Raw genomic sequence first — 57,565 nt, forward strand, 5'->3', positions numbered from 1 at the left:
GTGCCCTGGCCAAGTGATGTCAGCGGCCAGGTATGCGACCGGGGTTTCTCCGAAGTGACTCAGGCTGGGAGCTGTCCTCTCCTCGGCAGACACTCTGGGCACCTCTCCAGCAGGCTGCTACTGGCCGCTGCAACACTCCCTTCCTGGCCCCCTCCACACCCTCTGCGACCCAGAGCTGTGGGAACTGCAGGGCTGGGCTGGCCTGAGGGGTCTCAGAGGCCAGGGCCCAGCAACAGCCCTGGCCAAGCGTGCCCCATCCTCCCCCAGGCCCGGACTGTGGTCCTCCCAGTGGCTGCCGATGACATTCATTCATTCATTCATTCATTCATTCATTCATTCAGACCTAACCAGGGGCTGGAGGTGGAGCACAAGGGTAGAGCCCTGGCCTGGTGAATAAATGAGACCCAGGGCTCAATGCAGCACTGGGCAAGGGGACAAACATTTAATCAGCACCCACCCTGCCCCCTAGAAGAGTCTGCACTTTATGCCTTCATTTTATTGCTATTGGTATTTCCTCCAATTTGCAAGATTCAGACTGGTTTCAGTTCCTCCACCAAACTTTCCAAACAGCTCCAGATTCTTGGTTCCCAAACAGTCCTCAGAAGAAGTCCTTTCTGGAGTCTACCTTTCAAACAACCTGCTTCAGCAGGTGCACTTTCTAATCTCTTTGACCTTCCACATTCCCAGTCCCATTGGGTGATCTGAACCTTTATCCCACCTCCCAAAATTCCACCCTAATCCTTATCTGCCTTCCCCAGCAAGTGCACCCCACAGTGATGATCAGAACTGGGCCTTGTGGGTGCTGAGTGCTCACTGCTCACTTACTCTGGGGTCAAGACTTCCAGACACAGCTTCATTTGGTCACTGCTGCCCCTAGAGTTGGTCCATGAACATGCCCATGGTATAGAAGAGAACTGACAGTCAGAATTTGGTACTGGCTAACGGAGAACCACAAAGCTAGCCGCAGGTTCTGGACATATGCGTTCAAGGGCACTCAATACTGATGGCAAAGACTGATGGGATCTTGTAGGTGTTTGTTTTGTGCCAAGCACTTTCTAAATACTTTCTGTGTGAATTTACTCCCAACAGTCCACTGGGAGAACCACTCACAGTGCACAGGGGGGTTCACTGGTCATGGACACATGATACCTTAATTCATAATTAGAAATTGTGATAGATGCTGGGGAGGGAACCAGGGGGATTGTGTGCACACAAAAGCAGGCCCCCAACAGTTGCACACAGCGCAGAGACATACACAGAGTGCCAGAAATGCACAGCATGAGGTAAAACCATAGATATCCTTACACACTCATTGTTTCACAAAAATGCCCACGTGCAAAGACTCACTACAACTGTACACACACACACACACACACACAGACACACCTACACAGCCAGTAGGGCTGCTAATGTCCACACATCCTGAGACACAAAAGCACATGCAGGAAACTGCTGGCTCAGTGGGGCAGTTACTGTCACTCAGTGGATGCCTCAGGGGGCAGCTCTGGTGCCGGACCCCAGATGTAGGTGAGGTCCCCATCCCACATTCACCTACGGTCACATCCATTCACACTGTCACACACCCAACTTCTCTGTGCTGAGATTCGGCCCAGCCCTGGTCACATGAAGCTGCTGGATGGGGCTTGCTGGGGGTGTGTGTTGGGGATGAGTTATTAGGACCTTGTGCTGTGGGCAGCTTCCCGGACACGCGACGGCATGACTGAGGGCTGACTGCCTGCTGAGAGAGGCTGGGAGAGCAGGCAAGGACCAGCGAGGGGACCGGGAAAGACGGGAGAGAGCGCTCCGCGACAAGTGGGTCCCGTGCATCCGACTCCATGGATTGGGACCCTAATGGCAATAGTGCTCCCGGAGACCTTGGAGGCTGAGGCCAAAGCGGCAGGCCGGAGAGGTGGTTGGTCCCTCTTTGGGTTGTTATTATTTAGGGGGAACGAGACGGCCACCGCGCGGGAGGCGCTGGACAGACAGACGTGCCGAGGAGGAGGGGGCGCAGACGGACAGACACCCACACGGAGGCGGTCCCTGGGCGGAAGGGCGAAGCGGGCGCAGCAGACGGCGGCTGTCTACAGGGAAACCCTCAATTTGGGGGCCGGGTTCTCCCCCGCTCCCACCACCGCAGCCTCCCCCTCCCGGGCTCCGGTCGGCCCGTCGTCCGCCCCGGCCCGTCCTGGCTGCGAGCGGTGCGGCCGCGCCGGCGGCCGGGGACAAACAACCCTCACGTCGCTAGGCGACGGCGTTCCACAGTCGGTCGCGTCACCGCGTCTGCGCGGGCGAGGGGGGGGAGCGCGGGGAGACGGCGGCCGCCGGGTGGTTTGTTGACGTTGCCTGGCAACCGCCGCCGCGCTGCCCGGCAACGCCGGCCGACTGTTCGCGTTCTTAAAGGGGCAGGTGCACTTGACTAGTGGCTCTGGGAGACCCAGGTTTTCAGGGAGAGAAGAGGGTTCCTTCCAGGCATCGGGAGGCTGAGTGGATTCGGAGGCTGGTTTAGACACTTCGAGACAGAGAAAGAACAGGAGGCGAGAGCTGTTGTTATTTCAACTAAAGGGTGTGAGGTGTTAGTGTGATACTGATTGCCAGAGTGCACAGATACACGTGTGGGCAGATGTGCATGGGAGTAGGTGGCAGAGATATACGGATAGAGAAAACTGGATTTGAATATCCGCTTTGTGACCTTGACCTGTGACTTCCTATGAGTCTCCTTTCTTCCTGAAGAGGGACTGAAAACATGACACACCTCCAGAATTGTGATTTTATGAAAGTCTGAGGCACTACATAGTAAGTGCTCTGTACATAATAGGCTTAATTAATTTTGGAATAAATGAAGTGGTTGTTAAGTACTAATGGAGCACTGTGCAATCAATAATGGGGGGTGTTGCTTATTAGTGATTTTTTTATTATTATTTTCTCCACTTGGTAAAGATGTGCATTATAGGATCCTGGCAGATGCAGTTGGAATCCTTGTTCTGTTAAATCCTGGCTGAGTGACCCCAAGCAAGTACCTTGCCCTCTCTTAATCTCTATTTACTTCTCAATGAAACCAGGGAATCCCTCACATTTCTTAGAGTCACTCAAGGGTAACGTCCTGGGCGGGGGTCCCCTGTCATTGGGCGTGTCAGGTCAGTGCCCCATGTCTATGGCATGACTCATGGCGCTATGTTATGTAAAACTCCTAGATTCTGCACAGAGGGCAGGTTATATAAATGAATTTAATGTGCATCCTACATAGCAGGCCTGGGGAGGGGACCTGGCTTGAGTAAGCCTGAGATTGCCCAACCACTGACTGCTTCTAGGAAGGAGGGCCTGTGAGGCATGGGACACGTGTATACTGTCTCATTCAAAAGAATGTATACCTATGCTGGGGGGGGTTCTCTCCAGACCCCTATGTAGTTTTTTGTCTTTCTCAGTCTCTGACTTAATGGGTCCCATCTCTCTGCAGCTTTCTGACTCCTGTCTCTGATGTGTCTCTCACCCTCTCTGTCTCTGTCACTGTTTGCTTCTAACCCCCTGAATCCCCTTCTATCCCCCTTCTCTCTTATTTTATTATTTAACTTTCCACTGATTTGTTCCCAGAGAGAGTCTAAGGAGGAGCTGAGCAGCACAAGTCCCCTTGTGAGTGACTGCTCTGTGATCTTGCGGTGGGCCCTCTATTCTCTGGGCCTCTGCTTTTCCCTATCTGCAAAATTACATGGAGCAATAGTGCAGGTGGGCAGGGGTCCTGATCACCCAAAGGACATTGTAAAAGTGGATTTCTCTGATCCCACATTGACAAGCTGTGGGTGAGAATTTCAAAGAAAGAGACCAAGGATTGATATATGAGAGAGATACTTCCTGGGTGATTCTGAGCAGCAAGCTGGAATGGATGACCTGGAGCCTCCACACACTTGTTCCAATGCCAAGTTCTGATGCCCCATAATAGGTGAGCCTCTAGGGAGCTACGTGGCCATGGATAAAGTCATTCCCCTGCAGGCAGAGGATCCTGAGTGTGGAAGAGCAAAGGAGATAGAGCTGGGGTTGAGGTGGGATCAGAGACAAAGAGGCAGAGATAGAGTCAAAAGGGAGAGAGATAGAGAAGGAGAGAGATAAGGGGGGTAAATTTATAGAGAAAAATTTTGTGTCTTCTGCACACCTCCTGAAAATTCACCCTCAAGAGCAGAGGGCCACATCTCCGTGGGCAGGTGTGACACTGCTTAACAGGTCTCTGCAGGCAACACAGGGGTGTGCCAGGACTAATGCTGTGATTTGGTGTGGGAAGCAGATGCCAGGGTGGGAGGTTCTGGGTGCACCCTCTAGGCATGTGACTGCCTGCCCCTAAGCCAGTGTCCTGGCCCAGCATGGGTAACTACTTGACAACTGAGCACCAGTCAGGCAGCATTCTCCCTGTTGGGTCCAGACAACACCCTGCTGGGTGTGGCCCATGAGGGTACTGCCCCAGGAGTCCTTGGATCCACACAGGCAAGTAGAGGGTTGGGATAGCTGAGGGCACTGAGGATGTTATGTCTGGATGTGTGAACTTGGACTTGTCCGTCTTTGCAGTCTGACTGAGCCTGGAGTTCTTGGGCAAACTGAATGACCTCCTTGGGTCTCAGTTTCTGCATCTGTAAAATGGGGAAGGTAATGACTTCTATGGGGATGGTGACTAACATAATGGTAACTGTTGCCATCTGCTGAGGGCTTGCCAGAAATGAGCTTGTTGGCCAACTCTGCAGCTCCAAGTTCAAACACCTCCTGAATCAGATTCCTACTATGCCCTAGTTCAGGTCACCTCTCACCGGGACCATTGCGGCTGCCTCCTGCCTCCGCCCTGTCCTCAGAAGTCTATTCCCCACATACAGCCAGAGGGATCCTGTTGGAATCCATGTCAGCTCATGCCCCTCTTCTGTTCCCAGGGTTCCCAACTCAGTAAAAGTCAAAGGCCTCCTCACAACAACGCACAGAGGTCTCTGACCTCATCTGCTGTCACAACCCATCCCTTGTTCTCTATGCCACACTGGCCTCCTTCCTCCTGTTCCTCCAGCCCACCAGACATGTTCCCACCTTAAGGTCTTTGCACTTGCTGTTCCTTCTGATCAGGATGCTCAGCCCAGATAATCAGTATGGCCTCTTCCTCACCAGCTTCCGGTCTTTGCTCAAATATCTCACTTAGGCCTTGCCTGACCACCTCATTTACAGTGGCAGCCCTCAACCCTCCCTCTCTGCATCCCCAGCATTTCTTACTATCCAGAGTACTATATGATTTGCTTTTTTTATAGTTATTTATTGTATATTTGTGTGTAGGTAGTCCCCCTCCCCACTCCCAAAGAGTAAGTGCCCTGAGGGACAGAGATCCTTGTCTTGCCCACTGTACTTGCCAGTGCCTGGCATACAGCAGATGCAGTATCTATTTGAATGAATGAAGAATAGTATGTGCCAGGAGTGGTGCTACCAGCTCTAGGTCTGACAATTCACTAAATCGTCACAACAGTCCTATTTGCTAAGTGCTGCGTATTAATGTCCCCAATTTTATAGAAATGAAACTGAGAGTCGGAGAGGGGAAGTCCCTGGGACAGAGTGCGAAGGCCCTGGAGATCAGAGATAGATTATCCCGTCACCAGGGGCGTCCCTGCGGGTCTGAGGGTGCCTCTCTTTAATCGCACCACCTCTGTTTATTTCTGGGGCCCATCCTTGCTCCATTGTTGATTGTGGTCTCTCCTTATTTCTGTGCCTCTGAACAGCTCCCGGTGGCCAAAGTCTCCACGTGCGTCCCCAAGTTTTGGGCTCCGGGGTCCTGTCTGTTTTCGAGTTGCTGCCTGGGTGCTGGGGGTCTTGTGTGCTCCAGGCCTCTGGAGGCGAAGGCCGCGGTAGAGAGTGGGGGAGTCTGTGTTCTGCTAGGCTCCGCTGGCTGTCCCTTCCCGGCGGCGGTACAGTCTGCCCTGCCCCCGCGCGGCCGGGCTCACAGCGCGCAGCCCCGGGGCGGGGCGGGGCCTGTTGCCTGGAGACCGATGTTTTGCCTCTGCAAACTGGGTCTCTGGGCCACCGCCGGGAGAGCTGCATGGGAACCGGCGCCCGTCGTGGGAGCCGGCCGGGAGGGGCGCGGGCAGCCCGGGGCCAAAGAGGGGCCCTGGGGAGCCACGTTGGGGAAGGGGAGGAAAGGGACTGGGGAAGGAGGTAGGGGTATGGGACAAATTTCGGGGACACGAAAGAGGGCTGGGAGGCTAGGATTCGGGGACGAGAAAGATGATTAGGGGTCAGTTTAGGAAAGGGGAAGGAGTTTGGTGAAGACCGAACGATCCCAGGGGGAATATGCGCGGAGCCACGAGAAGGGTTGGAAGGACAGGGACAGAGGAGTGGGGATAGTTTGAGGGAGCGGAAGAGAGACCCAGGGTGGGTGAGCGAAGGAAGGGTGTGGGAAACTGGAAGTTTAGGGAATCACAAGTGGGGGTGTAGTAAGGGCAAGGAGTTTGGGAGGCCTTGAACACCCTGGGGGGTGCGGGTGTAGAGGACAGATAGGTGCGGGGTCGGGAAAGTATTGTAGGGAGTGCGGGGAGGTCGGTAGAGTTTAGGGGGACAAAGATCCCTGAGAAGGCCGAAACCCGCCGGAAACAGGGGTGAATCAGAGCCGGGAGGCTCGCCACTGCCAGACTCCTGGCGGGAGGAGCGGGAGGGGCCCTCCCCGCCCATTGTCCCCGGCTTGGCCAGGACGTCCGGCGACGTCCCTGGGGACGCGCGACGGGTTATGTAACCTTGCCAGGCACGCCAGCTCCCGGGGAAGGGACTGGAGTCGGACTCTCGGGTTCCTCCCCTCGCCCCATCCCGAGGGCGGGGCCTGGGTCGGGATCCCGGAGCGTCTCGTGACGTCACGAGGGGCGGGTCCACCCGAGGCGCGAACTGGTTTTCTTGCTCCTTCGCCTCCCTATTGAGAAGGGAGGTTTGGATTTGAGACCGAGGTGGGAGGCTGGTAGGCTTAGCGACGCCCCTGTTGGAGAAGCCCAGTTACCACGGCTTTTAGCCACGAGGGTAAACTGAGTCCCAGAGAGTGCTGACTCCTTTCATTTGATTTGTTCATTTAACAAAGATGCACTGAGCACCTGTCCCGGTTACTGTCCAGGTGAGGGGTCAGTTTCAGGAAAGGGGAAGGAGTTTGGTGAAAACTGGAGTCCTGGATCCCTAAAGTCCCTGGGATGACTCCTTTCCAAACTGTGATTGGTCCCAGCCGCACCTCCTTGAAGCCTTCCTCCTTAGTGCACAGGACAGAACCCGTCCTTCAGCTCCACAGTCCCTATTCTCTGCGTGACTTCAGTCCCCACCCCCCGCGCTTCCTCTCATTCTCATCCCCCCCACAGGGCATGACTAGAGATGCTGGTCGTAACAGCCTGTTGGAGAATCACTCAGACGTCATACACAGCTGGCTGTGCTGTCACCGAGGTGTGTCCCTGCGATGTCATCAAGCATCCTCATTCTCCCATAAACACCTCTGGGGGCCTTTTGAGGGGGCATTGCCCTGCTGCTGATGGTACCTTAACCTCCCAGAGGGAGTGATCTACTTCTATCCAGACCCTCCTTCAGAAGGGGCTGAAGGGCCTTCTCAGCCACCATCGCTCCTCCTCCAGCCAGCCTTCCTGGAATCCTCCCTCCTCTCCCCAGGCCCTTGGCATCTGCCCTGGCCTTTCTGATCTCATCCATGTCTCCAATTTTGAGAAACCTTCAGAGTCAGTCCCTGGGAAGGACACAGACCTGTGCCTCCCCAAACCCATTTCCCTCTTTCTAAAATAGGCATGACATTGGTGTCTGGCACACATAGGGATGATGACTCCAGTGGGTTCACTGCTATGAGGGACTTAGCACAGGTGGGTGACCTTGTGAGAGCAAAATCAATCCTACTGGCCACACATAAGAAAGAGTAACCATTGGGAAGCTAGGATCAGAGGGAGGAGGGAAATTTATTTATTTTCCTTTTGGGGGATGGAACTTAGAGGCACTCTATCACTGAGCTATATCCCTGGTCCTTTTTATTATTTTATTTTGAGACAGGATCTTGCTGAGTTGCTGAAGCTGGCCTCAAATTTGCAATCCTCCTGCATTGGCCTCCAGAGTTGCTGAGATTACAGGTATGTGCCATGTCACCTGGCGAAATGTACTTTTTCAAGGTACATCCTTTTGCATTTATTAAAACAGTAAAGAGCAGGTACCATGCTAGGCTTGGTGGAGCATGCCTGTAATCCCAGTGATGCAGGAGGCTGAGGCAGGAGGACCACAGTTTGAGGCCATCCTCAGCAACTTAGCAAGACCCTAAGCAACTGAGACCCTGTCTCAAAATAAAAAATAAAAAGGGCTGGGGAGGTGGCCCAGTGATTAAGCATCCCTGGGTTCATTTCCCAGTACCAAAAAATAACATAAAATAAAAATTAAAAAGTAGGGGCTGGGGTTTTAGCTCAGTGGTTGAGGGCTTGCCTCACATATGTGAGGCACTGGGTTCAATCCTCAGCACCACATAAATAAATAAATAAAGCAAAGATATTTTAATAAATTAAAAAGTAGATACCATAAAGAAATAATAAGGGCTGGGGATGTGGCTCAAGTGGTAGTACGCTCGCCTGGCATGCATGCGGCCCGGTTCAATCCTCAGCACCACATACCAACAAAGATGTTGTGTCTGCTGAAAACTAAAAAATAAATATTAAAATTCTCTCTCTCTTTAAAAAAAAATAAAAATTAAAAAAATAATAATAAAAAAAGTTTAGGGCTGGGGATGTGGCTCAAGTGGTAGTACGCTCGCCTGGCATGCATGCGGCCCGGGTTCGATCCTCAGCACCACATACCAACAAAGATGTTGTGTCCGCCGAGAACTAAAAAATAAATAATAAAAATTCTCTCTCTCTCTCTCTCTCTTAAAAAAAAAAAAAAAGAAAAAAGAAAGTTCAAAGCCAGCCTCAGCAATGGCCAGGCGCTAAGAAACTCAGTGAGACTGGTTCGATGCCCCTTACCCCTCTTTCCCAAAAGTAAACAAACAAAAATAGAAATTTAAAAATGACCATCTCTGGACTGATTTTGAAACTAGCCTGGAGCCCTTCCACTCTCGCTAGCTCCCTCCAGACCTCATCTGAGAGGATCCCACTAACCACCCTCCATCTGGGTGGGACCTGGGCCTCATTCCAGCGTGTCTCCTCTCCCAGCCACTTAGCCACTTCTGGCCCTTCTTGCCTCCTGACAGTCTCTCAAATCTGCCGTCTCCTTCTGGGGCTGTAGCTCAGTGACAGAGGGTTTCCCAGCACATGGAAGCCCTGGGTTGATCCCCAGCACAATAAGAACAAAAACCAGCCAAACAAAAATAACAACCCTGCTCCCTTCTCCTTCCCGCCTCCCACACTCCCCACTCCCACTAAGGTTCAGGCCCCTCTGCTCAGTCCACTGGCAACCAGGAGTCTTACCGAAGCAGACCTGCCCTGCTCACACCTGGCCCTGGCTCCCCAGGGCTGCTAGGGCCTCCTCACTCAGACCCACCAGGCCCCCTATGGTCTGGTCCAGCCTTGTAATTCCTGACCCTAACCACATGATTCCTCTAGCCTTACAGGATACTCCAGTCCTAGCCTTCTGCCTGGCCTGTGTGTGTGTGTGTGTGTGTGTGTGTGTGTCTCCCCATCCAGACAGCACAGCAATTGGACACCTGGCTGAAGCTTGGTGTCCCCCAGGGACAGGGACCTTATCACCCCTTGAGGCTGCCTCCCATCCATTGCCAAGCTGTTGGGCCTAAATTGTCATTGAACTAACATCTGTCTGGTATAGCCCCCTTCCTGGGCCACACAGGGCAGGGCAGTTCTCTTTCAGAGACCTGAAGTGGCAGTGACAGGAGGAAACTGCAGCACAGAACTTTTGGCCTGACTCCTGCATAGGCACTCATAGGCACTGAAAGTCACAGGATTTGGTAGAGGAAGGGTCTCTGAGGGTTTAATGCCTGGGAGACCTGGCAGGGTTCTGTCTGTCCCCAATGCCTAGAGCTGTTGTGTCCAATCACTGACTTGGAAGGGAGGTTAGAATCTTAGTGGAATTAGGATTGGTCACCAAAGCACTGGGTCTCAGGCTGAGCCCTGACTCTGGTGACACAAAGATCCTAAACTCAGCCACAAAAAACCTGCATCTATCCTCCAGCCTAAGCCCCAACTCTGGTCACACAGGATGAACCCTGATGGGAAGGCACACTTTACCCAGATCCTGCGACAAGTCCCCATACCCAAACCTAAGCCTAGCTGCTCTCTGTAGAAACAAACCAAGAAGTCAGACCCTCACTAGAGCATCGCCCCCCAACCCCAGCCCCACGCGCTCAGACTTCCTGTGACCTTCCATCCCCAGGGAAGTTGGGTTTGAGGACTGGGATGGGGAGCACGAGATTGGTGACACGGGTGGGAAGGAGAACAGGGCCAGGAGTAGGTGGGGGATGGGGATACCATCTGGGGACATAGTTGAGGGACAGGGATTGAGAATGAGAATTAGGATCGGCGGGGTAAGGGGAGTTATGGTCTGGGATGAGGATGGAGGTGAGGCTGGGGCACAGGACCAGGGACCCGGCCAGGCTGGCGGCGGCGGGGAGCTGGGGTCGCAGCTGGAGGCGAGCGTGGCCGCGGGATGGAGTGGGGGCGCGCTGGGGACAGCACCGCTCCCCCTCCGCGGCCTCCCTTCCGCTCCCCGGAAGCGCTGAGTCGTCCTGCCTTATCTGGGGGCCGCTATTTCGGGCTCCGCTCCCAGCGCAGCGACTATTTTTAGCGGCGCTGGGGTAAAAATGGACGCTGCGCCGCGCGGGCTCCCGAGGCCGTGCGCGCCCCTCGCGAGCCCCGCGGCCGGGGGCGCGCCTGAGTTCCCGCTCCAGGCGGGTCCGCCGCCCGGGCGCCCGCGCCGCGCACGCCGCTCGCTCCCTGGAGCCGGAGCCGGGCCGCCGCCGCGCCGCGCGGAACATTCCAGGGACTTCGGGACGCTTCGGCCCGGCGCGGGCTGCGCGCTGTGGCGGCGGCGCTGCGCCCCCTGGCGGCGCCCGCGGGGACGGCGGGCAGGAGCGGGGCCCCGCGCGCCCCACGGGAACTTTCGAGGAGAATTAATTCGAATGCGTTGCCAGGGACGATCATTCCGCGTGAGCTGGGATACCCCCCGGAATGGGGAGCTCTCAGAAAACTGGGAAGTTTGTTTTTTTGTGCCGTTGAGGTGGAACCCAGGGCTGCCCTACCACTGAGCTGCAGCCCCGGCCCTTTTTTTGTTTGGTTCAGGGTCCAGACTGACCGAGAACTTGGGATCCTCCTGCCTCAGCCTCCCGAGCCGCAGGGATTACAGACGTGTGGTAATATTTGTCCAGCCTTTCGAGATCTATTTGTCAAGGGCCTGCTGGTGTGTGGCTCCGTGCTGTGGGGACAAGAGCAAGTAGTGAACAAGACCAAGATCCCTGCGCTCATGGGGCAGATGTTCCACTGGCCGGGGCAGGGGCAGAAAGTAAATCACTGTGACTTCAGATTGTCTTAAGCACCGTAGAGCAAGTAAAATAAGATAACATTAAAATAAAGGGGAAGGACGGACTGTGGCTTGGTGCAGAGCGCTTGCCTGGCCTGGTGACGCCCCAGTCCATCTCTTGCTCCTGGAGGTAGGAGCCTGGAGAGGGACCAGCTGGGGGCTGAGCTTGCAGAATGTAGCTGAGCTCCCACCCGCCGCTCTTCCCTTCACTTTGGCCCCCTCCTGTGCCTGTGAGCGCTTTACCTCTCTCCCAGCATATAGACGCCACTCATTTTTATTAGATGTTGATGGACATTTAAGGAATAATGGCTGCCGTCTGTTCAGCACTACTCAGCGCCTAGCCATGGGAATTGCCGCCTTGGCATATCCGTTGGATGCTGACCCTTACCACGTTCCCAGAACCCCTGGCCCACGAGGAAACTGTTTCCCCATCTCTCTCATCTCCTACCTGCACTGGTGCCTGTGACATTTCCAACCCTATGCCGATACCATCCAGCCTGACCTTTGGGAAACTCCCCCATTCTAAACTTCAGCTCACCTGGTTGTCCCGGGACTCCCTATTTTTCCTGTCGAGGGAAGGCTATTTGACCCAGGCCCAACCAATCAGTGCATTCTGGGTTGTCCGCCTTCTGACCACAGTGATTGGATCAGGGTTGGGCAAGTGACCCAACAGTGCCCAGTTAATGATGGCTGTGGGACCATTAGGCAGGAGACCTCTTGGATTGCCAAGAAGGTGGGTTGTGAGCCTAGAGCTTCTGAGACCATTTTTGCTATCTGAAGGAGAGCCTGCCCAAGTGGGAAAAATGTACTGAGAAATAGGGACAGTGACTTCATATCATCACGTCGGACCCTGGATCCAGCTGTGACTGAAGCTGGTTACTATTTTATTTATTTATTGTACTGGGGATTTAATCCAGGGGTGTTTTACCACTGAACTACTTGCTCAGCCCTTTCCATTTTTTTTTTTTTTAATTTTGAGATAGGGTCTGTCTAAGTTGCTTAGGGCCTCCCTAAATTGCTGGGGCTGGCCTCAAATTTGCCATCCTTCTATCTCAGCCTCCTGATTGGCTGGGATTACAGGCATAGGCCACCACACCCAGCACTACTTTGGAGAGTCAATACATTTTCCTAAACTAGTTTGCATCTGAGGATGAGAGATCCCTGATTAATTCACTGTCCCTCTCCATGATCCACAAGAACCGGTTCTGGGGCTTGGAGCTCAGTGGTAGAGCGCTTGCCTAGCATGTGTGAGGCACTGGGTTCCATCCTCAGCACCACATAAAAATAAATAAATAAAACAAAGCCCTGCCGTCCATGCACAAGGTTGTGCCCTGAGGCAGTGACCCTGTGAGGCCTGGGCTGGTTGGGACTTTTCTGGTCCCCTGAGGGGATGCGTCTGGGCTCTTTCAGGATCAGGCATCTCCATGTCCCCAGGTGTCCCCTTGCCTGAGAACCTGAGCTCTGAGGACACATCCACAGTCATGGCTGGCTAATGGCAGCAGCTTAGCTCGGTCCAGTTCAGGGGCTACAGTCTCCTCGCGGGGGCCAGCACGGGGAGAGCGCATCCGGGTCAAGGTCTGCCCTTGTCTCATCCCTAGGAGCTAAGGCTGGAGTCTCTACAGAAGTGGTGGCAGGGGACCTCCCACCAGGGAATGACCCCACCACCCTGAAATGGGACTCATTAGGATTTCAAAGACAGGCTAAAGCACAGGGTGAATCATCCAAAGCATTTCTTAGGGGACTTGCAGAGTGGCCTGCAGCAGGTCCTGGTGATGGACATCGAGAGCCCAGAGGCTCTGGGTGGGTGAGTGTGTCCATGGCTAGGGCTCAGGGCTGGCTGACATGAGGGCCTGAGGCTCTGGCTCAGGTCGGGGCCAGTTTCTTTCAGTGTTTTTGAGGCCACAACATCAACACCCTTATCAGCACCTGGGAATGTTCCAGGCTTCTGCTGGGGACACGGGTGCTGGGAAAAACCAGCTGATGAAAGGTCACAGAGGTTAAGGCTTTCTGTGATTTTTCAGTCAGGACACAGGAAGAAAGCAAGGGGAGGTGTGGGGACTGCATAAGCCTTCTGGTGACCACCTCTATGTGGTGGCATGAGAGCTCTCTGTGGTTCCTTTTATGAGGGCACTAATCCCATTTGTGGGGGCCCCACCCTCAATCATTCAGCCACCTTCCAAAGGCTTCTGCCTCCAAGAGCATCCCATGGGGTTGGGGTTTCCACAATGGACCTGGGGGACATAATCATTTGGCACTGCAGTGAAGGTGTCCCAAAACACCTTCCACCTCTCCTGGTCAGGACCCCAGCTCCACCTGAGCATGTGGCGTCTGGCTGCACCTGGACCCTGGGTCTAACCACATCCTGAATGCCTCCCCCTGGGAGTCACACAGGGTTTCACCCTGATCTCAGCGGCTCCCAGAACACCTGTGCCTTTGCACCACCCCACGATTCCCAGTTCAGGCACCATCCTGCCGTACCTAGACTGGAGGCCTGGATCTCTTCCTGCCTCTGGTCTTCCACAGCTCATCACTCATCTCCATTCTGACATTTAAGGATTTCATGTGTCCCCCCATCCCACCTCACCCTTCCCAGCCTCCTTCCTGGTCTCCCTCCCCAATCCTGCCCACTCCTGTCCAGAGGGAACTTGCTAAATTGCAGACCCACCCCGTCAGGTCCCTCTCCTACTCAGAGCCTGCTGTGGCTCCCTAGTGCTCCATTCCTCTGACCCACAGGACCCCAAGTGGCCTGAATGCGGCCACCTTCTTTGATCCTATCTCTCTCCCTCCACCCTCACTCCACACCAACACCATCAACTCTGCCCTCAAACCATTTCCAAACTGCATGCCATTCCCAAGTGCGCCTCTGCCTCTGAACCCTGGACTTTTCCTGTTCTTCCCCATCTACTGAGCACTTCCTCAGCATCGCCCCCTTCAAGAACCCTGCAGAGCCTGGGTTGGGAGCAACTGTAATCCCAGTGGCCCAGGAAGCTGAGGCAGAGGATCTGAGCTCAAAGCCAGCCTCAGCAATTTAAGGAGGCGCTAAGCAATTTAGCAAGACCTTGTCTCTGGGGGCTGGAGTGTGGCTCAGTGGAAGAGTCCTTGCCTAGCATGTGGGAGGCAACGGGCTTGATTCTCAGCACCGCATATAGATAAATGAATAAAATAAAGGTCCATCAACATCTAAAAATTAAAAAAATAAAAGACCCTGTCTCTAAATAAAGCATAAGAAGGACTGGTTCAGTGGTTAAGGGCCCCTGGGTTCAATCCCTGGCACACACAGAAACAAACAAACAAACAACAACAACCATCCCCCCACTCCAGCCCCACACACCGGGCCCTGTTGAGTGGGGCTTGTTCCCTGGTGGACCATGCACAAGCCCTCGGCACAGATGACCCCATTCAGTTCCCCTAACGTCCTGACAACAGGAACAAACACTTCCGGTTCCTAGATGAAGAATGAGGGTCCGAGTTGGCAGGGCTCATCAGTGCACCTGTAGGCGGGGGGAGCACTGGAACTCAGTACTTCCTGCAGCCTGGATCCTCTGGCTGGGGAGATTGTCCATCTCAGCATTGTGAGTTTGTTTGCTTTTGTTATTTGTGGTGCTGGGGATGGATTCCAGGGCCTCATGCATGAAGGGCAAGTGCTCTACCACTGAGCTGCACCCACGCTCTTAGTTTTATTGACTTGAGTAATGTTGTCCGTAGAGGCACGTGTTTGCACTGGTCTGAATAAAAAATTAAACCCCATATCCAGGGTGGCCACAGAGTCCTGGCTGTGATACTGTGGCCTTCCTCGGTGAAGTAGCTTCTTCTCCTGGTGTGGAGGAGTCAGGGACTGCAGAGCATCCTGCACAGGCCGCACTTGACCTGAGCATCAGTCACTCTGCCTGCACACACTTGTGTCTAGATGGTTCCAGAAGCTCCCAGTGCATCTGCGGATTCACAAATGGCCCCCTAGTACCCCATGTCCTCCCAAATGAAGAACACAAATCCTGTGAGCCATGCTCTCCGTGAGAAATCGTGTGCGGGCCACAAGTACAATTGCATTTATTGATTTTTGGAAGTGGGGGGTCTCACTGTGTTGCCCAGGTTGACCCTGCGCTCCTGGGCTCAAGCGATTCTCCCGCCTCAGCCTCTTGAGTTGCTGGGATTACAGGTGTGCCCACCGAGCCTGGCTTTCATTCTACTTTTTATTTATTTATTTAAATTGTGAGACAGGGTGGAGCATATTGGTGCACACCTGTAATTCCAGCACTCAGACACTAGGCAAGAGGATTGCAAGTTCAAAGCCAGCCTCAGCAACTCAGCAAGGCCCTAAGCAACTCAGGGAGACCCTGTCTCTAAATATCTTCTTTTCTCTCTTTCTTTTTTTTTAGACGCAGTCTCCCTAAGTGTCCAGGGTTGACCTTGAATTTGTAATCCACCTGCCTCAACCTCCTGAGTAGTTGGGACTACAAGTCTATGTCACCTTGCCCAGTGAATAAGTGTGGTTTTATTTTAAAAACAAATGTTCAAGAAAAAAAGACAGGTGGAAATAATCTTGTATTATATTTAACTGGTAAAACCAAAATACTAATATTTCAACATGTACTATGAGGAAGTATTTTTTATTTTAAAAAATTTTTGTACTCATGGATGGACAGAATGCCTTTATTTCTTTTTTACGTGGTGCTAAGGATCGAACCCAGTGCTTCACACATGCCAGGCAAGTGCTCGGCCCCTGAGCTACACCCCAGCCGAGCAAGTTTTTTTTTTTTTTTTTTTTTTTTTTTTTATTGGAGCTTAGCTTTATAGTTCTTCATAGTAATTGGGTTCAGCCCAGCAAACTCATGCATGCTTGGAAATCGATCTCAGTTCATGATCCTTCCCTTTTCCTTACCATCCTCCCTCCCTCTCCCCTTCCCTTTTCTCTGCCAGACTTCCTTCTGCTCATCTATTGATTTATATTTGGTTGATTCCTCATGTTTTCCCATCCTCCCCCCTTCCTATATCTTACTCTAACTTCCACAGATGAGAGAAAACATTCGGCCTTTGTTTTTTTGTGATTGGCTTATTTCACGTAGCATGGTGGTCTCCATTTCCATCCACTGACCAGAACTGCCGTGATTTCATTCTTTCTTATGGCTGAGTAGACCCCCACCATATACACACACCACAGTCTCTTCATCCATCCGTCCACTGTCGGGCGTCTGGGTTGACGCGTAGTTTAGCTGTTGTGAGTTGTGCTGCTGTGAACATCAGGGTGACCGTGTCACTGCAGTGTGCTGAGTTCAGATCTTTGGGGAAAGTGCCAAGGAGTGGGGTAACTGGGTCCTATGGTGACTCCACCCCTAGTTTCTTGAGGAACCCCATACTGCTTTCCAGAGTCCTTGTAGAGCCTACAGTTTTGCTCTGCACTCCCCTGGTTGCTAGAGATGTTGAACACTTTTTCATGTGTTTGTTGGCCATTTGTGTTTCTTCTTTTGAGAAGTTTCTGTTTAGTTTTTTTTTTTTTTCAATTTATTGATCGGGTTATTATTATGTTTTTGGTGTGAAGTTTTTTGGGTCCTCCGTAGATTCTGGATATGAATCCCCTATTGGAGGAGCAGGTGGCCAAGATTTTCTCCCATTCTGTAGACTTTCTCTTCACGCTCTTGTTTCTTAGCTCTGAAGAAAATTTTTAGTTTAATGGCCCTTTCAGCTATTATTATTATTATTTTAGTACTGGAGATTGAACACAGGGGCACTCGACCGCTGAGCCCCATCCCCAGCCCTATTTTGTATTTTATTTAGGGACAGGGTCTCACTGAGTTGCTTAGTGCCTCACTTTTGCTGAGACTGGCTTTGAAGTCGGGATCCTCTTACTGCAGCCTCTTGAGTTGCTGGGATTACAGGCCCGAGCCACCACACATTATTAAGGGGATTTTTTTTTTAACATGCATTTCGAGTGCTAAATCTTTAAAATCCAATGTGGATCTAAACTTTCAGCGACTCTCATTTTGAACCAGTCACATTTCAAGGTCTCAAGAACCACATGTGAGCTGGGCGTGGTGACACACACCTGTAATCCCAGTGACTCAGGAGGCTGAGGCAGGAGCCAGTCTTAGCAATTTAGTGAGGCCCTAAGGAAATCAGTGAGACCCTGTCTCAAAATAAAATATAAAAAAGGGCTGGGGATGTGGCTCAGGGGTTAAGTGCCCCTGAGTTCAATCCCTGATACAAAAAAGAAAGAAAAGAAAGAAAGAAAAAAAAGATTTGGTTGCTTACAATGTATGTCCTTGAACAAAAACCTAACCTCTCTGTTCCTTAGTTTCCTCTCTATAAAATGTATTTAACCAGATAAGTCATCTCAGAAGGTTGTGTTGTAGACTAATTGAGACTCAATTAACTTTTCTATTTAACATTTTAACATAAGACTGGAAGTCTTTGCGAATTCTATAAGACAAGAAAAATAAACGGATGTGAAGATTGGAAGGTGGGTGGTAAAACTGCCTTTTAGACCATTTTTAGGAAAAACCTGAGAATCTACAAAGTATCTTAGGATGAGAATTTGCCCAGGTTGCCTTTAGAGGATTAGTCGACTTTACTCAAAATCATTAATCAGCTAAAAAGTATAAGGAGTCAGGAAACTAGAAAAGTGCCGTTTGCTTGTACAACGGTGACTCCGATTTTGATCTTGACCCTGAGCCTCCTCTTGCCTACTTGACATTACCCCTGGGTTGCCTCCAAGATTCCTCCAACCCTATGGTGCTCAGCGAAAGTTCTCAAGCTTCTTCCCAAGACTGCTGTGCTGGGGCAAGTGGCTGCCAGTCCACCAGGACCCCCAAGCCCAAGCCCCTTCCTGAGCCTGTCACCTCGTCCTTTCCCTGGGCTTTCTGCTCCATCCTTGCTCTCCCTACAATCCACTCTGCCACAACCTCAAGGCTCTGCATGGTCTGTCTGTCCCTGAATTGTGAAGCCTCATTTGTCACTACTGTCACCCTTGCTTCCTCTGCTCCTTCTTCAAACTCACTGAAGGATTTCCTACCCCAGGGACTTTCTTCAAACTCACTGGAGGATTTCCTACCCCAGGGACCTTCTTCAAACTCACTGGAGGATTTCCTACCCCAGGGACCTTCTTCAAACTCACTGGAGGATTTCCTACCCCAGGGCTTTTGCACTTGTGGCTTCTCCTGCCTTGGAAGCTCTCCAGCAGATTTCCAGTTACCTGTAGAGTCTCTTCCTAACTCCTCCTTTGACAAAGGAGCCCCCTCTGGCCCCCCACCCCTGTTCAAACAGCACCCCCATGCTCTTGTCCTTGTGATACCAGGTTCGTGTGATGATTTTTTTTAGAGATTCCTAAACTTTTTGATCACAGCTGCCTTATGTTTTTTTTCTCTTTTTGGTGTGTGTGTGGGTAAACCTGGGGGTGCTCAACCCCTGAGCCACATCCCTGCCCTATTATTTTTTTGAGACAGGGTCTCCCTAAGTTGCTGAGGCTGGCTTTGAACTTTCCATCCTCCTGCCTCAGCCTCCTGAGCTGCTGGGATTACAGGTGTGGGCCACTGTGCCTGGCCTCCCTATGTTCTTACCAAAGGACCCCAAAGAGTTTTTGTTGATGTAGGTGATAGCTATCAGTATTTATTGCATTTAGAAAATAAAACTAAGCAATTTAAGGAATATGTATTGATTTGCTTAAAAATAAACTCTCCTGTAGTGTAACATATTTTAATGAAAAAATTACCATCTTTTCAAAAATTAGTGAGAAGGTTGTTGTCTGCATACATACACATATGTATTATATATGCAAATATGTGTTTATATCTATATGTTTACATGCTTTTAGTTTTCATACTGGGGATTGAATCCAGGGGTGCTCTACCACTGAGCTGCATTCCTGGCCCTTTTTAACTTGTTTTTCTTTTCTTTCTTCTTCTTCTTCTTTTTTTTTTTTAGAGAGAATTTTTAATATTTATTCTTTAGTTCTCGGCGGACACAACATCATTGTTGGTATGTGGTGCTGAGGATTGAACCCGGGCCGCACGCATACCAGGCGAGCGCGCTACCACTTGAGCCACATCCCCAGCCCCTCTTTCTTTTTTCTTTTTAGTACTGGGAATTGAACCCAGGGAGTCTTAACCATTGAGCCCCATCCCCAGCCCTTTTTTATATTTTATTTAGAGACAGGGTCTCACTGAGTTGCTTAGCGCCTGGCTGTTGCTGAGGCTGGCTTTGAACTTTCCATCCTCCTGCCTCAGCCTCCTGAGCCACTGGGATTACAGGCCTGCGCCACCACACTGGGCTCTTTTTAATTATTTTTTTATTTTGAGACAGGATCCTGTTTGCCCAGGCTGACCTTCAACTTGTGATCCTCCTGCCTCGGCCTTCAGAGTCACTGGGATTACAGGTGTGCACACTGCACCTGGCTTATGATAACAATGGTGACCTCATAGGGGAAGGGTTCTTGTGCTGCACTTTGAGAATCACCCCACCCCACCAACTGAAGGCCTCTGGGGCTGGGTGACCTCAGCATAAGAGTCAGCCCTTTCTGCAGGCAGGGTACCTGGGACCCTCACTCAGTTTCTGAATCTTGGCTTCTTCTAACACTGGGAGGATGCGGAATCGAGGGGCACTCTAATGCACAATACACACCTGCTATTTGTCCCTGCTGTTTGTCCTTCTGGAGGAGGCCACCTTCTTCTTCCTTTTTTTTAAGAGAGAGAGAAGAGAGAGAATTTTTAAAATATTTATTTCTTTTTTAGTTCTCGGCGGACACAACATCTTTGATTGTATGTGGTGCTGAGGATCGAACCCAGGCCATAAGCATGCCAGTATTTTATTTAGAGGCAGGGTCTCACTGAGTTGCTAAGCTCCCCAAGTTGCTAAGGCTGGCTTTGAACTTCCGATCCTCCTGTCTCGGCCTCCTAAATGGCTGGGATGACAGGCGTGCACTCTTACTAACACTTTTTATGCATGTAGTTAATTCCTCCTGAGGCCTGTCCTGTGCTGTGCTACGGACATGGTGATGACATGGTGGTCCTGGCTCAGCCCTCCTGGGGCTCCCAGGTGGATTTTTTATTTGTGAGGGACTGCTCCTGGTCCTCAAGGGTGTATGAGTTCTCAAAGGCTGAGAAGGTAGGGAAAGGCAGTTTAGGGAGTGGGAAGAGCATGCAGAGTCATGAGGAATAGAGGAGACATGCTCTGGAATGCTCAGGGTCCTCTACCTCCAAAGCGCCTCTATTCCGTTAGTGAGAAACAGGGGTGCATCTCTGGTTTAACTTCTTTCTTTCCCACTTTTTTTTTTAAGACTTCCTCAATTCTGGGCTCTTTGGTGAAAGTCCCACCTCTGAGCCAACTTCACTGTCTCATGCTGCAGTCCTTCGGTTTCACCGCATATCCACCCACGTCCTATTCACTTAGGATGTCCCAGCAAAAAAAAGGCGTCCAGGAGGGCGCAGGGTCGGGTCCAGGCGCCTCCACTGTCCCCATCCGGGGGCCTCCGCTTGGGCCCGGGTGAGTCAGCCCCTGGCGGCTCCCGCGTCATACCGGCCGCTCGGCTCCGCGCTATTTCGGGCGCGGGGCGCTATAAATAGAGGCTCGCGGAGCCGCGCCGCCCCCCTCCGCTCGGGCCCCCTGCGTCCCCGGCCCCGCCGCGATGGCCGGGCCGCGCGTCACCGCGGCTAAGTTTAGAGGCGGCGGGACACCGGCCTGGTCACCGTGCCCCGGCCGCGCCTCCGCCCCCAGGGCCGCGGGCTCCCCAGCCCTTCCGGGGCGCCGAGGGGACCCGGGCTGGGACCTGGCGGCCCGCGCGGCCCGGGGCGGCTGGACCCCGGACTTGGGGTCTGGAGCGAGGACGCGGCTCCGCGCTGGGGGCGCGGGAATCGGAGCTGGTCCCGCCGGGCCCCGGCGACGCACCCGGCTTCCCGGGCCGGGGTCCCGCGTCGAGCGCCAGGTTGCACCGCCAGAGCCGCCCGCCGGCCCCTAGCCCGCCGCTGACAGTGACGCTAACCCGGGCGGCGGACTTTGCGGCTCCCGAGTGGCGGGAAACGCTCGGGGCGGGACAGGGCGGGACCCGGCGGGGACCGCCGCCCTCACCGTTGGTCCCGGCGCTTCTGCCCGCTCCCGGGAGCCCGCAGGCAAAGCCTCTCGTGGGGCGCCGGCGCCCCCTGGCGCCAGCGGCAGGAGTTGCGCTGCAGGGTTGGCAATGCCATTCCCAGCCCCCGGGGACCGAGTCCTGCCTGTTACCTGGGGGCCCCCAAGGACACTGATTCCTAGTACTTCTTTAGACCACTCGGGGCTTGGTTCTCTCGTCTTTCCAATGAACTAATGATGCCAGGGCCGGGTGGCCACAGGAAGTGGGCTGCACAGCTGCCCCAGTGCCTGTCGCAGCGCAGGGCACACCCTCGGTGCTCAGTACTTAGAATCAAGAGGTGAGCGAACCGGGCCATCTCAAGACCGGACTCTGGACTTACTGAATCCTCAGTAACTGCAGATGGCAAGCTGAGGCTGAGGTGGAGAAGTGGCTTTCCGTGGGGCTCGGCCTCTGTGGGGTTCATTCACACAACACTGGGTTCAGAAGCGCCTTGTGAGGAACTGTGATGCAATGGCAGCTCCAGCTGCCACCTCCCAGGACCAGGTCAAAGGCTACTTATTTATTTGAAAAATCCTAACCATAATCCCTCTACTGCAGATCAAGTCCAATTCTAAGCACTTTCACGTGCTAATTCTTCACGTGTTAATTCCTCTTAACACTTGTATTGTTGTTACACCCATTTCAGAGATGAACAGACTGACCAAGAAATGAGTTGCTGGCTCAAGGTCATGCTGCTAATTAGTGATCCCGGAGAAAATGACACCTACGGATGAGACTGTGAAGGAAGGAGAACCAGTAGGGTCAAAACTCTTCTCAGAGGCCACCCAGAAGTCAGAGAGAAAGAAGAGCAATTACTTCTAACTTTGCAAGGAAAAGAACTAAGAACCCAGAATTCCAGATTCCAATTGTGAGAATAAAAGAACAAAAGAGATTTTCAAATGAGCACAACTCAGAAAATTGCTATTTACAGATACACTCTCCAAGAATTAGTAGGGAGTAGGTCGGGGGTGTGGCTCAGTGGTAGAACATATACCTAGCATGTGTGAAGCCCTGAATTTGATTTCCAGCACTGCAAACACACACACACACACACACACACACACACACACACGAATTAGTAATAAAAATACTCTAACAAGAAATAAAATGAGCTGGGGAAGAAGAGCACACCTGTAATCCTACTTATTGAGGAAGCTGAGGCAGTGTGAGGCCAGCCTCAGTAACTTAGTGAGACCCTGTCTCAAAAGGTTAAAAACGAGGGCTGGGGCTGTGTCTCAGTGGTAGAGCACTTGCCTAGCACATGTGAGGCACTGGGTTCGATCCTCAGAACCACATATAAACAAACTAAACATATGATGTCCATCTACAACTAAATATATGTGTATATATATATATATATATATATATATATATATATATATATATATATATATATTTAAAATTTTTTTTAAAGTGCTCCTGGGTTCAATCCTCAATACCAAGGAGGGAAGGATTGTCATGTCCCCAAAAGATATGCTTAAGTCTTAATCCTGGTATCTTGGGAAGCAACCTTATTCAGAAACAGGGTCTTTCCAGAGGTACCCAAGTTAAAATGTGATATTGGGGTGGGAGGGTGGGCCCTAATTCAATATAAATGATGTCCTTATAAAATGAGAAAATTTGGACAGAGGGCCGGACCCACAGTTGAAAGGCTGACCTGGGGGTGGGGTGGGGTGGTCATCTGCAAGGAGGCATGGAGCAGAGACCAGTGAGCTCAACAGAAATGTCCAAAATAGGTGTGCATGTTGGACATTTGATACGTGACAGAGGCATGATGTCAGAGTAGTGGGGAAAGGGCTGGCCTTTGGTACAATTGGCTACATCTATCCTAAATCCTTACCTCAGTGCATTTTCCAAAATAAATCTGCTATGGAGTAACGATGGAAACATAAAATCAAAACTGGGGAATGTTTAGAAGAAATGACAGAATATACACAGATGACCTTGGGGTATGACAGGTCTCTAAAACCAGGAAGAGCAAAAGCCAGGACGGAACAGACAGACAAACAGGCGTGAATAAGCCCTAAGAACTTCTAAATAAATAAAGCTAAAACACAGAGTACAAAACGAGGAGGAAACGTTCGCAATACATGGGACTGACTAAGAATTGGAATCAGAATCCAGAACGTACTCCTATAAATTAATAGTAATAAAAAAGGCACACAAGCCATTTAAAAAAATGGGCAAAGGATATGAGCAAGCAACTCACAGAACACAAAATATCTAAGACCAATAAACTCACAAAAACATGTTCTATTTCCTTAGCAATCACAGAGTTACAAGTTAGAACAGTGTGATACTATCCTTTCAGGAAATGACTAATACTAACTCATCCACCGAGTCTCCGCCTAGCTGTCCCCTCCTCCAGGAAGCCCTTCCTGACTCCCGGGCCGGGTTAGGCGCTGCTCCTAGCCCCATCCCATGGCTCTGTGGGGTCGCCCGCCCCTCCCACTCTGGTGGTCACTCTTTGGGACTCTCACTGGATGTAAGGCCCTCGGGCGGGGCAGCGCAGGGCCGTCCTTGGTCACCGCTGTCACTGGTACCGCCCCGCACAGCGCCGGGAACAGAGCAGGCGTTTGGGGAATGGTGGAATAAATGAATGATGGGGAAACCGAGGGCAAGCAATGGCCGATTTGGGATTCAACTCCAAGTTTCTCTGTACTGAGAGGGGGCACCTAGTTTGATTTCCCGACATCCTTCTCCACTGAGCCCTGCCCGGAGCCCGGGAATACAGGAGGCGATCAACAGGGCACCTCAGGTCCTGGAACCCGCAGACCCACCACACTTTCCTCGCCAATCCTCCAAGGTCCTCCAGGACCATAGAGAGCTGCGCAGGGCTGCCCCTCTCTATGCTCTCCCGTGGGGAGCAGTGAGACGGACCGTGGGCCAGAGAGGCCGGAAGTGCGGCAAACTGGGGCCGCGCTGGTCGCGCTGGCGGTGGGTCGCCTCGTTCCCCCGCCGTCTTTCCCTTTGGGCTCTGGGGCGAGCAGGTGAGTGGGTCCTCTTGGTGCTGAGACCCCAGGTAGGGGCGAGAGGGGCTGGAGGTGGAGGCCGCAGGTGGTGATTGGCAGCTGCAGATGCCAACCTTTGCAGTGTCTGCGACCCACCTAAAGGTGGCGTAGAGCGTCCAGGTGCGAGCCTTGGGTGCCGGCCCAACGGCCCGCGGAGACAGCGGGGCGGGGCGCAAGGGGCCCGGGGGGCGGGGGGCGGGGCGAAGGAGCCCGGGGACCAAAGGGGGCGGGGCTAAGGAGTCCGGGGACCGAAGGGGGCGGGGCGAACAGAAGGCGGGTGGGTGGTGGCTCCCTTGGGGCGGGGCATTCTGCAACCTAGGGCTGTGGGTATTTGGGACTTGACGTTTTGGGACACTGGAATTTTGGGGGGTGAGGGTGGGCAGCTGTGAATGGGGGTGCCTGCTGGGAGGGTGCTAATACAGATGCCAATATCTCAGTTGCTCCTGCTGCCACATCTTCCCTTTCAGGCTCCTGATGGAACCAGGGAAGGACGAGGAGGGGGTGCCGCAGCCTGCAGGGCCACCCACAAGAAAGAAATTTGTAATCCCGCTGGATGAAGATGAGGTCCCTCCTGCAGGGGTAGGACGAGGAGATGGGGGACGCCTGGGAATGGGAGTGGTGCTGGAAGGGATCTGTGGGGCCACACTGTGGATTAGGTGTGGGGGCCTAGGAGGCCTTGGGGAGACAGCCCTTTGCCCTGGACAAGTCTCAGTTTCCCGATCTGTAAGATGACAGAGCAGTTCTAAGAGGGGGCCAAGGCGGAGGCCAATAACTGGCAGCTAGAGGGTGGCCCCTTCATGTTTTATGTGGTCCAAACCCTATTTTTGCTAGAAGAAATTTGTGGCTGATGGGCCAACCCATAAGACAGGGAGGGACCCACAGGGGTTCAGTGTTCCCTCCCTGGCCCCATGTGACCCCCTTTCCTCCCCACAGGCCAAGCCCTTGTTCAGATCCACACGGAACCTTCCTGCTGTGGAGACCTCTGCCCAGGAAGCCCCTCAAACCTATGCTGAGTATGCCATCTCACGGCCCCCAGGAGGGGCTGGAGCTCCGGGCCCCACGGGGTCAGAACCCCTGGCCGGAGAGACCCCCAACCAGGCCCTGAAACCAGGAACAAAGTCCAACAGCATCATTGTGAGCCCCCGGCAGGTGAGGAGGGAGACAGATTCCTGTGGGGAAAGGCTGTGATAGGATGGCCCCGGTGGTGGCAGAGTTGTAGCTACTTTGTTTCAGCAGCCTGTTCATTCATTCATTCACCAGCTCTGTGTGTTGAGGGTGGCCCAACTCTGCTTCCTGGGGTTGTGACTGTCTATGTGCAGTTCTGTTTCTGTCCCCAGGTTTGCTCATTGCTCATGGTGGTGCACAGCCTGTAATCCCAGCAGTTTGGGAGGCTGAGGCAGGAGGAGCAGGAGTTCAAAGCCAGCCTCAGCAACAGTGAGGTGCTAAGCAACTCAGACCAAAATACAAAAAAGGGCTGAGGATGTGGCTCAGTGGTTGAGTGCCCCTGGGTTTAATCCCTGGTAACCTCCCCCCCCCCAAAAAAAAAAAAGTATTAAAGGAGCACAGGCCTGAATTTGAATCCCTCTTCTGCCATGCAATAGCTGTGTGACCTTGGGCGAGTGACTCCACCCATCTGGTGCCTTTAAATGGGAATAGGGCACAGAGATGGAATCCATGCACAGAGATGCACAGAAAGTTAGGAATGCTACTTTCTGCTCTGGGGATGGAGTGGTGGAAAGGGAACAGGGAAAGTCTTTGCCACTGTTAGAGCCAGTGTCCGTGGCAGGGAGAGTGGCCTGGGTACAGGTGATAACAGGACCCAAGCACAAGGGAAGGCTCAACACTTTTGCCACCAGAAAAATGACATCTGACTCACAATGAGATACTACTCCCCGCCTACCAAGAAGGCTGTCACCGAAATGATGGACAAGCTGGGTGCCATGGTGCAGGCCTGTGATCCCAGAAACTCAGGAGGTTAAGGCAGGAGGATTGCAAGTTGGAGGCCAGCTTGCAATCTTAGGGAGACCCTGTCTCAAAGACCCTAGGGAGACCCTGTCTCAAAAAAAAAAAAAAAAAAAAAAAGCTACGGATGTGGCACAGGAGTTATTGCCCCTGGGTCCAATCACCAGTAACAAATGTAAGTAAATAAGTGAAAAATAAAAAGGGCTGGGATGGGGCTGGGATGGAGCTCAGTGGTAAAGCACCTGTGGTCCAGTCTCCATACCACACCCACAAAAAAGTCAACTGCAGAGCTGTCACATGACCCAGTGATTCTGCTTCTCGGTATGTACTCGTGAGAAATGAAAACATACGTCCACACAAAAACCCAGACACAAGTATCCATGGTGGTGTCGTTCACAACAGCCAACAAGGAAGCCATCCAGGTACCCTCCACCGATGCCAGGCTCTTTAGAGACAGGGTCTCCCTGAGTTGCTTTGAACTCGAGATCCTCCTGCCTTAGCCTCCCCCACCACTGGGATTACAGGCATGTGCCACCACGTCATGAGCAACATGACATTTCTGATACCAGATATCGGGAGGTTTCCCGGACAACAGGAAGTTCTCACTGGGACACCAACTGGGTGTCCTATGGGTTAACTCAGATCCCACAGGTGTGTGTGGGGGGGCAGGCCCTGGCCCCACCCTACCTGCCTGAGGAATAAATCAGAAGTTCCCTCGACCCCCTCCTTAGGTTCAATTAATTTACCCACGCAGATCACAGATCTCAGAGAAATAATTTTTGTTTACTGGTTTATTTAATTTATTTTTAAACATTTTATTAGTACCATATTTCTTTTTTTTTATTTTTATTTTTTGTAATGGTAGATGGACAGAATGCCTTGATTTGTTCATTTGTATGTGGTGCTGAGGATTGAACCCAGTGCCTCACACATGCCAGGCGAGCGCTCTGCCACTGAGCCACAGCCCAGCCCCAGTTTACCGGTTTCTTAATGAGGAATTTGGGAGAGGACCTAGGACTTCGGTGGACACCTGGATGAAGAGGTGCAGGGGGCTGAGAAGGCAGGATGGGCTCGCAGCCTCCCTGTGCTCCGAACGCCACCCTCTGGGAGCCCACAGCCATCAGGAAGCTCCCTGGACCGGTCCTTTGGAGGCCTATGGGGGCCTCACTGCCCAGGCATGATGGGTGACGTCACTGGCCACTGCTGACCACCTCTGCCCTCAGCCCCTCTCCATCCCCTGAGTCCGGGTGGGGCTGAAAACCCCAGCCCTCTAGTCCCTGATTGGCTGCCTGGCCACCATCCCCCCTTGCTGCGGCCAGGAGGGGCCACCCAAGCACCTCACTGAAAACAAGATGCTCCCAATTCCCAGGAATTAGGAAGGATTTAGAGCTCCGTGTCAGATGTTATCGCTCCGGAAATTCCAAAGGTCTTAGGAGCTCGGTACAGTCAGGAATCCAGGTCAGAGACCAAATGTCAGGACAAAAGGCTCTCAGTGCCCTGTCTTCAGGAGCTGCAGGGCTTCAGGAGCTGCGGGTCTGGACTCAGGGACGGAGACCACACAGAGATCTCTTTTTTCCTTCCATTTTTTCTTTCTTACTAGGAATTGAGCCCAGGGGCACTGTACCACTGAGCTCCACCTCCAGCCTTTTTTATTTTGAGACAGGGATTTGGCAAGTTGCTTGCCAGGGCTGGTCTCCAACTTGTGATCCTCCTGCCTCAGCCTCCTGAGTAGCTGGGATACAGACGTGCGCCACCCCACCTGGTCCAAGCACATATTTTTATCAGGTCACAGCATAAGACCATGTGGCCCTCATAGGCTCTTGATCTCTCCTGGTCCTTGCAGCATTCTCAACACTGAGACCCGTGCCAGGTGCCCACTCCATGAGTATGTTTTAAATGGATTAATTAGGATTAGGATTTATCTTAATCAAAGAATTTCAGTCTTGGGCTATCGCCCGTGTTCAGGGTAAAGTGTGAGGGGCGTTGGGAGAGAAGGGCCTGGCACTGAGCAGTTGCCAGTCTGTGTGGAGGGTGTCAGGCCATGGGGAGGAGCTTGGGCTTCCTCCTAAGGGTACTGGGGAGCCACGGTGGGGTTTGGAGTGGGAAAAGGGGAGAGGCAGATCTGTGCTGCGCTGGGAGCGCAGCTCAGTGGTGGAGCGCAGCTCAGTGGTGGAGCGCTTGCCAGGCCTGTGAGAAGCTCTGGGTTTGATCCCCAGCACCACAGGAAAAAAAAGGGTCTGTCTGGCTGCCATTTGAAGGGTAGTCATGAGGGGGCAACACTCACCGGAGCCCAGAAGGGGCAAGGTGGGGACCTGGGCAGAGGCTGTGCAGGAGAGGAGGAGGGACATTCATGAGGGATGTTTAGAAGGTACAGGTCCCACCTGAGTCGGGGACAGAGGAGCATCCAGGACAAGCCTCCATCTCTGCACAGTATGGCTGTCTCAGATGAGGGCAGGAGGAGGGGCAGGTGTGGACGAGGCTGAGGTGGATGTCCAAGGGCCCGTGTCCTGCAGGCCATGGGACACATGGATTGAGGCTGGAGACAGACTGTGGGCCCTTTAGTAAAGGCCACTAGCTGAGGTGCTAGCTTATAAGCCTCCTGCTCAGGAGGCTGAGGCAGGAGGATCTCAGCTTTGAGGCCAGCCTCAGAAACTTAGCAAGGACCTGTCTCAAAGTAAAAAAAGAATTTAAAAGGGGCTGGGGTGTAGCTTAGTGGTAGAGGGCTTGCCTAGTATGAGGGGGGGCCCTGGTTCATGCCCAGTACTGCAAAAGAAAATAAATGAATGGGTGCAGGCAGGCCGACCTGCCCAGGCTGGGGAGGGGGAGAGTTGTGGGGTGGGGTGGAGGGGTGGTAAAGACCCAGGTGTAAGGTGTGAGGTGGAGACAGGTGGAGGGTGGAGGAGGGGGAAGAGGTGGCGGAGGGACCCTGCCTGGCTGCTGGCCCTGGTCCAGGGTCATCCTGTGGACGGCTCCTGCTCTTCCTCCCTCCCAGAGGGGCAACCCCGTGCTGAAGTTCGTGCGCAACGTGCCCTGGGAATTTGGTGAAGTCGTCCCCGACTACGTGCTGGGCCAGAGCACCTGTGCCCTCTTCCTCAGGTGAGCTCGGGGGCTTGGGGCACCGACTGCCCTTCAGGGAGGGCTGCCTGGGAGGCCTGGAGTGTCGTGTCCTAGTATTCTGGGCCATTCCGCAGGAGACCTCTTGCTCAGTCCTGCTGGCTCTGGGCCTAGGTGTGGCCCTGTGTCGGAGGAAGGAGTCCTGGCCTGGGGGGGCCCAGAGCAGAGAGAGCGGGGCCTGGACCCTGGTCTGAGGGAGGAGGCTGGGCCTGGGGCCCTGGTCTGAGGGAGGAGGCTGGGCCTGGGGCCCTGGGCCTGAGGGAGGAGGCTGAGGCCTGAATTCCTGGGTCTGAGGGAGGAGGCTGGGCCTGGGGCCCTGGGCCTGAGGGAGGAGGCTGAGGCCTGAATTCCTGGGTCTGAGGGAGGAAGGTCGGGGTCACTCATGTCCCAGACACACCTGGCGAGTTGACAAGAGCTGGATTTCTCTAAGCTCTATCTCAGTTAAACAAGTTCCCCCTCCAGCCTGGGCCCCCCTGGGGATAGACAGACAGAGGAGATGAAACTCCTGGATCCTGTCCTCCCTGCCGGCTGGGAGGGTGACAGGCGCTGGGGGCGATGGCTCTAGTCTAGGTGGAGAAGCCCACTCCTATCTGTGCTCTGTGGCCATCTGGGCAGCATCCCCTGGCCCTGTGCATGAACTCTGGGGTACCTGCTCCTGTCCTCCTGAAGCCCAGGTCTCCTCCCTGCTCAGCGAAGAAGCCAGGGGTCCAGCTGCCAGGAAGGCACAGCCAGGCCGCCGTCCTTGATGTTCGCCTTCTTTGCAAGCCACTTAACGTCGTGGGCCTTGCCCCTGGCCAGGCCGTTGGCCCATGCTGCACTCATGGTGGCTGCTGTCCAGGCCATGGGGCAGGGAGGGCAGAAGGGGCTTCTGGGTTCTCAGGGAGATGGGCTCCAACCCACCATCTCCCCGCCCTGCCAGCCTCCGCTACCACAACCTCCACCCAGACTACATCCATGAGCGACTGCAGAGCCTGGGGAAGACCTTCGCCTTGCGCATCCTGCTGGTCCAGGTGGACGTGGTAAGTAGGGTCACACGCCTCACCCTCCCCTACTGTGAAACGGGTGGTGTTGAGCCTCGCCATTATGAAGTGGACTGTTGAATCTTTTCCAAGAAGAAAGGCACGTTAAAACCTCAGTAAGGCCGGGAGTGATGGTGTGCGCCTATAATCCCAGCAGCGCTGGAGGCTGAGGCAGGAGGATTGCAAGTTCAAAGCCAGCCTCAGCATCATAGTGAAGCCCTAACCAACTAGTGAGATCTTAAAATGAAAAATAAAAAGGGTTGTGGATGTGGCTCAGTGGTTAAGCGCCCCTGGGTTCAATCCCCAAGGAGCGCTCAGTGAGGAACCATTTTTCATATCTGAGATTGACGCAGGTTACTAACACCCTGCAGAGAGGTGGGACCATAGATGATCTGTCTCCTTCACACCCCATCAGCCAGTCCCAGACCTCTGCCTCCTAAATATCTCAAGTCTACCTGGTCCTCTGTCCCTGCAGCCCTTACCCCAATCTAGCCCCTCGGTTCCTGCCTGGGTCCCTGTCCCTGCCTCTTTCCTGGTTTTATGGCCTCAGTCTTGACCCTTCCTGTCCCTACAGTGGCCAGAGAGGTCTTCCTAAAGAATACACCCCAGGTCAACGCTCCCACCCTCCCTGCACTCTCCCCCACGGCTGGGGGGCGGGCAGGGCCTTTCCGTAGCCCTGAGGCCTTGCACCACCGTGGTCCCCAGCCCTCCAGGCTCACCTGCAAGCTGTCCTTCGCCACCTCCTCCTCAGTCCACCCCGAACAGAGGGCATCTGAGTTCTCCCACCCTCTCCCCTCCTTCCCGTGCCTGGAATTCCCATCCTGCCGTCTGTGCTTCCTTCCCCCCCCCCCTCCTCCAGGAAGCCACCCGTGACCACTCCAGGTCCTCATTCTCTGGGGACAGGTCTGTTCCCCTCATTAGACTAGGAGTCCAGGAGGGCGGAGCCCTGTGTGTGAGTCGCTGCTGGGTCCTAGTGCTGCCCAGCATGGGCCAGCACCCTGTGGGGGCTCAGAGGGTGAGTGAAAGGCTCTCCCCACCTTGAGCTCTGTGTGTCCAGACGGGAAGTTTCGCTTTCTGCCAGCTCCCTAATTCTGACTTTCTTCTCCGCCAGAAAGATCCCCAGAAGGCCCTCAAGGAACTGGCCAAGATGTGCATCTTGGCCGACTGCACTCTGATCCTGGCCTGGAGGTGAGACTGGGCCCCGCTCCCCTCCCCCACCTCCCTGCCACTCAGTCTTCCCTCCTGGTCCCTGGACACCCTGTGTGAGCCTGGTCCAGGCACTGCCTCCCTCTGGGCCTCGGTATCCTCAGCTGTGCACTGAGGTCCTCACTTCTCTCTTGGGGAGGTGCGGTTGCAGCCTGATGTGGGTCCCATGCTCGGGATAGCGTTAGGCGTTTCTGAGTTAGACGTGAAATCTGGCCTGGGCACCTAAAGACCATTTACATTAGCTTTCCAATGGGAAAATGGATCCCTTCCTCACACCATAAGCAGAATTAAACCCTAATGAGTTTGATAGCTCTTTTTCTATGTGTGGCGTTGAGGATGGAATCAGGGTCTCATGCATGCATACGAGTCACTCCTTCCAACCCTGTAGCTTTAAACTCAAAAAGAAAAACTACAATAAAAATTTTATTGTAATTTTATGATTCTTTTTTTTTTTTTTTTTTTTTTTGGTACCGGGGATTGATCCCAGCAGCACTTAACCACTGAGCCCCAGTCCTGTTTTATTTAGACAGAGTCTCACTGAGTTTCTTAGGGCTTCACTAAGTTGCTGAGGCTGCCCTTGAACTTTCATCCTCCTGCCTCAGCCTCCCTAGCCACTGGGATTACAGGCATGTGCCACTATGTGATGAATTTGTGATAGCCCAGGAGCCACTGTGAAGTCCCTAGTCTACCTCAGGGTTTGTTCTTTTCTGGTGCATTCTGTGGGATTAGACAGTTTTTTCATCCTGTTAAACCTACAGAATTTCCCATAAGAGAATGTCCCCAAATTGGAGCCCTTTGGATTCCAGTGAAAGCACTGAGTGAATTGTCCAGAGCATTTCTTGGGGGACTTGCAGAGTGGCCTGCAGCAGGCCCTGGAGATGGACGTTGACAGCCAGAGGCTCTGGGTGGGGGAGTGTGTCTGCAGCCAGGGCTCAGGGCTGCTCTGATGAAGGCCTGAGGCTCTGGCTCAGGTCGGGGCCAGTTTCTTTCAGTGTTTTTGAGGCAACAACATCAACACCCTTATCTGCACCTGGGAATGTTCCAGGCCTTCTGCTGTCAGGTCACAGAGGTCAAGGCTTTCTGTGATCTTCAGTCAGGACACAGCAGGATGGAGGGTGATTTGAGCCTCCGTGTCCTTCCTGGGTGCATCATTAGATGGCCTCACTGCCCTAGAACGCCTGTGTCCACCTGTCCATCCCTCCCTTCCCCCACCCACCCCTGGCATTCGAGGATCTTGTTACAGTCTGTTGGCCTAGTGCCTGTGGCTGGGCTCCTGTGGCCTCTGTAGCCTTCCTTCCCTCAGTGACACCTGTGGCTCCTTCGTGTCTTGCTGGGGTTTTCAGCTCCCTTCTTTCTGTGTCTGTTTTTGCTGTGCTGGAGAGAACCAGCGGCTCCTGTGGCCAGGCGCTGCTCCACCTGCCTTCCCATCCTTCCCCTCTGGATTACTTGACAATGTAAATGCTGTGTAAATAGTTGTTTACATAAAATCCTATCGGTTAGGGATTATGGCAAGGACAAAACAGTCCGCACATGCTCGGTACAGAGGCCATATCAGGGCCCAGCTGCGCAGAGCACACCCCAGGGAACTGTGGTGGCTCCTGAGGCCACTGCACTACTACTCACGGCTAAGTTGCAAAGGGCGGAAAAAAAAAAAAAAAAAGGCCAGCCTTTCCTGGTGCTCAGAGCCCTGAGTTACTGTGCCCTGCCCACGGGACCCTTTTTATCAATTTCCAAAGCAGTGTTTCAGGCTGGGCTGCAGCCCCGTGCAGAGCCCTCGCCCAGCCTGAGGGAATCTGGATTCTGTCTCCAGCGCCACAAAAGCAAACAAAGCTCTTCAAAAGCTCATTTTCCTCTGTGTCAGGAAGCTGAATGTTTAGTAGGCTGTCTTTATGCTGCACTTGAGAAAATAAACTCAGTTTCCTGATTCCCTCCCTCTCATGCCCAGCAAAAGGCACAGAGCAGAATGCCAGCCTTTCTTCCAAAAGACTAATATTTCTTTTTCTTTTGCACTGGAGACTGAACCCAGGGGCACTTCATTATTTCACTTCACCACTGAGCCACATCCCCAGCCTTTTTATGTTTTTATTTTGAGACAGGGACATGCTAAGTTGCTGAGGCTGGGATCGAACTTGCTATCCTCCTGCCTCAGCCTCCTGAGCCACTGGGAGTAAGGCGTGCACCACTGCACCCAGTAAGAGCAAACATTTCTTTTCTTTTTTTTTTTTTTTCAAATATATTTTTTAGTTGTAGTTGGACACAATACCTTTATTTTATTTATTTTTATGTGGTGCTGAGGATTGAACCCAGTGTCTCTCACATGCTAGGCAAACGCTCTACTGCTGAGCCCCAACTCCAGCCAACATTTCTTAAACAGGCTTCTAAGAGCCAGGCCCTGATGGTGGACATGGCGGTGACTTCTTTTATCATTACAGTCTGACTATCACTCAACTTTACAGATGAGGAAACAGAGGTCCACAGCAATAAAATCACTGGCCTAAGGTCACCCAGGTTGGAAGTGAGGCCTGAGCCCAGCCTGAGCCCCAGCCTGTTGGGCTTCCAGGCTCTAGCCCTGAGCCAGAGGAGAACCACAGAGATCCCCAGATCCAGCAGGGATTCTGGCCAGGGCCATGGGGGAGCTGAGAACTTCCATTTTTGTATATGTTAGCGTTTGGAATTTACAGCATTAGCAATCACGACTGTGAAATGGAGCCCATCTAGAACATGATGGCTCTCACTTGGCTGATCTGTGTCCTGTCACCTCAGCCCCGAGGAGGCCGGGCGCTACCTGGAGACCTACAAAGCCTACGAGCAGAAGCCTGCGGACCTTCTGATGGAGAAGCTGGAACAGAACTTTGTGTCTCGGGTGAGGCCTCCCTCCCTCCCTCCAGGCACCTCCCATGCCTGCCTGGGTCTCCCTGCAGCTCCTGGGTGGCCAAACATAGTTCTGGTCCCAAGGCGAGTCCACCTGGGCTCTCCCTCCCTACCCTGTCCCCCTCTGCCTTCCCACTCAACAGCTCCCAGCGTAGTCTTCTAAGCATAACACTGACCCTGTTCTTCCCAGCTCCCAACCCTGCCCTGGCTCCCAGTGCCCTGAGGGAAAGCCCGGCCTTGCAGAGCTGCGCAGGACCTGTGTCCTCCCGGGCCTTCCGCATCTCTCTGAGCTTCCGTGTTGTTCCCTCCACCCAGTAACCTGCCTCATCCCGTCGGGCATCCCAGCTCTGATGTTCCCTCCTCCAGGAAGCCCTCCCCAACCCCAGCCAGCAGAGGTTCTCCCTGTGCTCCCCTGTCCCAGGCCTGCCCCCTATCTCCCCACTGGACTTCAGCACAGGAGGGCAGGGCTGGAGGTGACTCCAAGCCTGTCCTGTCCCCAGCACCCCCAGCGCTCAGTAGGCACTCAGGGAGTATTTGCTCGGTGGACTGTCAACTCTGGGCTCCAGTGAGGGACACTGCCACTGGTGCCTTCCCTGGAGGTCCTCCTAGGAAGAAGTGACAGCAGGAGGGCCTGGGTCAGTTGGATCCTGCTGGCCACAGCTCCTGCATCCCAGCCTCCCAGCCTCCTCCTCTAAGCCTGCACAGCAGTTCCGAACCCACCTCCTGAGGCAGGGAGGAAGTGACTTCCCCAGGTCCCACAGCTAGGGACTGGCAGGGCTGGGGTCTGTACACCCAGGCACGCGGCCGTCACAGTGCTGGGGCAGGGCAGCATCTAAGCTGCACCCCAGTCCATGTCCACAGACACCCGAGTCTTCTGGGATTCCTGGGAACCTAATTTGCCCAAAAATGGAGGCCAGAGCGGTCAGCTCCCTTACCCTGGCTCATGCAGGGACAGGTGGTGATGGACTGGTTTTGTACCCTGGGCCCCCCCTCACCCCGGTGCCTGCAGTCTTCCCTGAGTGGAACCAGCTCCTTCAGATAAGCAGGATTGATCTCACGTGTCCCACACCCTTGGCTAGTTGGGATCACTCTGATATGGCCTTTTAATCAGTCCTCCCCCAGAAAAAAATAAAACATTTACTGAGAGCCTCTTGCACTGTAGGCAGTCTGGGGACCCCGCAGTGGCCCAGCCCTGCCCTCCGAGCTCTGTCTTACTGGGCTTTCTGCTGCTTCCTTCCAGGTCACTGAATGTCTGACCACCGTGAAGTCAGTCAACAAGACGGACAGTCAGACCCTCTTGGCCACTTTTGGAGTAAGGACCAGCTGCCCTGCTCTGCCAGGCGCTTCCCCTCCTTCCCTTTCCTAAGAAGCCCACACCCTGCTGCATCCCAGTCCCCTGCATTCCTCGCGTCCCCCCAGGAGCACCCAAGGCCCTTCACCAGCTGGGCCCGGGTGGGGTCCAGTGTTCACCTGCCCTGACCCTTTGCCTCCACCCTCCCAGTCCCTGGAACAGCTCATGTCTGCATCACGGGAAGACCTGGCCTTGTGTCCGGGCCTGGGCCCCCAGAAGGTAAGAGTGCTGGGAAGGGACTTGAGGGGAGGGACCCCACCAACCAGACCTCGGATCCCAGCGTTCAAAAGTCTGCAGAGGCCCAGCAACCATCTGCCTGTATTTATTTTTATTTTTTAAGTTGTAGATAGACAGAGTACCTTTATTTATTTATTTATTCTCACGTGGTCCTGAGGATGGAACCCAGGGCCCCACACATGGTAGGCAAGCGCTCTACCGCTGAGCCCCCGCCCCACCTGCCTGTGTTGCAGATGGCCAGACCTGTCCAAGGGGGTGGGGACTAGCTGAGCCTCGCACAGCCAGTCTAGGGGACAATCCAGATGGGCTGCCTCCCTCCCATCTCCCCGACCCTGCAGGCTGGGAGAAAAAGCCAACACCTCACTCCACGTGGCCTCTTTAATGAGTGGTTCCTTTCGCTCCCCACCCCAGGCCCGCAGGCTGTTTGATGTCCTCCACGAGCCCTTCCTCAAAGTGCCCCGATGAACAGCTGCCACCTCCAGCGTGACAATAAAGCATTCTCTGGGGCCAGGCTCCTGCTGGGTTGCTGGGGCAGGTTCTGGGTTCGTCGCTCTGCTCCCCTTCTGATGCCCTGGGTGGTTTGGTTCCTCAGTTTCCCTGGGGGAGGGCCACAGGCTCCTGCTGAGGCTTCCTCTTATGCTTCTTCTTCTTTTCTGGTCCTGCGGGAGCCGCCTCCCTGGGCTCCAGATTCAGCAGTGGCCCTGGAATCTCCTCTGGGGGCACCCCCTCTGGCACCTCGCCGCCTTCCTGACCCCGCGGTTTCTTCCTGGTCAGTCCTGGTGCTGCGCTGACCTCAGGCTCCCCTGTCCCCCATGGTGGCTCAGTCATCTCGGTCTCTGGCTCTGTCATTTTGTGCTCCTTTTCTCTCTTCTTCTTTTTGGTAGATACTGGAGCTACTTGAGGCTCAAGGTCACCTGGCAGCTCAGACTCTGCCACCTCTGTCGCTGGCTCCAGCATCACACTTTGCCACTTTTCTTTCTTCTTCCTCTTCTTGGAGGACACCAGAGCTGCCTCGGCCTGAGGCCTGTCGTCACCTGGCAGCTCGGGCTCTGCTTTCTGGGGACAGAGCGCCAGAGGCGGCCTCTCTGGCTCCCCAGCCTCAGCCCCCGGCTCCGCCCCTGCGCTCTGCCTCTTTTCTTTCTTCTTCTTTTTGGGGGGCAGTGGGACGGCTTCCTCCTGCAGCTCCACCTTCACCTGTGGCTGAGGTTCGGCCACCGTCCCCTCCACCAGCTCCACTCCTGCCTCTTTTTTCCTCTTCCTCTTCCTGCCCGGGGAAGGGGCTGCCTCTTCAGGAGGCTCTGTTTTCACCGCCAGCTCTGGCTCGGCCATCTGTCCTTCTGGTTCTGGCACTTGGACCTGTGGGTCAACTGCTTCGGCCCCTTTGGACTTCTTCCTCTTCTTCGTGGTGGGTGGGACTAGGACTCCCAGAGGCCCCAGCAGCTCAGCTGTGGGCTCTGTCATTGCAGGTTCCGCCACCTCTGTTGGCAGCTTTTTCTTCTTCTTCTTCCCAACATCTACTTTGAGGGACCTCAGAGTTGTGTCCACCTCCAGGGCCTCATACCCATTCACTGCCTCCTGGGAGGCCTCGGCCTCTGGCATCTGCTTCTTCTTCTTCCTCTTCCCCAATACAGGTGGCTTCAGTGCCAGAGTTGACCCAGGCCCTGTGACTGGTGGTTGCCCCCCAAAGGCACAGAATCGAGGCCTCAGGCCAGGGGGGATCTGTGGTGGGGGATTCATTGGGATGGGCTGCAGAGGGGTCCCTGATAGGGATTTTGGGGGACTCTCAAAGATCCTTAGGCTGCCCTGGGGGGTCGGGGCACAAGTAAGCCCACCGCCTGCATGGGCTGAAGGAGCCAGCAGGGTTGCTTCTCCTGCCCGGGGACCGCTGCTGCTGAGGACCTGATAGCGCAGCCGCTGTCCTGCCAACTTGCCCTTCACAGTCTGGGAGCCAGAGAGAGGCACCAGCCGCCCGTTGAGGCTGAGGGGAGAAAGGGAGGGGAGAACCTTGGTCAGATCTGTTTGTAAGTCACTGGATTCCTCAGAAATGCCTCTCCAAATACCCTCCAAGTGCAGCCTCTGGAGTGGGGAGTCTTCCCGGGAGGTGGGTGGGGCCACTCACCATTCTGGAGCAAAGTTTGCAGGGGCCTGGATAAGCCACAGCTGGGTATCTGGGCCAGACAGCTCCTCCAGGGAGAAACGGGGTTCTGAGGCTGGGGGTATCGCTGTGTAATCGGGGGGACAAGAGAACCGAGCAGCACCTGAGGGAAGAGAGGAAACGGGGATCTGTTGACATCCAATCCTGAAGGGCGCTCACCAATCCATTAGTCCCAACCTCCCGAGTGTCCCATTCCCCTCCCCGTCAATCCCGTGCCCACCTCTTCTCCAGGGGCGTCCCCACACCACCCCTGGGGGCGCCCTTCTTTCCACGGGTATCCCCCCCAGTATTCGCCGTCCACATGCCAGCGCCCTCGTTGGAAGGTACGCTCTCCCCGTCTCCGGGATGCCCCGTTTTTCGCCAGAACTTTCCCGGGCACCCCTTTCTCCCCGCCCCCAGCCCCGGTCCACACGCCCGCTCACCGGCGGACGGGGTCGCCGCCATCCCGAGCCCCCGGCGGAGCGCAGACCCAGCAGCCGGCTTTGAGCGGACCCCGCCGCCGACCACGTGGCTCAAAGTGGGCGGGGCCTCCTCCGGAAATGCCCAAGTGGCGTGGGAGCGCGGGGGGTGTCGCTCGGCGCCCGTTTGCTCCGTTGGGCAGAAATGAGGGACGTTTCCACGTGTACAGAGCGGACCAGCAAGGAATGACTATATTACCAAAATCTCCAGAAAGAAGGTGGCTCACTGGGCCGCGGGAGTCAGAGCCGCGCCAAGTCTCGGCCAACCTCCCCCACACTATCTCAGCTATGAGTTATTCCGACACGGCCTTAAAGGGGCAGTCGCAGATATAGGCTCTAACTCTTAAAGAGACAGGAAGATCGATTGGACTGAGATTCCTAAAAGAAGCAGGTAAGGATCCTGCGTGGCAGAACTGTGCTTGTAGCGTTAGAATCTCCTCTGGAGAAGCTTGGATGCCTTGGAAATTTAGAAATTAAGAGAGAATTCGAAAAATGGAAGAATGGGGTAATTTTCCCAGCAGGGCTTTAAGTAACAGCTAGGGGGCGGGGCTTCTGGATTCTGGGGTAGCGGGAAACACAAGAGGAGGAGCCTGAGGGTCTGGGGGCGGAGCCTATGAAGCGGGACTCGCGTGGAACTGGAACTGTGCTGGCCAAGGGGCGGGGCTCGTGGATCAAAGCAGATTCGTAAATGCTCTAGGGGATCAAGTCTAGTGCTTGAGAAATAGCCCCTATGGCTTTGAGTAAGGGTGAGGGGACAGAAGTTCTCATTGTCGACCCCTCCCTGCCCCGAGGCGCCTATAAACAGCTGCACGTGGGTGCGGATTTGGGGGACATGCCCACGCGCCTTCCCACCAGAACTGCACCGCGTGGGGCGGCGGGTGGAGCTGCGGGACAGTGACTAGACAGGGTGACCCGACTGCATTCCTGGCCAGTGTGTCAGCGCCGCTTCCCGCCCCCTCTGCGGAGATTTTGGATCCAACTCCAGACATGGGGTTCCCCCTTCCTCTGCGGCTTTCCAGAGGGTTAAGGGGAATGGGAAGTGTTCTTTCCGCCAGGGATCTCCAAACAGTGACCCGCGTGTGGGCGAGAGAAACTGTGGGGAGCCGCCCCTTATGGGCTCCGAGACTACAATTCCCAGAGGATCCGAAGCCTCGAGGCGCCGGACGTCGGTCGCGCCTGCTACTGGGGATTGTAGTTTAGCCCTATTGGGCTCTTGCTGGGAAATCCTGTGATGTTCATTCCGCCGCTTTTCACCCACCCGGAGATTTGAAATTCAGAGACCCAAGGGGTTACAGATTTGGCCTTAAATCCGTGGATTGGAGCCTGTGACTTTCACTATGCTCCAATTTTCCACCCCTTTAGAAGCGTCCAAATCTTCACTCAGGAAAGGGGAAACTGAGCCTGAAGGGGTGAGGAAGGGCCTAGGAGTTCGTCTTCTGCTTCTACCTGAGGTGGGAGTCTCGACCCTTCTGTGTCTTGCTCTTCCTGTCTGTGAAATGGATTAAGAGTGAATACATATGGGAATGTCTGCGTCCTGCCCCTCTGGGACTACAAGTCCCAGGGTGCTTGACGCGATCTCTGCCCGCCCCCCCCCCCAGGGACCCGCCTCCCTCCAGCCAGAGTCACGTCGTCTAACCTGTTCCCTGCGCCTGCCCCGCCCCGTCCTCGGCTCCCAGCAGCTGGAGCTGGAGCCGGAGGAAGACCCCCTGGTGCCAGGATCTGCCCCGGACCCGTGAGTTTCACCCTTCAGGGGTCCAGCGACCCCTAAAGAACCAGACACCATGTCCCTGGGGGAGGGAAGTGGGAGGGGACTTGGACGCCGGGTCCCAGGGCCAATTTGGGGTGCGCAGATGCCTGGGTGCCTGGAAAAGAGAACTAGGATACTAGGATGCCTGAATTACTGGGTGAAAGGAGAAGGGGTTTGGATGTCTGAGTTCTTGGAATGGAGGACTCAGGTCCAAAGGGGTCCAGTGAGACATTCGAGGAGGCTGAGTCTCTCAAGTTGCGGACTTTTGGAAGTCCGAGTCTTTGGGAAATATTAGAGCCTCAGATCCCTGAATCTTAGGCAGAAATGGGAGGCTTGGACCGGGGGGGGGGGGGCCGTCTGGAAAGAGTGGTCACTCTACTGTCGTCCTCCGGGTGCCTTCTGGACTGAGCCTCTAGGTCTCTGAGCAGAATTAAGGGTGTGCCAGAGATAGTGGAAACTGGTCTCTGAAATAGACCAGGACAGGTACCCTGGGTCCCTCTGGAGGGTATGCCCCTGCCCTCCCTGCATTTCCAGCTCTAGGGTGGGGGCAGGGGGTGAGAAAACTGGGGAAGTTCTCCAACCTCCCTTGTGCCGCTGAGCGAACCCCAACATGTCATTAACTGAGGCGTCAGACCTGCCTAACCAGAGGAGGGATGTCAGCCCCAGGGAGCCCCCTGGCGGAGGTGGGGGAGCCTCCTATTGCCCCATGGGGGTGGGAAACTTCTGGGGTTTGCAGAGGTCATTCTAGAGCCTAGGGCAGAATTCCAGAATGGGGGTTTGGTCTGCCACGGAAGCATTGCACAAAGAGGAATTGGTAAACTGAGGCTTAGAGGTGACAGCAGCGTTAGGGGGTCAGGATTTGACCTCTTCCTTCCGGTTATGGCAGCTCTCTGGGGTGGGGTGCAGGATTCCACCAGATTGTCTAGCTAAACTCCCTCCCAGAGCTCCTTGCCCTGACCCTGAGTGAGAAATGTCACCTCTACTCCCACAGTATGACCTGAGGTATTGTGAGAGATAAGGGAGGGATAGAGGCTAATTCTGGAGGTGTCTGTCCTTGAGGCCGGGGGAGGGCAGGGGCAGGCAGATACCTCCCTCTTTCTCTCCCCCTTTTCTCCACCCCTATGCGTCATGTGGGGGGGATTAGACAGGGAGGGGGGTGTTTGCTAATGTCTGGGCTTGAAGGGCATTTGGTGGCAGCCTGAAATAAAATTAAAAATAATAATTTGGCTGCCAAAACGGCTCATGTCATGCCAGGCTCAGGTCTGGCAGGTAGACAGGACAGACCCTATTTATTGTCTAGAGAAGTCTCAGGCAACCTCCCAAAAGTCGGACCTGGGCGTTACACCATGAAGGATGCTTGCTGACCCAGGGAAGGACTCCTCCCTACCAGGGGGAAACTGAGGCTGGAGAGTAAACACTGCCCACACTCTGGCTCTTGCCAGCTTCTGTCTGGAGTCTTTCAGGGCTCTCCCTGTCCCAGTCCCCAAGTTACTGGGCATGATCACGGGGCAGAACTCAGGAATGTACAAGAGGACTTTAGAGCTCTGTGATCCTTAGGCAAGGAAGCTGAGACCAGAGGCATTGAAACTTAGGACTTTTAAAATCTCAGAGTTGAAAGGGCCCTTTTGGGAGAAAAATGACTTAGGATCTTGAGCCCTCACTTGGCCTGACCCTGTGTTATCTTAATGAACCACCAAGAAAGGCTGTTGATTTAGAATTCTGGATGTGTGAAATTTATTTCAACACTGTAGATCAATCAGGTCACCCGATCCTCACACCCTTTTGAGGTGAAGGTATTAATTCCCCCATTATACCCAGGAGGCAACAGGTTCAGAGAAGCTAAATACCTAGTGGAGGCAGAGGCTCAGAGAGGGGAAGTCCCTAGCTGGTTCCAGAGAGGGGGAAAATAAGCCCCAGCCCAGGACAGAGCTGGAGGAATCTCATCTAGGTGTTCCCAGCCTATTCCGACACCCTGATTTCGTCCCTACTGAGGACGATTCCTCCAGGAAGCCCACAGGATCTTTAACCCCAAAGAACCTGGCTGGGGTGCAGAGGGGGCGTGGAGAGGAGAACCCAGGGGAGGATACCTGGGGGTGGTTGGGAGCCCGCGGGACGGGGAGCCGAAGTTGGAGGGCTGCCCGGGGAAGAGGACCTGAGGGTGGAGGGCAGGGTCAGGAGCCTGGGAACAGAGACGCGGCCCGCGCCCCGCCCTCGCGCCCCGCCCAGCCCCCTCCTCTGCCCCGGGAGGTGAGCACCTGCCCGGGCCCGCCGCGCATTCCCGGGCTCTGAGCTCAGGCGCTGTCCGCCCTCCCGGCCGGGATCGGGCGGTGACAGTGCGCCCTCTGGCGGTCCCGGCACCAGCCTCCAGGACAACCCCACACCCATTGCTGGCATTTCCTTAGGATGTCAGCATGGAATCTGAGAACCTTAGGCTTTCGGAAATCACACAGTCCCCCAAAAGAACCGCTGACTGTCGAATGCTGGCACTGAAGGCCGCACAGAATTGATCGTTTTTATATTTTGACAGACGCAGTGATTCCTGGGTATCCCTGAGATTCTAAAAGTCCCGAGTTTTGATTCCTATAGCCTCTACTTTCTGAGGCCTCAATTCCCAGAGCCCTGAATTCCTACTGCTCCTTCAGACCAGATGGATCCTCACAATAGTCCTAAGAGGTGAACAGTTATTTATCCCCATCTTACAGGTTAGGAAAAGGAGCCACACTGGCCAGGGTCTGAACGAGATCCTGCCATATTCCAAAGAAGGGAGTCTGGCTCCTTGCGCTTTTTTCTCTGTAGACTTCTAAGACAGTGTGATCTCTAGAAAGTGGAATAGGAAGACAATTCTGGGCTAGCCAAATTAGAGAATTCTAGAATGTTCCAAAGATAGAATCTTGGATTTAGAACTTCCAACAATTCTCAAGTTGAGGGACTCCATCTCTGTAGAACCTTAATTACAGTCTCAAGTTCCCTACATCTTCAGAATGGAGGCCTCTTAGAGATGGAATGGGCTTCTTAGGATAGCCTTCTCCTTCTACTGTGCGGAAACAGAGGCCCCAGAGTGGAGAGGACTCATGGCCCAAGGTCACACGCTCCCACTACACCCAAATGAGCCGCCAACTCTAACAGGTTCTGTTTCCGTGGTTTCCCAGACAGAGGCTGCTATCGGCATGCCACAGCCCGCCCTGCTACCCACGTCTTATGGCCAAAGCTAAGAGGTCAATGTAGCAAGGAGGTGACAGGGCTGTCAGGCATGGCGGCTACCATGGGGATGGAGATGGGGCTGGCTTGACCGGTTCCTGGTGGCCTCCCACTGGGCCAGTGGCCACAACTGCCCATCCGCTGCTAGCCACCTCCCTGTTTCTCCTCCTAACAATGGGTCACTGTGAGCCAGGCCTCCCCTGGATGGGGACTCTTGAGGAGAAGAAACAGCAATCACTGCCCTCTGGGACTCCTCCAGTCTCGTGGAGAAGACACAGAATTAACATGTTAGAACCTGATATGAAACCCAGTTCTATAGACTTCTTGCAGGGTGACCTTGAACAAGGATTTATTTATTTTTTTTAGTTGTAGATGTACACATTCCTTCATTTTATTTATTTATTTTTATGTGGTGCTGGGGATTGAACCCAGTGCCTCACATGTGGGAGGCAAGCTCTCTGCCACTGAGCCACAACCCCAGCCCATTGAACAAAGATTTCTAAGCTTAGGGTGCTTTTGACCATGGAATGAGGTTTGGCGTGCAATGCATTTAGCACAGTGGCCCTGCAGTCAATTTTGGTGCTGGGGATTGAACCCAGGGCCTTGTGCATGCGAGGCAAGCTCTCTACCAACTGAGCTATATCCCCAGCCCCTCAATCTTGTTTTTATTTCATTAAACTGAAAGTAATGGGTGTGGACTCTGGGATGTGTTAGACAGTGCAATTAGTCTTTTACATTTTAATTCAGGCTTTGCAGCTTAGAAACTGCTGTGTGTTGGGCTGGGGATTTTATTCCATGTTCATTGGCACATAGTAGATGATCAATAGGAATTGATGTATTTTTTATATTTATTTATTTTTTTAGTTGTAGATAGACAGCATTTCACTTATTTATTTTTATGTGGTGCTGAGGATCGAACCCAGTGCCTCACACGTTCTGGGCAAGCATTCCAGAACTGAGCCACAGCCCCCCCCCCTTTTTTTTTAATATTTACTTTTTTAGTTGTAGTCAGACACAATACCTTTGTTTTATTTATTTATTTTTTTAATGTGGTGCTGAGGATGGAACCCAGTGCCTCACACGCACTAGGCGAGTGCTCTACCGCTGCTGAGCCACAATCCCAGCCCCTCGATGCATTTTAATAGGGCAGAGATAAAGAGATGAACAAGGAACCGCTAAAGAGAGAAAAGTGTCTGAAGCCTTCTAGAACCGATGTGGACTTCTAGGTAGTGAGTGAATGGACTGGGCTTTGAAGGAGTGGACATTTCCCATCTGGGAACTGGAAGGGTAAAGCACATCTGGCGGAAGGAACGAAGAGTAGAGGCGCCCCGCGTCCCCGAGGGCGAGGTCTCAGACGGCTCCCCCACCACGCAGGCGCCCCACTCCGGCCGGCACCATGGACAGCGAGGCATTCCAGAGCGCGCGGGACCTTCTGGACCTGAACTTCCAGTGTGAGCTGGGATCGGGGGCGGGGCTTGCGGGGGCAGGGCCCTGCCAGGAGGCCCGGTCCTGACCCTCATTCCCTCCTGCCCAGCGCTGGCCATGAAGCACATGGACCTGAAACAGATGGAGCTGGATACGGCGGCGGCCAAGGTGGACGAACTGACTAAGCAGCTTGAGTCACTGTGGTCGGACTCGCCAGCTCCTCCTGGCCCGCAGGGCGGAGTCCCCCCTAGGGTGAGCCGGGTTCCTGCCCTGACCCCGGAAGCCAGCTTCTCTTCTCTCCATACCCAGGTCGGAGGCTTGGATTTCAGTCAAGGCTGCCCCCAATGGTTGTGTAGGTCATAGGTATTCAAGGACACTTGAAAGAGAGGACCAGGGGAGGTGGATGACCTGTAGGATCCCGAGAAGCAAAGGGGCCTTTTCCCAGGTCGCGCAAACAGTGATAGGCTAGCCTCAGCCCTAAGTCTGGGCTCCTTCCCCAGCACAGCTCATCTGAGCTCGCTGTGCCAAAATTTCCACCCTGGTGCTCTCCTCTGGGTTGACCTTTGGTGATCTCTTTTGATTCCACCGCCCCCTGACCCCTCCACTAATGTATCCTTTCACCCCCCAACGTCCTGGCCTCCCCACAGCTGTCCCGGTACAGCTCCAGCCCGGTCCCCGAGCCTTTCGGCAGCCGAGGTTCCCCCCGGAAGACGGCCACGGACAGCGCAGACACCCAGTTTGGACGCTCCGAGAGTGCTCCGGCCCTGCTCCCCTACAGCCCTCTATCCCCAAAGGGCCGACCATCATCTCCGCGCACCCCGCTCTATCTGCAGCCTGATGCTTACGGCAGCCTGGACCGCGCGCCCTCGCCGCGGCCGCGCGCTTTCGAAGGCGCCGCCAGCCCCCTGGGCCGTGCTCCCTCCCCGCGGCCGGGGTCAGGCCCGCTCCGCCAGCAAGGTCCCCCTACGCCCTTCGACTATCTGGGACGTGCGGGCTCCCCGCGTGGCAGCCCTCTGGCGGAGGGGCCCCAGGCCTTCTTCCCCGAGCGCGGGCCCTCGCCGCGCCCACCTGCAGCAGCCTACGACGCGCCCTCGGCCTTCGGGAGCCCCCTGCTGGGCGCGGGCGGCAGCGCCTTCGCCCCGCCTCTGCGCGCGCAAGGTGAGGCAGGGGCCCCAAATGGGGGGCGACGGGGACTGGGGTCCAGTCCCCGGTCACATCCTCATGCGCAACCACCCGCCCCAGATGACCTGACGCTGCGCCGGCGACCCCCGAAAGCCTGGAACGAGTCTGATCTGGACGTGGCTTACGAGAAGAAATCCACGCAGACAGCCAGCTACGAACGTGAGCCAGGAAGCCCGGGCAGTGGGGGCCCCCCGAGGCGAGGACCCCCGACCCCGGCCCTAATGATTCCTGCCCTTCAGGTCTGGACGTCTTTGCACGACCCGCCTCGCCAGGCCTGCAGCTGTTGCCCTGGAGAGAGAGCAGCCTGGATGGGCTGGGGGCCACCGGCAAGGTGAGGGGCCAGGGACGCCAGGTGAGGGAGCTGGGGGCCTCCTGGCGGAGCCCCACGCCCTTCCCCAGGCGCTTCCTTCTTTATCTTGATTTGCACCCCTCCTGGACCCGCTCTCTCACCCCCTGGCTTCCTGCCTCCTCCTCTCCCTTCTCGCCCCTGTGCCCCTATCTCCTCCTCTTTCCCTTAAGAGCCTCTGATCCCGGCTCACTTTCCCCCTCTACTCCCCAGGACAACCTCACCAGCGCCACCCTGCCCCGCAACTACAAGGTCTCCCCTCTCGCCAACGACAGGCGTTCAGACGTGGGCAGCTACCGTCGCTCGCTGGGCTCTGCCGCCCCGTCAGGCACTTTGCCCCGCAGCTGGCAGCCTGTCAGCCGCATCCCCATGCCCCCCTCCAGCCCCCAGCCCCGCGGTGCCCCTCGCCAGCGTCCCATCCCCCTCAGCATGATATTCAAGCTGCAGAACGCTTTCTGGGAACAGGGGGCCAGCAGAGCCATGCTCCCTGGGTCCTCCGTCTTCTCCAGAGCACCCCCACCTAAGCTGCCAACCCAGTCCCAGCCACCCCCCCAGACCCAACTGCAGCCCCAACCACAGCCCCAGTTGCCCCCCCAACCCCAGCCCCAGCCTCAGCCCCAGCCCCAGCCCCAGCCCCAGCCCCAGGCCCAACCCCAGGCTCCAGTCCCCCAGGTCCCCCAACAGACATGGCCACCGGTGAATGAAGGTGAGTCAATAACAGGCCCCTAGAGGGCTGGGTGAAGGGAGGACAATGAAGGGACAGATTAGCTGGGAGAGCCGGCTCCTTCCAGACACTGCCCTTCAGAGAGCTAGGCCAGGTGAACTTGGGCATTGGCACAGGAGCCAGGGATGGTCCAATGGTAAAGGATGGACCCTGGGGAAGACTGCTTGCTTCTACACTGTGTGACCTCAGGGACGTCACTTAACCTTTTCTGGACCTCAATTTCCTTGAGTGTAAAAACTGAACAATGATAAGAGCCCATCTTATGGGAGGTGGTATTAAAACCATATCGAGCCCTTGAAATAGGGCCCAATGCATAGTAATCCCTCAATAGCTATCATTTGTTAGGATAATCATTAATATTTTTTGGTACGAGATCTTTGCAGTTAAGCAGAGAGGGTTTCTGCATCTCTCCACCACTGGCTTACTGTGTGACTCAGGATGAGTTACCTAACTTGTCTGAGTATCTGTTTACCCATCTGTGAAGAGAGATTGATATCTACCTTACAGGAGGGTGACAGGGATTATGTCATAATAGTGATTGTTACAATGGGTGCGGTGGTGCACGCCTATAATCCCAGCAACTCAGGAGGCTGAGGCAGGAGGATCACAAGTTCAAGGCCAGCCTCAGCAACTTAGTGAGTCCTCCCAACTTACCAAAATCCTGTCTAAAAATTTAAAATATATATATATCTATACATGACTGGGGATGTAGTCTAGTGGTAAAGAGCATCTGGGTTCAATTCCCAGCACCAAAAAAGAAAACAAAAGTGATTGTTACTGCTCCCGCCTGCTTGCTTGCTTGCTTTGGTACCAGTGATTGAACCCAGGGGTGCTTAACCACTGAGCAACATCTCCAGTCCTTTTTGTTTTTTTATTTTGAGACAGGGTCTCACTAAGTTGCTTAATGGCCTTGCTAGGTTGCTGAGGCTGGCTTTGAACTTGCAGTCCTCCTGTCTCAGCCTCCTGAGACCCTGAGATTAAGGTGTGCACCACCACACCCAGCTCCCACTGCCAAAGAGCAATAAGGCAGAGAGAAGAGATCATTAAATGCTGGGATTCTACTTCTGGCAGGAGTTTTCTGCCCGAGATGGTAGGAGAGGAAAGCTTGGAGATCTTGGAAAGTCCAGTCCTCATGGTTGCTAGGAGTACAGATTCTGAAGTCAGCCAGCAGAGTGACTTTGGGTAACTTAGTTACTCTCTCTGAGGTTCAGATTTCCTTCGCATAGTATGGAGATAGTATAGTGGGGAGAGTTCAACAAGACCAGCATGTAAAGTGCCAGGCACATCCTAAGTACATATTGTTCACAGTTCAGGGAATATGTAGCCCAGAGAAGGCATGAAACTGCCCTGAGGTCACACAGAAAATAAGGTAGTGATTTCAGACCCTGGAAGTTGTGGAGAGTTTTGGGGGCCTTCAGAGGACTTATCCTCTGATTGGGTTCTTGTTCCTGCTAGGCCTCCTCAAACCCCCTGCTGAGATGGAGGCTGAGCCTGAGCTAGAGGGGCTGCTGACACCAGTGCTGGAGGCCGGTGATGCAGACGAAGGCGCTGTAACTCGGCCCCTCAGCCCCACGAGGCTGCAGCCAGCGCTGCCCCCTGAGGCACAGTCGGTGCCTGAGCTGGAGGAGGTGGCCCGGGTGCTGGCCGAGATTCCTCGACCCCTCAAACGCAGGGGCTCCATGGAGCAGAGCCCCGCCGTGGCCCTGCCCCCTACTCACAAGAAGCAGTACCAGCAGATCATCAGCCGCCTCTTCCACCGGCATGGCGGGCCAGGGCCTGGGGGGCCTGAGCCGGAGCTGACGCCCATCACCGAGGGATCTGAGGCCAGGGCCGGGCCCCCTGCTCCTGCCCCACCAGCTCCCCTACCGCCCCCAGCCCCGCCCCAGAGCAGCCCACCAGAGCAGCCACAGAGCATGGTAAGTAACACAGGAGGAAACGGGTGTGTCTGCTAGCGTCTGGGGCCAGCTGCTGTAAGAAAACACTCCCAAGTACGTGCCTTATGTGAGAGAAGCAGCCCTCTTCTGAGGGCTAGTCCAGGAGTCTGGGAACCCAGCCTCCCATGTGATGGAGACTGAGTCACTGGTCCCTGGGGCCAGTGGTTAAGAGCACTGGCCATAGAGCTGGGCTCATCTGTGTTTGAATCCTGGCTGTGTGCCACTTACCAGCTGTGCAATCTTGGGTGAGACATGTAACCTCTCTGGGCCTCAGTGTCCTCATTTGTGAATGGTGAGAATAACAGCCACTGCCGGGTTTCTGTTCTTGCGACTAAAAGGCTCAGGGGTCACTCTAGTTAAACTGGGCTAACTGGGCTGCGCAAAATAACCACACAAGAGACACAAATACCTTTTTCTTTGGGGTCGCTGTGACGGCTCCTCTGACGTTTTGGGTCCGAAGAAAGAGAGAGAGAGAGAGAGAGAGAGCGAGCACGCGCTGACCCCTTTTACTGAGAAGCCATTCAAATGAGGCCAGGGGTCAGGTTTCAGGGGCTGAGTCTGTCTTCATGATGTCCACTGTCAGCAGGTGGACTGACACCTGGGTGGGCCACACCCAAGGGCACAATAAGAGGAGGGGACACACACAAGGCACTTCCATGGAAGATTCTCTCCTAAACAGGGCAAGGGGCTCTATTACAAAGGAGCAGGTGAGCGTAGCTCACCCATGGGCGGTAGGAAGGCACGCCTGGGCATGGAGACAGTCACTCAACCCTAGAAGGGCGGGGCAGTCTAGCAGCACGGGTGCCTGAGGCCACATGGCCCAGTCGTGTGCAAGGTTGGTCTCCCACAAGCCACCTCCTGAGGTTGCTGTGAAGGTCTAGTGTATTGAGTGGGTAGAATGGTGCCTGGCACATCACTGTTAGCTGCCACTGATGTTGTCATTTGCCCAGGGGATGGTCTCTTGCCCATCTTAGTTTTGACTGTGCATCGGGGATGGGGGCAGAGTTATAGTTCGGTGGAACTGTCCTGAACACAGTGTGGGTAGATGTGTATGGGACAGTTCCCAGAGAAGTGGGGGTGAAGCAGATACCCCAGAATGCCTGTTCCCAGCCTCTCCAGGGTAGAGCCTAGGAACGTATAGGCTCAGGGCCCTGAGATCAAGAGGGGAAGGATGATATCTCAAAATAGGAGAATTGTCCCCTCAGAGAATCACAATGTCCTGGCCACAGAGAAGCTTGAAGAGACACAAAATTCAAGAATTGAACTCAGCAACTTAATGAGGCCCTAAGCAACTCAGTGAGACCCTGTCTGTAAATAGAATACAAAATAGGGCTGGGGATATGGCTCAGGGGTCAAGTGCCCCTGAATTTAATCCTTGGTACCCCCCCCCAATTTTTTTTTTTTTAGGTGTAGATGGACACAGCACAATGCCTTTATTTTTATGTGGTGCTGAGGATCGAACCCGGGTCCTGCCTGTGCTAGGCGAGCGCTCTACCGCTGAGCCACAATCCCAGCCCCCATATTTTTTTATTAAGAGTAATATTTTATTTTTTTTTAAAGAGAGAGTGAGAGAGGAGAGAGAGAGAATTTTTTTTAAAGAGAGAGTGAGAGAGGAGAGAGAGAGAGAGAGAGAGAGAGAGAATTTTTAATGTTTATTTTTTAGTTCTCGGCGGACACAACATCTTTGTTGGTATGTGGTGCTGAGGATCGAACCCGGGCCGCACGCATGCCAGACGAGCGCGCTACCGCTTGAGCCACATCCCCAGCCCAAGAGTAATATTTCAAATTAACACTTTCCCATAGAAACACTTTATGATATAAAATAATACATAAACACCATAGAAAACATGGAAAAAACAGTAATCAGTACCGAGAACAAAAGTCTCAGCACTCCGAACTGTGATAAACATTTTGAGTATCTTCTTCCATCTTTTGCAATGAAATTCTAATAGTAAAATATGAAATTTCTCATAGATATCAGGATTGCAAAACCCTGGCCCCTCCACAGTTCAAAATAGTGAAGGAAATAGTACAATTTAGCATTTCTGCAATCACAACATATTGGAAACTTGAAATAACAGGGCATACTGGTGATCCTAGCCACTCAGGAGACTGACACAAGAGGATCACAGGTCTGAGGCTACCATGAGCAATTTAACAAGAACCTGTCTCAAATTTAAAAATAAATAAATAAATAAAAGGAGCTGGGGATGTAGCTCAGTGGTAGGTTCTTGCCTAGCATGCACCTGGCCCTGGGTTCAATCCCCAGTACTGGGAAGAAGAAAAAAAAAAAGAAAGAAAGAAAAATAACTGAGCAGTTGAAGATTTTGGATTCACTGCCTCTTAGTATCTCTAAATTTCAGAATCTTGCAATCATTAAAATGCTGGAGACAGCCAAGACCAGAATAACTAACACTGCGTGTGTGTGCGCGCACACACACACACACTCCATAGAAATAAATCTTGTAGAAGGAAATGAAAAATAAGAAAGCACATGAATAACATGATGAATACTCATATCCCAAACCTCTGGAATTAAGACCTGGTAGCACTTGTCATGCATGCTTCATGGCATTTTATCTGTATCTATATTTTTAATACATAATTTATTTTGTGTAGTCGTGTATATGTGTATGCACATGCATTTGTGTGCACGTGTGTCTGTGTGTATAGTGAATAACTGGATTCCACATTCATTATCTTGAAGGTCTAGAATTACTTGGCCACCCACTCTATAGCCTCTGTTACTGGCAGGTCTCAGGGTCAAGATCCAAAGTTATTTGCTGTACCCACTCCATAGCCTCTCAGTTACTCGCAGGTCTCAGGGTCAAGATCCAAAGTTATTTGCTGTTGTAGAGTTCAGGAGGACCGCAGCACGGGGGCCAGGACGCACCTCTCTCAGGTGCGAATCCCAGCCCTCCTCCTTCCCCCTGGGTACTTGGGCGATCTGGGCAGCTGCTGCCTGGTCCTTAAGCCTGTGGTCCCCGGCCTCCCCCTAATGGGTTTGCAGTACTAACAATCCCTCCTAGTCTCTGAGGTCCCCGCCCTGTCCCGCAGGAGATGCGCTCGGTGCTGCGGAAGGCGGGCTCCCCGCGTAAGGCCCGGCGGGCGCGGCTCAACCCGCTGGTGCTGCTGCTGGACGCGGCGCTGACCGGGGAGCTGGAGGTGGTGCAGCAGGCGGTGAAGGAGGTGAGGGACGCTGAGCTGGAGGTGGCGGGTGTGGGGTGACATCCACTGTACTAAGCCCCTTCCTGGCCCGCTTAGATGAACGACCCGAGTCAGCCCAATGAGGAGGGCATCACGGCGCTGCACAATGCCATCTGCGGCGCCAACTACCCGATCGTGGACTTCCTCATCGCGGCGGGCGCCAATGTCAACTCCCCAGACAGCCACGGCTGGTGAGGCCTAAGCCGCAGGGGACTGGCGTGAGCATGGGCGGCCCCGCGGGCTGGCGCGACCCCCTCACGCATGCCTCCCGCGCCTAGGACACCTCTGCACTGCGCGGCGTCTTGCAACGACACGGCCATCTGCACCGTGCTTGTGCAGCATGGCGCTGCAATCTTCGCCACCACTCTCAGCGATGGCGCCACCGCCATCGAGAAATGCGACCCCTACCGGGATGGCTATGCTGACTGCGCCACCTACCTGGCAGGTGCGCCCGGCTGGGGCTCTTGGGCTGGTGCTGAACCTCCCACCTGGCTGCAACTCAGGCTGCGCCCCATGGGGAGAGGAGGACATGGGTGCAGCACCAACGGGATCTCTGGAGAGAGGGATGTGGAGTGGGCCACCTACGGGGAGGGGCGTGGCAGTGGAGGGCGTGCCCAATTTTTAGGGAGACCTGCGGGGAGACGGGGTGGAGATGGTGCTATGGTGCTGCTCCCCGCTTTCAACCTGCGAGGTGGGAAGTTATAGTTTCCAGCTATACCATCGACCCGGCACAGGGCTGAGCAGGTGGGCTCTCCCACCTGTCTGAGGCCGCAGTACACACCTGGCAGGTGAGAAGCCATGCAGCTGGGAAGGGCCTAGGGACTGTTGCATTTGTGGGGAGTCTAGAGGCTGTGCCATCTCTAGACTAGATGTCACCTAGTTTCCCTGAGGGAGGGAGAGTAGGGGGACCACGGGGATCAAGCGGAGGGTCTCTGCTACCCACCTGGAAGGGCAACTTGGATTGCAGTTGGCCTTAGGGTCCTTGGGCTGGAGTGATTGGTAATGTACGCCAGGGGAACAGGGCGGTGACCCGCTTCCCGGTGTCCTGCAATGTTAGAGGCTGCCAATTCCAGCATCAGACTTCCCCTCTGGCTCCTGTCCCCTGACCTGAGCACGCACAACTCCAGTTGGCTAGGACAAGCGCCAGGGGTCAGCCCCTGTCCCCAGCCCTCTCACCATGGCGATCCTGGCCTTTCAGACGTGGAGCAGAGCATGGGGCTGATGCACAGCGGGGCGGTGTACGCCCTCTGGGACTACAGCGCCGAGTTCGGGGACGAGCTATCCTTCCGTGAGGGCGACTCCGTCACCATCCTGCGGAGGGACGGGCCAGAGGAGACCGACTGGTGGTGGGCTGCGCTGCACGGCCAGGAGGGCTACGTGCCGCGGAACTACTTCGGGGTGAGCTCAGAGAGATGTCCCAAGGGCCTCCAGTGGCAGTTTGGGGCAGAGCTCACAGGAGAAAGGGAGGGAGGACAGCCCAGTGGAATGGGTGAGGCAGGCTGGACGGGTCCATCGTTGATAGACAGAGGAGAAAAGCCCCCGGTAATAATAATGGGGTAAGGGAAAGTCGCCCACAGTCAGGGGAGTGGGTGAGGAAGAGCCTCCCAGGGCCGGTGCCTTTGTGGGGTCCTCACCAGTACAGCCATTGGGTTCCCCTTCAAATCTTTAATTTTTTTTTCTTTTGTACTGGGGATTGAACCCAGGGAACTTAACCACTGAGCCACATCCCCAGACTTTCCTTTGTTTGTTTGTTTATCATTTGGAGACAGGGTCTCTCTGAGTTGCTTAGGGGCATTGCTAAATTGCTGAGGCTGGCTTTGAACATGCAATCCTCCTACCTCAGCCTCCTAAACTGATAAGGTCCCGGTTATGTGCCACCACATCCAGAGTTGATTCCAGCTTGATCAGGCATTTTTACTGGGTTGGGAGTGTGGCCTGTCTGCATGCTCAAGGTCCTGGGTTCCATTCCCAGCACTGCCAAAAAAAAAAAAAAAAAAAAAAAGTTTTTATTATCATCCCTGATTATTTTGATGGGGAGGTTATAAAAGAATCCCATCTTATCAGGATGAACCCAACTATTATATATAACAATAAGGCTTAATAAAAAGGAATGAAAAGATTTTTTAAATATTTATTTTTTAGTTTTAGGTGGTCACAATATCTTTATTTTATTCTTATGTGGTGCTGAGGATCGAACCCAGTGCCTCACGCATGCTAGGCGAGCACGCTACCACTTGAGCTACATCCCCAGCCCCCAAGAAAAGATTTTTAAAAAAGAATGCCATCTTGGGTTGGGTCTGTGGCTCAGTGGTAGAGCACTTGCCTAGCATGTGTGAGGCACTAGGTTCAATAATCAGCACCATATAAAATTAAATAAATAAAATAAAGGTGTTGTGTCCAAGTACAGCTAAAAAAAATATTAAAAAATTCCCCTATTAGTGATGGGGGAAAGTTCAAGGATTATAGCTGGGCACCGTGGCACTTGACTGTAATCCCAGTTACTTGGGAGGCTGAGACAGGAGGATTTCAAGTTTGAGAATCCTTGGCAACTTAGTTGGACCCTGACTCAATAAATAAATAAATAGGCCTGGGGCTCGGTGGTCCAGTGCTTCAGGGTTCAATCCCCGGTATCTTGGGGGAAATCGCCTATCACAGCCATGGCAGAAGGTGGTTTTATTCTGCAGCATGAAGCTAGGTGAGGAAGAATCCATTCATAAAATCAGAGTAGAATTCTAACTTCTATAAAATTTTAGAAGATCCCCCCAGGGTTGAGTGAGGGTTCTGTTATATTTCTGCAAAGAATTTTTTTTTCCTTGATGGGTGATTGAATTCAGGGGCACTCAACCACTGAGCCACATCCCCAGCCCTATTTTGTATTTTATTTAGAGACAGGGTCTCATTCAGTTGCTTAGCGCCTCACTTTTTCGGAGGCTGGCTTTGAACTTGAGATCCTCCTGCCTCAGCCTCTCGAGCTGCTGGGATTATAGGCGTACACCACAGCGCCCATCAAGAATATTCTTTTAATTCAGGAGAAGCTGGGTGGTAGGGAGAAGGAGGCATCCGTTTTATGGCAGTTTAATAGACCCAGAAGATTCTCTTCCATCTGCTGCTGAAACCAAGGCCTTGTATGGTGCTTAGAGGGGACAAGAGACTTGGGATTCTGAGTGCTGGGAGGAGCCCGGGAGGAAGGGATGGGAGATAGAGGCAGCCCAGCTCCTTGGTGTGGGCATAGAGAAGGATGAGGGCTGGAGCCCCAATATCTGTCTGAAGGTCTGCTCCCCTCAGCTCTTCCCCAGGGTGAAGCCTCAGAGGAATAAAGTCTAGCCGGACAGAAGGATGTTTTCCCAGGTGACAAGAGCAAGCCAGCCTGCCCTCGCCCCAGATGTCCCCCTCCACATACTGCTGTTTACCTGTGCCCCCAACCCTGCAGGGGTGGGGCCCTCACCACCATTTCTCGGCTCTTCCAGAAGCCCAGTGGAGGAGAACTTCAGCCTTAAGTTTAGCAATCCGCCTTAACTGTGGAGGCCCCAGGGGTGAAGCTGAGAATCTTGGGGGCAGGAGATCCTCCACATTTGCCAAAGCAGATCCCGTCCAAAGTGCTTCCCACCCTGACTGCCAATCACTCCTCACCCTCAGCAGCCAACCCACCATCCCAGCTGAGCCTGGGATTCGAGACCCCCCCCAACTGACTTCCCCTGGGAGTCACTCCTATCCCTTGTCCCCCAGAAGCTCTGGGGTCTGGGGGAGACCCGCTGGTTTCCACCAGGATCCTCACCCCGCCTTCCCCAGTTAAGTGCCTTCACAAAGTGCTGGGTTTATGTTTATAACAAAATGGGGGAGTTTTCTTTATAAATAAAGGTAGTTTGCACAGAAATCGACTCCCTTCTCTTTTGATCCTGTTCTGACTCAATAAATGCTCATGGTGGGCAAATAAATGTGGGCTTTTGTTTGTTTGTTGGGGATGGAACTTGGGGCCTCACGTATGTTGGGCAGGCTCTGTCACTGAGCTGTGCCTCCTCCCCTGGCAAAGCGGTCTTAAAATAGTCACTTTCTAGGGGAGTCCCCGACCTTTCCCTTCCTCTTTTCCACGCTTCACATTCTTCTTTGTGTCTTTTATTTAGTGATATGCATTAGCAGCTTTTCACACTGTAACAAAGTGCCCAAGGTAGGTTAACTTTATTAAGAAGGGAGATTCATGAGGCTCCAGATTCAGAATCTTAGAGCCCTTGCACAGGCCCTGGCAAGGGCTGCCTGGCACTTGGCCAGAGGGTGTGCAGGAAGGAGGGGTCACGTGGTGTGTCTCCTAGGGATGGGTTAGGTCTCCAGGGTCCCCTACCTCTGATTCCCACCAGTCTCCCTGGCTGCAGCTCTTCCGCCAGCCCTCAGCCTGACACTGTGGCCACTCTGAGCAAACCCTAAGCTTTCCCCACGCACCCCTTCATATCTCTGAATGACATAAGCCCAGCTTGGAAGGAAGAAAATCTAGATTTCTCGCTGGAGAAATGTGGGAAAGATTCTCTGCTTGCTGGGCCTGTTTTCCCATCTTAAAGAAATGGATCTGGTAAGTATCGTAGGGATCATCATGAGTATTTAGTCATTACCATTTTTTTGAGCACCTACTGTTTGCCACTGTCTGAAGCTGGGGACACAGCAGTTTTTTTTTTTAACTTTTTTTTTTTTTAATATTTATTTTTTAGTTCTCGGCGGACACAACATCTTTGTTGGTATGTGGTGCTGAGGATCAAACCCGGGCCGCACTCATGCCAGGCGAGCGCGCTACCGCTTGAGCCACATCCCCAGCCCAACACACAGCAGTTTCTAAGCTGCAAAGCCTGAATTAAAAT

At 53.9% G+C, this 57,565-nt stretch overlaps 3 protein-coding genes and 1 long non-coding RNA gene across 6 annotated transcripts; 2 read left to right on the plus strand and 2 right to left on the minus strand.

The window, feature by feature from the left end:
- Positions 1-16,909: 16,909 nt before the first annotated feature.
- LOC113193341 (uncharacterized) lies at positions 16,910-21,544 on the minus strand. 2 transcript variants are annotated; one of them, XR_003302126.2, is made up of 3 exons: positions 21,358-21,544; positions 20,095-20,146; positions 16,910-17,130 (listed from the first exon to the last, which is right to left on the minus strand). It is a non-coding gene; the product is annotated as an uncharacterized LOC113193341 (long non-coding RNA). The 2 variants fall into 2 exon arrangements; XR_003302127.2 differs by lacking the exon at positions 21,358-21,544 and adding an exon at positions 20,787-21,274.
- Positions 21,545-24,475: 2,931 nt separating this feature from the next.
- Positions 24,476-36,843, plus strand: Ercc1 (ERCC excision repair 1, endonuclease non-catalytic subunit). The gene is made up of 10 exons (XM_026403707.2): positions 24,476-24,564; positions 25,053-25,164; positions 25,519-25,734; positions 29,540-29,643; positions 30,581-30,680; positions 31,792-31,868; positions 34,650-34,749; positions 35,998-36,069; positions 36,259-36,327; positions 36,757-36,843. The coding sequence occupies exons 2-10, from the start codon at positions 25,060-25,062 to the stop codon at positions 36,808-36,810; spliced, it is 897 nt and encodes a 298-aa protein (XP_026259492.1). The 5' UTR covers positions 24,476-24,564; positions 25,053-25,059; the 3' UTR covers positions 36,811-36,843.
- An 88-nt stretch (positions 36,844-36,931) lies between these two features.
- Positions 36,932-39,004, minus strand: Polr1g (RNA polymerase I subunit G). Its single transcript, XM_026403706.2, has 3 exons — positions 38,923-39,004; positions 38,465-38,603; positions 36,932-38,323 (listed from the first exon to the last, which is right to left on the minus strand). Exons 1-3 carry the CDS (start codon positions 38,942-38,944, stop codon positions 36,934-36,936), a joined length of 1,551 nt encoding a protein of 516 aa, XP_026259491.1. The 5' UTR covers positions 38,945-39,004; the 3' UTR covers positions 36,932-36,933.
- A 318-nt stretch (positions 39,005-39,322) lies between these two features.
- On the plus strand, positions 39,323-56,609 carry Ppp1r13l (protein phosphatase 1 regulatory subunit 13 like). 2 transcript variants are annotated; one of them, XM_026403704.2, is made up of 16 exons: positions 39,323-39,349; positions 40,557-40,690; positions 43,233-43,378; positions 45,278-45,354; positions 45,438-45,580; positions 45,976-46,486; positions 46,571-46,669; positions 46,750-46,841; positions 47,070-47,562; positions 49,036-49,496; positions 52,572-52,703; positions 52,779-52,912; positions 53,000-53,166; positions 53,920-54,119; positions 56,007-56,069; positions 56,189-56,609. In XM_026403704.2, the coding sequence occupies exons 3-15, from the start codon at positions 43,353-43,355 to the stop codon at positions 56,043-56,045; spliced, it is 2,574 nt and encodes an 857-aa protein (XP_026259489.1). In that variant the 5' UTR covers positions 39,323-39,349; positions 40,557-40,690; positions 43,233-43,352; the 3' UTR covers positions 56,046-56,069; positions 56,189-56,609. The 2 variants fall into 2 exon arrangements, with proteins under 2 accessions (XP_026259489.1, XP_026259490.1); XM_026403705.2 differs by lacking the exon at positions 43,233-43,378 and having other exon boundaries at positions 39,330-39,349; positions 56,007-56,609.
- The last annotated feature ends 956 nt before the right edge of the window (positions 56,610-57,565 follow it).

This window comes from Urocitellus parryii, chromosome 15 (assembly GCF_045843805.1).
Source record: "Urocitellus parryii isolate mUroPar1 chromosome 15, mUroPar1.hap1, whole genome shotgun sequence".
Classification (NCBI taxonomy): domain Eukaryota; kingdom Metazoa; phylum Chordata; class Mammalia; order Rodentia; family Sciuridae; genus Urocitellus; species Urocitellus parryii.

What these genes read in the sequence shown, in the direction of transcription:
- Ppp1r13l (XM_026403704.2), top strand. Translation starts at nt 43,353, where the DNA reads ATGGATCCTCACAATAGTCCTAAGAG. An exon ending in CAGAGCAGCCACAGAGCATG is followed by an intron (nt 49,497 to 52,571) that starts GTAAGTAACACA and finishes CCTGTCCCGCAG; the next exon opens with GAGATGCGCTCGGTGCTGCG. An exon ending in TGCCGCGGAACTACTTCGGG is followed by an intron (nt 54,120 to 56,006) that starts GTGAGCTCAGAG and finishes TGCTCCCCTCAG; the next exon opens with CTCTTCCCCAGGGTGAAGCC.
- Polr1g (XM_026403706.2), bottom strand. Translation starts at nt 38,944, where the DNA reads ATGGCGGCGACCCCGTCCGCCG. An exon ending in GGCGGCGACCCCGTCCGCCG is followed by an intron (nt 38,604 to 38,922) that starts GTGAGCGGGCGT and finishes CTCTTCCCTCAG; the next exon opens with GTGCTGCTCGGTTCTCTTGT. An exon ending in GCAAACTTTGCTCCAGAATG is followed by an intron (nt 38,324 to 38,464) that starts GTGAGTGGCCCC and finishes TTCTCCCCTCAG; the next exon opens with CCTCAACGGGCGGCTGGTGC.
- Ercc1 (XM_026403707.2), top strand. Translation starts at nt 25,060, where the DNA reads ATGGAACCAGGGAAGGACGAGGAGGGGGTGCCGCAGCCTGCAGGGCCA. An exon ending in ACTCTGATCCTGGCCTGGAG is followed by an intron (nt 31,869 to 34,649) that starts GTGAGACTGGGC and finishes CTGTCACCTCAG; the next exon opens with CCCCGAGGAGGCCGGGCGCT. An exon ending in CGGGCCTGGGCCCCCAGAAG is followed by an intron (nt 36,328 to 36,756) that starts GTAAGAGTGCTG and finishes TCCCCACCCCAG; the next exon opens with GCCCGCAGGCTGTTTGATGT.